General features: G+C 33.4%; 2 protein-coding genes across 2 annotated transcripts; one reads left to right on the top strand and one right to left on the bottom strand.

Moving 5' to 3' along the window:
* Nucleotides 1–8,333: 8,333 nt before the first annotated feature.
* On the top strand, nucleotides 8,334–18,006 carry LOC134855060 (gamma-aminobutyric acid receptor subunit beta-3-like). Its single transcript, XM_063871439.1, has 5 exons — nucleotides 8,334–8,480; nucleotides 8,982–9,707; nucleotides 12,447–12,860; nucleotides 17,448–17,617; nucleotides 17,858–18,006. The coding sequence occupies exons 3-5, from the start codon at nucleotides 12,721–12,723 to the stop codon at nucleotides 18,004–18,006; spliced, it is 459 nt and encodes a 152-aa protein (XP_063727509.1). The 5' UTR covers nucleotides 8,334–8,480; nucleotides 8,982–9,707; nucleotides 12,447–12,720.
* A 23,021-nt stretch (nucleotides 18,007–41,027) lies between these two features.
* LOC134855433 (uncharacterized) lies at nucleotides 41,028–65,862 on the bottom strand. The gene is made up of 3 exons (XM_063871960.1): nucleotides 65,752–65,862; nucleotides 42,092–42,384; nucleotides 41,028–41,815 (listed from the first exon to the last, which is right to left on the bottom strand). Exons 2-3 carry the CDS (start codon nucleotides 42,375–42,377, stop codon nucleotides 41,169–41,171), a joined length of 933 nt encoding a protein of 310 aa, XP_063728030.1. The 5' UTR covers nucleotides 42,378–42,384; nucleotides 65,752–65,862; the 3' UTR covers nucleotides 41,028–41,168.
* Nucleotides 65,863–72,089: the final 6,227 nt, after the last annotated feature.

Here is a 72,089-nt window from a genome sequence, read left to right as displayed (position 1 = left end):
AATTTTCGGTCCGAAAAACTTAATTCAAGTTGGATCCAATTTTCGCTAATTAATCATACTGTAAAAAACTCACGATCCAGAAAATTTGCATTCCTTGCCAACAACCAATCAAACTTCAATATTAACTAATATTCCCAGGTTGAATTCTCAGTGATAATAATCGCTGTTTCAAAAACAAATCAGTTCATGCCAACACTGACTTAGGCTCTGATCAGCTACACGTTAATCATGACCAGGACTGAAAAAATTGATCGATCAACGCTGAAACTCCCCGTTCTCTGGGCTTGTCTTATTTATCTCTTCTCCACCTACCCCTCCCAACCAGATACAAAAACTTAGTTACGGGAAAAAATAAAAAATTAACGGGGCAACCTACGGAATTTATGATTCCAAAATGGTTTACAAAACAATTGTATAAATCGGGGGCATACCAATGGTCAAGAATATTGGACCGCGTGAACAAAAGTTTGGAAAAAATCTTAGCGTGGAAAAAATTTGGTCGAATTCAAAACTGACTCTCCATTCCCTTTTGCTAGGTATTGATCGAATCACATTTTTGATATTTCCAATTTCAACAGTTTCATATCTATTTTTGAAAGAAATGCGTATTTTTTTTATTAAGGACATAAATACAAACTAATACAATATAAAAAAGTCCTACATCGTATTCCGAACCATTAAAAACATTCAAAAGAATTTAAAAATTTTATTTCGACCATTGAAAAGGGGAGGAACTTTGCATTATGACGTATTTTCGTTTGTATTCTTTTTTTCTTTTTTCCTCGCAAAATCATGTACCACAAATAATCCTGGGAATTGGTCAAGCGATATATCAAATGAAAGCAATTTCGTTCGTGATTCCAATGACTTTTTCAGAAAGTCGAGAAAAACCAACCAGTCTTATTCTGTTTTTCAACCATTTTTTTTACCGCAAACACTCATCGTATTGGGCGCAAAGATATATCAGACTTAGGCAATTTCAGCGCTGCCTCGAACGACCGTTAAAACATTTTGAAAAGTTGTTCCAGTGTTGAGAAAAACCAATTGAAAAAATTTGAGTTTTAGTCAACTTCGAGCGATTAAAGCAAGCAAACAGGCTTATTTGAAAAAAAATAAGACCTGAAAGCTTAGCTGAATTTTTAGAAAAAAACTTTCAAAATCAATATAGCTTCATCTAGAGGAATGAACAAATTCAAAATTTGAAAAGAGTTTCTGCAAAAAAAACTTAAAAACAAAAGTCCAAATAGTATTTTTGAATTTTATTTTTTTGTCTTTTTTTTCACTGTTTCCCGATTTAAATAATTTAATGAGACATTCGATTAAACCGAAATTTTTTGTATTCATTCGATGATTCTATCACGAAACTCTGAAAAACAGCGCTTATTTAATAAAAACACGGAAGAGCGTTATAAGTTTTTATTTAAGATTATGATCGGAACGTTCTGTGCTACATGCACAGTCACAGATTATCCTTGCTGATGATTGAAAAGAGCTGAGGAGTTGTTTCTTCTGATTGAAGTGCAGTGGGGTTAGATAGTCCGGAAAAAGTGTTTTTTGGGAAACAGAAACTTGTATGAAGTTCGTCTGCTTGAATCGCATTTTCAGTTTTTCAGCCAATGTCAGAACTGTAGTTTTAAAGAAGCCAAAAAAATTTGGTCCGATTTTTTCGACGCTGACCCGACTTTTCAGAAAACCTAATGTTCTGGTATCCAAATGACTCTTTAAAGCGACACAACATTTGATTAACTACGTGCTTTCTTTTAGTATTTAAAACCGCGCTTTAAAACCGCGAATTTCAAATTCCTAAAATTGATCGATCAGAAAAAATTGATCGATCAATGCTGAAAAAATTGATCGATCAATGCTGAAACTCACCGTTCTCCGGGCTCGTCTTATTTATCTCTTCTCCACCTACCCCTCCCAACCAGATACAAAAACTTAGTTACGGGAAAAAATAAAAAATTAACGAGGCAACCTACGGAATTTATGATTCCAAAATGGTTTACAAAACAATTGTATAAATCGGGGGCATACCAATGGTCAAGAATATTGGACCGCGTGAACAAAAGTTTGGAAAAAATCTTAGCGTGGAAAAAATTTGGTCGAATTCAAAACTGACTCTCCATTCCCTTTTGCTAGGTATTGATCGAATCACATTTTTGATATTTCCAATTTCAACAGTTTCATATCTATTTTTGAAAGACAGGCGTATTTTTTTTATTAAGGACATAAATGCAAACTAATACAATATAAAAAAAGTCCTACATCGTATTCCGAACCATTAAAAACATTCAAAAGAATTTAAAAATTTTATTTCGACCATTGAAAAGGGGAGGAACTTTGCATTATGACGTATTTTCGTTTGTATTCTTTTTTTCTTTTTTCCTCGCAAAATCATGTACCACAAATAATCCTGGGAATTGGTCGAGCGATATATCAAATGAAAACAATTTCGTTCGTGATTCCAATGACTTTTGGAAAAAACATTGAAATAATTCAGAAAGTCGAGAAAAACCAACCAGTCTTATTCTGTTTTTCAACCATTTTTTTTACCGCAAACACTCATCGTATTGGGCGGAAAGATATATCAGACTTATGCAATTTCAGCGCTGCCTCGAACGACCGTTAAAACATTTTGAAAAATTGTCCCAGTGTTGAGAAAAACCAATTGAAAAAATTTGAGTTTTAGTCAACTTCGAGCGAGTAAAGCAAGCAAACAGGCTTATTTGAAAAAAAATAAGACCTGAAAGCTTAGCTGAATTTTTGTAAAAAAACTTTCAAAATCAATTTAGCTTCATCTAGAGGAATGAACAAAATCAAAATTTGAAAAGAGTTTCTGCAAAAAAAAACTTAAAAACAAAAGTCTAAATATTATTTTTGAATTTTATTTTTTTGTCTTTTTTTTCACTGTTTCCCGATTTAACTATTTTAATGAGACATTCGATTAAACCGAAATTTTTTGTAATCGTTCGATGATTTTATCACGAAACTCTGAAAAACAGCGCTTATTTAATAAAAACACGGAAGAGCGTTATAAGTTTTTATTTAAGATTATGATCGGAACGTTCTGTGCTACATGCACAGTCACAGATTATCCTTGCTGATGATTGAAAAGAGCTGAGGAGTTGTTTCTTCTGATTGAAATGCAGTGGGGTTAGATGGTCCGGAAAAAGTGTTTTATGGGAAACAGAAACTTGTATGAAGTTCGTCTGCTTGAATCGCATTTTCAGTTTTTCAGCCAATGTCAGAACTGTAGTTTTAAAGAAGCCAAAAAAATTTGGTCAGATTTTTTCGACGCTGACCCGACTTTTCAGAAAACTTAATGTTCTGGTATCCAAATGACTCTTTAAAGCGACGCAACATTTGATTAACTACGTGCTTTCTTTTAGGTATTTAAAACCGCGCTTTAAAACCGCGAATTTCAAATTCCTTGTTCTTTCCCAAGATGTAGTCGGAACATTAAAAACAGTGGAAAATTTTTCTTTTCTCGAAACCTCATTACCATTTTTCAGATTCAGTCCAGATTCCCTTGTGCTGGAAGTGATTTTCTCTCTCGCGTAAAACATCTTCGAAATTCCATAGGGAAACGTGATCTATCTATCTTGTTTTTTGTTCCAATATTTCTTCATAGAATCCGCTGAACTCATAATTAACGTGGCCTTCTCGTAAAAAACAAATGTGTAGGTTGTATTGTAGTGTTTTCTAAATATATTTCGCTTAGGAGTGTTGAGCTGCGGATAAGTCAAAATTACGATAGCTATAACTAAAAACTATAAGATGGGACTAAAAGCTAACATGTACGGCCAAGACTAACAGATGGAGGAACACAAAATTTTTTGAGTTAGCACTGAACGATCGATGAGTCAGCGCTGACACGTAAAGTCCTAAAGCAAAAAAAAATGTATGTTCCCTGCGGTGATCTCATCCTCTACCTACGGATCGCTAGTCACATACGTTACCTATATTACATCGTCGGTTGCTACTTGATTATACTCTAAACGCTCAGTATATTATGCAATGCAGTGACCCTGAGCCATGGAAAAAATCAAAATTGACAAGCATTTCGAGGCCAAACTGTGCACTGGAAACGCTCACAACCAGGTGTCTGCAAATAACTGGAATCCAACGAAAAATCTTTTAACATGGTCGGAAATGTTAGTCTGTTCCAATTACAAAATTTACATGGATTCTCCGCAAAAAAAATTTAGCTTTCGGCACTTCAGTTTTATTGCTAATTCTCCAACGAGCGAATACAGCTCGTTGTTCCGGATTCCGCAAATTTAACTGAATTCCACAAACATAGGCAGCTTCCGTTTACAATTTGCGGATTCCGCTCACAATTTGCGGATTCCGCTTACAATTTGCGGAATCCGCTAACACTTTGCGGATTACGCTTACAGTTTGCGTATTTAACTTACACTTTGCGGATTTCATGACAGCTTATGTTTATTAAACACATATTTAAAAATTAATTGTTTGCTGATTCCGCAAATTTCGTTGCAGATTCCGCAAAGTTGCTGGCGCATTTTCCAAAAAAAATTTGGGGTGATTTTGAGCAATACAGTTTTTAACTATTTGTCAGGGGAATTCAAAACGGCAAAGAAGATTGAAGAAAAATAACGAAATTGCTGATTTTTCATGGCAATTCTATTTTGGCCTGTTTCGAATTCTTTTTACTTTTCAGGAAATGCGCAGTTTCTCCTCGTAATGAGAGTTTTTGCCGCTTTGATCTGATTCACTGATGAAACATCATTTAATTATCAAAAGTTTTGTTGTAGCATTTTTCAAGAGAAAAAAATCTATGAGTCAGTCCAAGAAGTTACACCATCTCAGAACTTGCCAAGTCGAGGGTGATTATTGCGGCAAAATCAACTCGGGCTAAAAACGGCCCGGTGTTGGTCTTGCCACCAGAGAATAAAAGCCAATAAAAGTCTCGTAAGAGTTTCCCTTGTTAATAAGCGACAATTTATTCATTGAGAAAATTTCTATCTACATTTTTTACTCACTTTTCAATTGAAATATACCAATTATCCAACAGCCCCGGGCTGAAAATTTGAGATTGAGGCAACTTTTATACAGATAGTACTCTGCATAGAAATTGATTTACAATGGCCCTTTTAGATAAGTTAATTAATTAAAAATGGATTAAATGATTTTTACGGTAGAAAAAAAATCGAATTTATTGCAAAAACAATTATTTTTGGCAACTTCAATAGGTTTTTGTAAGGTAGTCAAAATCGTCAAAATCTCAACAAATTGATTTAATTTAAATATTTTTTCTCTTTCGAAGCTTAAGCAAATTGATGTGGTGAAAAAAAATCCCTCAGAGCTGCAGTAGAGTTTTTTTACCACAAAATATTGCGTTTAGGTGATTTACTTTCAAATTATTGGAAACTATTGGCTCTCATAGCAATGAGAAGTAAAAAATATGCAAAGTTTGTTCATATCTGATTTTCATTATCAACGTTCTAGGCTTTACTTTTATAACTTGCAAACATCATATAGTTCGAAAAAAAAATTTGTTGCGTAAAAAATTGGATATTGCTTATCCTCATAGTTTACTTTCAGGCCAGACATCAAAAGTAAAATAAAACTGAAACACTCGTGTCAAAATATTTTCCCCTTATACCTTCATTGTTTGATAGTCCCGAAAATTTGATTATAATCTGTATAAAATCTGTCTAAAATAAGTATACAAAAACTTGTTCAGAAATGACCTAACATGGTATCCTTGTTAAACAAAACCATAGAAAAAAGAAACCAACGAAAAAAAATTGAATCTATTTAGAATCGATTTGAATTGATGTTCAAGCTACGTTTATATTTCAATTTAAATCGATTTTAGATCAAATCAACTCAACTTTTTTTTATCTGATTCATTTCGAGTGGAACCTTATTTTCTGTCAGTACAAAGCATCACGAGTAAAAAAATCGAGGGTCGAGGATAAATCGAAAAACTTTTCAACCAATCAGAAATTTTTCAATTAGGTCATTTTGATTAGACATTAATTTTAAGCCCGTTTTTTGTGCAAAAGGAATAAATTACGTCTTTTGGTTTTTGTTTATTCGCTGTCCGTGAAAAATTTTTTATCTGGCAACTGTCACCTATTTCTGTATATGGTCAATTTTAAGTCTAATTTTGATTGCTGGACTTGTAAGCTTGGTCTCTCCATCATTAATGACACCGTTTTCAAAAAACAAACCTATAACTTTTTTCTAAGTTTTATTGATTGTAAACTGCTCTATGGTTTCATAGTTTCGTCTTGATTTACAGCCACGCATATTGTGCGATTTCAGATTAACTCGACTGTATTTTTTTGGGACCAATTTTTTTTTAGAACTAATATATCATCATGTCTTCAAATATTAAGACACAACCTTGTTTGCAACAATGCGAGGATAAAAAAAGATTTTTAATCTATCTTTTAAATACTGACTTTTTTCGAAAGTCTGTATAAACTCCTAAAATTTCTAATTACAAGCCAATATTCATCTATCTAAAGTAAGTAAGTACACTGAGCCAGTGACGGATCTATGATTTTCTCGAGAGAATTCTAGCAAAATTTTAGCAACTTTTTTAGCTTAACCATCTTTCCCAATTTCCACAAGTCGATAAAAACCCTACTTTGGCCATAGTTTAAGGGCCGAAGTCGAGTTATTGAAAGAACAGTCCAAAAAAAAACAGTATTTTAGTGAAATTTTTGAAAAAGTCTGTTGAAGTTTAATATAAAATGCAGCAGCCCGAAAAAGGCGCATTTAGAAAAACTCTAAGAATGGTCGGCCGACACGGGATGTCCTAATATAGTACCAATGGGGGCCATTTGGTTGGTGGGTGGATCGATTTCCTCCCCCCTCTCTAAATCTGCCCCTGCCTTGAGTTCAAAATCGTTGTGAGGGTTTGAAAAAGCAGTTGGCCATTCAGTTTTTAGTGATAGTTTTTTCCGTTTGCATTGAACTACTTCGTATTGCTGAAAACAAAGCTATTGACCCCAAAACAGTAGCCTTTTTTCTGAAGCTGTGATATCTAAACAGCTCATTCTAAAAACTTTATCGTATTTGGCTACAAGAATTGAATTTGAAAAAGCCAGTGGTGAAAATTCCTGGCAAATTTTAGCTAAGTTATTTTGGAGAAAAAAATCATATTTTGGCAGAAGTTTTGTGTGTGAACTACGTGATAAACAAAATAGCAAAAAAAGTCATATTTTGCATGTTTTTTTTTTCGAAATTTTTGTGAGTTTTTTTTATTTTGTGAAAATATGAGAAATTGTATAATATTCTTTTTTCGTTCTTTCAATAACCGTAGAAATTTAAAATCAAACAAAACACAAATATCTGCTCAATAACTTGAACAAAATTTAGTAAGATGTAAATCAACTCATTTCATAGACGGAGTTTATTGAATTCTTTGATAATCAGAAAAATTGTAGGTACAAAATTAACATCTGCTTAACAGTTGAAGTAGTTCTTCCTTGGGGTGGCAAATTTTTTACAAGTTACTGTGCGTGGGGGTAGAATAGTAAACCAGATCCTAATTTTTCAATCAGCACTGATTTGCGAGCAAACTTGTTTTATGATGCTATTAGAAGCAAAATGACGAAACAAATTGAGTTTGTTAAAAATCTGCTACCTTTATGCCCCCAATAATTATTATCTAATCTTGGTCTGATTTTACGAGTGTCTCTTATCCTAAACCTGAATAAGGAATTAAGCAAATAAATGAGCTTCATTTGAGCAACACAATGGACAAAAAAGTTGAGATTTCGTAAACAAAAAACTAGTTAGACAAAACCAAATGTGCAAAACCTTACAGTTTTGGTTCTTCGCAGTTCATATTAATGACGGTGATTATAGCCAATTTTCATTTTTCAGTTTTTTTCAGTTTTTCTTGCGCATTACTAGAACTAAGATAGAACTAACGGTGGATAAAGCCAAAATTTTTAGTTTTTTGCACATTTTTTGGTCCAAGCAATTTTTTTCAGCACCAAGTTTTTCCTGTTTTCAAAATCTGAAACAGAGAAATAAAATCTACAAAAAAGTGACGTTCATTTCCATCTTGGAAATAAAGGTCAATTTGATTAACAACTTTACTTTTCCGATCAAATTTTGAGAATAGAATTAACTCTGTGCCAATAATCTGCCTTTATGAAATTATGAGATTGAACGTAATGGATGGACTTTTTTGTATAAAGTTTATTGTCGCACGCATAATTTTTCAAGCTTCTTTGGCCATTGAAAGTAGAATGCCTTTCTTACTGCAATCTTTCATCCAAGCACTTCTATTGTTTCACAGCTTTAATAAAATCTCCCTTATCCCTTTGGCTTCATAGGAGAATCTTCTCAATTTGGCTAAATGAAATCGAGGATCGAATTTTAAGCTTGCTATACTTTTTATTCGCAAAATGACTGGTGGCTATTCACACTGGTGAAAAAATGTCAACCGGACAAAAAATTTTAATTTAGCCACTCTGCTCTATAGCATTGTATTAGATTTTACTAACCGCTGAATTGAAATTAAAAAAAAAAACTATAATAGCGTTTTAACTTTGCAGTTTGTCGCTCAAAAAAAAACATTTTAAACGTCTTCTTTCAATTTTCTACGTGCGCTTCTACTGATATAATTACATAATTTATATAAATTTTTTCGATCTAAATGGTAAATATATTTTTCAAATATTATACTCAGAGAAACTTTATAGAACCTTATCATCACGCGGAAAAGAAGACGTTGAAGTTTCAAAAGAGCATCAGAACGAAAATTTTCGCGTGTTTCTGAGAACTGAAACTTGAAGTTGCACCTTTTATGAGAAGTGACTAATAGCCGAATGAGCTTGACATATCTCGACAATTTAACACTATCAACTAAATTTTCTCAGTCTCTTTTTTTAATTTACAGGGCGGTATTAAAAATTCTCTAGAAACTTCCAGAATTAGTTATAGCACACAAAATAGTTAAGATTTAAAACACATATTTCAAATTCTAGGTTGTTACGATTTAAGCACATAAACACCCAATCAGTTGATTGACCGGATAGCAAATCGTGGTCTCCGTGAAAACCCAATTTCCTTTTGGTTTGAAGAGTCTTACAGAGTAGTTCGGTCTTTATTTTATACCACATTAACATTTAAATTCAGTAATTCAGTCAAAATCTTACCCAAATCTAACCCAAAAGTTAAGATTTATTCTTCTTTTGACCCTTTATTCAGTCCAAATTTAACCCAGATTCAAATCACAAGTTTTTCTAGTTAACTCTGAAATCTGGAAAGTTTTACCAATCAACAAAACTTCACTGAAGGTTTTATTTTTCCCAAACGAGCAGCAATATTCAAACAAGGTGATATAAACACACGAAAATGTTACCCGAATTTCCTCTATATCATGATCTTAATTTGGGCTTGTTTTGCTTAAAAACTCGCCAATTCTGAATTTGCCCGCGTCGTTTTAGAGTAGTTTCCACAGTGCGAGCTTACAACTTTTCAATATAACCGCTCACTATACTTAGTAAGTTCTGATTGCTTATCAAAATAAAGGCGAAAGAACATATTTTTAATGACAATTTGGTTGGTAAGGAAGCTGGTAAAATTCAGAGCAAATTGTTACTTCAGATTATTTGTTACCCACAAAACATTGTTTGCTTTTGCAAATCCTTTATATTCTAGATCAAGAAAACTATACCATTGCCACTTCCGATTTACACTGCTTCTGTAAGGTGAGTCTCGTGAAAACCTTTTTGTTCCCACCATATTACTAGGGTGGAGAAGGAATCATAGCTTAGTTTCAGTTATTTTTCAGAATTTTTGATAAAAGTTTTCGTAGTTGGTCAAGTATGTTATCATGTTAACGCACTGCGCACTATCCGTTTTAACTCGGCTTTTACAAAAAAAAACAATAAAAAATTGAAAAAAAATGTATTTAAAAAAAATTTTTTTGAGTAAAAAAAATTGATCGAACAATTTAGTTTTTCATCTGATTTTTTCGAACCTGGAAATTTCTCTTCAAACCTGACACAACAATAACTTGCAAACAATTTCAAGGTATTTTTAATCTCATAAGATTTTAGTTGTTAATTTGAAGCCGTTTTGTAGGTCATCGAAAAATTGATTTCAAGAGCTCAAAATCACTAAAAAGACCGTTTTTATCAGAAATCTGCACTGCGAACAAATGCTTGAAAAAAAAAACAGTTCAAAAGTTTTTTGGGCTTTTTTGAAGTTTTTGACTAAAAAGTTGCGTTAAAGGGCGCGCGATGCCCCAAAAAACATAAAATAATGGCACCAAAATTAATTCTAAAAACTTTAGGGGTTGCCAGCAAAACACAGATATTGTAGGATAAGTAATATCGAATGGCGACCTTTCGAGTGGTCAGGGAGTTGTTGAACGAGGCGTGATAACAACCCCAAAGCCCCCTTCCCTAAATCCGCTACTGCTTCGCACTAATTATTTGTTTTTTTTTTGTAGTTTTTGGCTTGATTCTTTGCTTCATGGACAGCAACGAGGAACCCGAACCAAAATTTCATAAACATTTTTTGATTAATATTAACTTTCTTTCATAGAAACTGTTCTCTAAATAATATATTATCGTGGCAAGCTTAGGCCTAGTAAGGAATTTGAAATCGATTACAATTGATTGTTGTCAAGAAAAAAAATCAACTAAAATCTATTTTAAATGATTATAATTCACATTTGTTTTACAAACTTTCATTGATTATATTTTGTAATTTGTTTTGCCGTCAGAATTCGAATCCAAACGAAAGATAATTTGTTTGCAGGCACGTTTTCCCAGCCCAAGTTGTCCCACTACGCCTCGCCCCCCCCCCCCCCCCCAGAAAGATTTAACACATCTACTGTTTACAGCCCCGTCCCGCTGTTTGCCCCCTCATCCCCATCTCATCCTCATCTCTACCATAAACTTCACATTCACTCCTCCCCTAAATCCCAACAAACAACCACCACCCCATACCGGTCAATATGGAGAGGGAAGAAAGTAACCGTGGGGAGGTGAAGAGATAAAGAGGGAGGAGGAGGGAACTAAGGGGTAAGTGGTGTAGATTGTGGGATGGTCATAGATTCTTAAACTTGGTAATTTATTATAAACACGCGATTGAAGTTAGGAAAAATGAAATTTAGTGAACGAAAGAAATTTACAAAAAAAAGTTTCAAATTATTATGAAGAAATTGAAGAATCTATCAAAAATTGACAATACTTAAAACAGTAACTTTTGTTGTTTTTTTATAAATTTTTCAAAAACATGAAAAAAACTATTATAATTGAACAAGAATAGCTTCAATTGCTTCAGATAATATTAACAAAGTAATCCATTTCTAATCAATTTGAGTAATTTTTTTTTCAAAATTAGAGAGACAAACTACAAAAGTCCAACACAATCGATTAGTATCCATATAACGATGGAGCAGTACCGTTGTTTTTTTCACAATTTTCGTACTTTCTACATATCTTCGATGAAATTCAATTCTTTTCAGTTACAATCTAACTTCTTTGTTTATTGGGTTAAAAAAAGCAACAAAAAGCCAATGATATTTGCTGTTCTTACGCAACAGCAACAGAAAAAAAATTACACATAAGTTTCCCTGAAACGATCTTCTGCTGGAAAGTTTTCTTTTCTTTAAAAAAAATTAATTTCAAGTTCCAGAAATTGAAATATTTTTCGTTTTTGTCGTTTTTTTTTCTAAAACAAAATCTACAGCTGCAGACTATCCTGCACTGACATGGTTTTGGATCCTTTTATCTGATTGTAAATTGATCCAAATCAGCTAACAATGCACACTCTAGGATCTGAAATGGATTTTGAACCGATTTAAATCGATCTGCCTTGAAAAATTCGGATCAATTCAAGTGTCAAAACAATCAATTCGTATATGCAAATAGTTAAAAAATGCAGAGAAATCTTAAAATATCATCAAAGTTTTAAAAGCTATTTAGTCTATATACACTTTAGAAACTGAAATGGATTTTAAATTGAATTAAATCGATCTGTCTTGAAAAATTTGGATCAATTTAAGTGCCTAAAATTCTATTTAAATGTGCAAGTAAGTTCAAAACATGCAAAGAAATCAAAAAGTGGTATCATCTTTTTAAAAACTATTTAGTCTTTTTTATGCTATTATACTCTATGGATGTAAGATGAAAAACGATGAGCAATGAATAAAAGCAACACAAACTCGGAGTTGATGAAACCCGAATAAAAAAGTCGACTTGAATTGGTTTAAATCCGTTTTAATCCCCCTGAAAACAATAACTATTTAAATCTGAAAAAAAAAACGGACGTAAAAATACTTAAATTCTATCTGAACCAATATTTTTAGCTGGGGTTTAATTTTATTTTAAATCAATTTAAAATTGATCCTCATCAATCTTAACCTTTTCTTCTTAATCTTTGTACATTTTTAAACTAAAATCGATCTTAATTAGGTCTACACCTTTTTTCCATAGTAAAACCGCTCGTTATCCATTTTTGTCACTCCGGGGTTGTTGTCATTTGCGCTTTTTCATTTCCTCCTCAAATTATTGAAATAAAATTTAGTTACTGAATCTACATATGAATGTATTCTTACAACATCAGAGGACATTCACAGTCAATGAACTGTCAAAATGATTTCCTTAGAAAAAGAAATTTAGCTCCAATTTGTTATATTTATTTTGCTTGAGATTGATCGTTCAATCAACTTCGTTTACCTCGAAAAAAAATTAATAGAATTCTTTCATCATGCTTCAAATCTTAGTTTCCTTTTATTTTGTTTTATTCCTTTCGACTGTGGAATTTTCCACTGGGCGTGAAATGTCTCAGCGGCTGACTGTGAGTCGGATGCTTGACAAGATGTTCCCAAATTACGACAAAACTCTCAGGTACAATGGTCGAGTTTGTAATTCCACGTTTATAGTTAAGGCCAAATTAGGCAATTTTTTGGGTCAAAGATCTGAACGAAGTTGATTAACGTAACATTGCTTATTTCAATGTTGTAAACCAACTTCAGCATAAAAATAAACAATGTCAGAAACACTAATTAACCTACAAATGCATCCGTTTTTATCCAATCAAGTGGCTTGTGACTAGTTTTGTCAACTATTTGTTATTAATTATTTAATCCATTCTATCTGTATAGAATTGATCATCGCTCGCAAAATGGGCGGACATGAATCGATTCAATATGTTTATGTTCAGGGGAGCATTTTGAGGATGGGATAGCGGACACCTTCACTTCTTCAGGGATTCGAGCCCCTTAAAAACCAAAGGGTCCCAACTTCATTTTAAGCCGAACAAGCGCACATTTTTTTCAAAAGGTGACTTGGGCGCAAATATATACAAATTTTCAATAGGCGCGCGCCCGTAAAACGCAATTTTTTGTTAACTTCAAGTCAAAATTTTTAATTAATTGCCTGCGGCACTCACATTTTTGTCAAGATAGGGTCTTTAAAGTCTCATGGAAGCGCTCGGAAAAGGCAATTTCGGTGGCCTAAAAAAGTTAGAATTTCGACTTTTTTTTGAGAAAATTCCTCTTCGAGAAAATCTTATATCTGTCCCTGCCCTCGTTAACCTGTTTAACTTTCTAAACCCGGGTCGAGATCCCGCTCAAAAACCGCTCAAGATTTGAGCGGTTTGGGCGGCTTTTTTTGAACCGCTCAAACCGCTCAAATATTGCTTCAAAAACCGCTCAAAAACCGCTCATTTCTTGCGGTGATTTTTGAACGGTTTTTCAAGCCAGGTTTGAGCGGTTTTTGAGCGTTTTTTTTTTATATAAACCGTTCAAAAACCGCTCAAACCGCTCATTTTGAAGCAAGATTTTGAGCGTAATTGTCTCAAAAAACCGCTCAAACCGCTCAAATCTTGCTTCAAATTAGGTGAAAAATCTCGACTCGGGTAGTTATAAAATCGTTTTTGTACAATTTTGTCACTGCGCGTCCGACAAAAATTACAACAAGAATAAATTTTCATTAAAAATGTTGCTTTCTAAAGTTTGGATGAGCTGTGGTTTTCAAACTTTTCAGTCATATTTAGTAACTTCAGTTCGAACTCTTAAGCCATTTTTAAGGAAACTGATGATACTTCTCCACAAATTGACATATACGGCTAAATCATGTTTTCTCTTGTCTCTGGGCGTCAAACAAATATGCTCATTTGATTGGCTCCGTTTAATTGTGTTTGGATAGCTCGACTTTTGTTGACTATGATGGAAATTATCGACTTGGTGCCCGTACCTAGTAAACGTTCTAATTTAGATCAGAAATAAACTTTTTCAGATCTAAATTTCAAATCTGAAATGGGATGTGAAATGTTGAAATATTGCTTGAATACTTTTAGAATGGGTTATTTCAGATCTGAAATTTTGTTTATTTTGGTTATTTCAGATCTGAAAAATCATTGATTTTGACACAATTTTTGCTATTTTAGATACTTTGGTATTTGATAGATTTTGCTAGCTACTAGCGGGTACGCCAAAAAAACTCCAATGGGAGGCTGCCATTATATGTTTCCCCATGCATGAGATAAATACTGAAAACGCACATGTAGCTCATGAAAATAAAAAAAAATGATAGGTCATCTAACAGTTTTTGAAAACTTTTTACCACAGTTGAACAAAAATTTTAGTTAAAAAAAACTGTTTGTGAAACTATTGGAATTTGTTCCTACCGCTACTTGATCTAAACATAATTGTGTTTTGCAAAAACATCAAAAGATAAAAACTCAGTTATTTGCTCGGAAAGCATAAATTTTAATGCAACAAAAGGTTACCAGATATAACCTCAGATTTGCATTTAGTTTTCCAAGTTTATTTCAGACCTGAAGTTTTCTTTTTCGGATCCAAATTTCAGATCTGAAATTTTCAAACTGTTGATCAGAAATGAAACAAAAATTTTCAGATCTGAGAATTATTTAATGTAAGAAATAAAGAATTTCAGATCTTGCGCAGAAAATCTCCTGGATACGGGTGGAGTTTTGTAAGACTTGAAACTATTGGAAGCTTATTTGAAGCGTGCCACTGCATCTTACCTTGGTTTTTATTATAAATGTAAAAATTGGACAATATCAAAAAAAACTCGCTTGTCAGCGAAAAAAATGCCATTTTTTGTGCTCCGACCGATGCATGAGAAGTTAATTAAAGTTGGGTGTTTTTAAAAATTTTTCTTTTGGTTTTGTTTTTCTTACAAAATCGAGTGCCAAATGGGAATTTCGGAAGTAATAAAAAAATTGATCTGTCTCATAATACAAATCTTTGCCAAAAAATAGTTTTTAAAATAATGGAACCCCTCAATTTTGGCAGCCCCTTTTTTCAATTCTTGCTAAATTTGAACTTTTCTGACGGGTAATACGAAATTCAAGTCTAGTAGGACTGCAAGTTTTGTTATTACTTTAAATCGTAAAAAGTTTACTGATGCTTTATGATATATAAATTTTGGGCATGCATGTTTGAATTCTAAAATAATTTTGATTAGATTAAGTAGCAATAAAAATGTTCCAATATTTTGAGATTTTTGAAATTTAATTATTTAAATTTTTCAAAAAACTTTCAGCAATGAGAGACTTCGAACAAAAAACATTGGAACTAAGGCATTCTTCATGGATATCTATATATCTCCGGTCTGGGAGACATTTTTTTGGTGTGAGCTCTTACTAAGTTAATGCCAGATGTTTCCATTCACTATAAAAAGCACCGAGCAAACCAAAAACAAAAAAATAGTCATAAGCATATTCTCCCGTGATGATCTCCGTAGACTAAAAATGCTAATCATACAGTTCTATTAACTGTAGAAAAACTGCCTAATCTTTGAAAATTGCTATTCACAGTTTTTTAAATATTAATGCTAAAATGGTGCAGTATAATGTCAAAAAAAAAGTTGTTCTTGCGTAAAATTCGGTATATCGGCATTAGAAGCAAGAAAGCCATAACGAGGATTTTCATAAAAGACAGCAAAACTAAAAGTTTTGATTAAATTTTGTTTTTTTATTGATGGCACCAAAACTTTTGAAACTTAAACGTGTTTTCAAATTTGAAATTTTGATGGCGAAACTAAAACTTCATGAAATTTTGATTTGCCCCAAAATTGTATTGTTATTTTTCAAGCGCAAAAAATTTTCATGCACAAAAAAGTTTTTTTTCCAAATTTCTCAGCTTGTCTAAGTAATTTTTTTGCATCACGTAATCCTGGATACACAAAACTTGGACTATTTTCCCCCAGATAAATTTGTTCAAAAATGTCCAAAAACCCTGTTTATTTGATGTAGTACTTTTTATATTCCTTGAGCAATTACTGATTAGAGAAAACTTCTAATTCGATAATTTGGCATCATGGAAATTGTGGATCTTTCATACTTTCACTATAAAGCTTGCGTAAGGCATCTAAATTCAGATCGTTTCCAATGTTTTGTACATGAGAGACCCTTGAAACTTGTGGACTCCAGTTTTGAGTAAAAACAGTCTTTGTCACTTAGGTTCGGCTGCGAACACAGCCCAAAAATGTCTTTTTTGGTTTTAGAGAAAAATTACAGTTTGCATATACGGTAATCGGTTACTGTGCGAGAATAAGGTTAGCCGGTTTGCTGTGCGGGTAGCAGAGAACGTTCCGACCATATTCTTTATAAAACTAAGATTTTGAAATTTTTTATTCCAATCTAGTGTAGTTTTTATGCTTAGTGTGATAAAAGGTTCTGATGTAAAATTATACTTTGGACATATTAGACAGCCATAGTAAAAAAGACGAATTGGACAACATTTTTTGATGAAAAATGTCTAGAAAACTTGCTCTCGCTCGAGAAAAATCACGACAAAAAAGCAAAAATTTAAAACTGGTTTTTCTCGACAATGGGAATTTTTTCGGAAAATTTTTTAATGTAATTCGAATTACGAATGAACGAGCTTCAATATGATATATCCACTCGGCCCATTTCAATGACTATTTGTGGTATCGAATTTTGCCTGGAAAACATTAAAAAACTAAAACACACCCGAGTACAAAGTTCCTCCTCTTTTCAAATGTACGGAACAAAAATAGCTAACCTAAATGCTTAATAAGAACATTTAGTAAACCCGGGCTAGGAGATGAAAAATCTTAACAATTGCGTGCAAATGTATTGCAGATCTTGAAAGGTAAACGCAAATCTTGCAAGATGAACGCTATTCTTGCAAGAATCTTGAAATCTTTGAATTCAGTTGCCATATTTTTGTCGCTCACTTAAAGTGTTGAACAAAATTTATTTGAGATGGGATTTTGGTCGTAACTTGTGGTATCCCAATTAATATCTATGCATCATTTAACTCTCTTGGCGCCAATTTGGTGTACGAGTTTCAAATTTCAATATTTTACGGGTAGATCGCAACCTAAAAATGCTCATAATTACATGTTCGCTGAACCAATTTTGATTTATATGCGATTTATTAGCCTATTTTAATTTTTTCTCAATTCTTGATTCTTTTTCAACTTTACCTGTTTTTCCAGGCCCCAATTTGGCGGACCTGCTGTGGAAGTGGGCGTGACCAGTAATGTCGACTCTCTTGGTCCAATTGACGAAGTGAATATGAACTTCAGAATAGACCTGTCCTTCAGACAGTACTGGAGAGACGAGAGACTCAAATTCACTGCTGTGGAAGGACAACCGGTTTATAACAGTTAGTATATTGCTATGATAATTCATCAAGTTATTATAAATCAATTACGTTTTATGAAAAAAAAATGATTTTGGTTCATCAGATAAAACTTTTCACTGACTATTTGTGCGGGCCACAACGCTAAAATAATTGGGGTAATTTTTTTTGAAAAGTAAACGTTGAATTATGTACTCATAAACCATAAAAGTTCTAGAAAGTTCTAGAGCCACTGAGATTACATCAACAGTAAGAATGTTCTAGAACCTCTGACTCTGTCACACGACTTCCTGAAGCGCATCTGGGTGCCGGATACCTACTTTCCAGACTCCCTATCCGCCTCCAAACAGGAAGTGATGGTACCCAACGTCCTCATCAGACTATCGCCGGATGGATCCATTCTCTACAGGTAGAACTAACTTGTATGTCTCACCTCAAAAACAAAAATGTTCAACCCCTGGGTCGAGGTGCTCGATTTATGTTTCGACCGACTGGACCATAAAATCGTATGTTTCGACCGTCTCGACCCAAGCTGTTTTTGTTTCGAACAAGTTCGACCGAGTTCGATTGAGGAGTTTTATCGACCGAAAAACATTTTGACCGGGAAAAAAACGTTTCGACTGAGTTTGGCCGTGAAGTTTCATCGACCTAGAAAAGTTTCGACCGAGAAAAAAACAAGACAAGCTTTTTATCTTGTTTTTCACAAAATACGCTTTTTTAGACATCCTATAAGACAGAAATTTTAGTTGAAATCTTACAAGATTCATATTTTTCTTCAGAACAATACAAGATATACAATATTCCATCAAAATCTTTCGTCACATTCATCTCAAATTCTATTTTCTCCTCAAAATCTAACAAGACAAGATTTCGACTGTGCTTGACCGACAAAACACATTTTGATCAGCAAATCTGCTGTTCTAGCTAACTGTACTTCATATATATTCAAATATACTGGATTACTTTGCTAATTGCAACTTTATATATACTGGTAGGTACATATATAACAGATGAATTTGCTAATTGCAACGTGCAATTTTTTTACAGTATAGCAAGCAAAAAAGAGCGACATTGAAATTAAATTCTCGGACCGAATCGACTTTTTGTTTCGACTTTGAGTTCGACTGTACTGTAAAGTTGTGTTCGACTTTCTATATCAATCTTGTGTTCGACTTGACGTTTCGACTTTATAACTGCTTAAAAATTTCGAGTTGGTAGGAATCTTTATGTTTCGACTCTATGTTCGACTATAGGGCCTTCTCGAATATGGATTTTCAGTCGAGCTCTGACATGGGTTTGATCCGGTTCTGTTGAAACATAAATCGCAAACCTCGACCCGGCCCCCACCAGCACCAAAATTCAGAAAAAATAACTCTTATTGGCCGAGCCCACAAAATAGATTTCAAATACGGATTGTTTTCATGTGGCAAGTTCTAAACAGAAAAAATCATAGTCGATCTCAATTGTTGATTTTATGATTTTGTGTGCTATGGCAAGTTTTGTGGTACAAGTTTCTGCATAATTTGGTAATTTTTTTAAATAAATTTGTGCTAAGTTTTCACAAGATTAGCATTTTAGACATCTTATAAGATAGAAATTTTAGTTAAATTCTGACAAGATAAACATTTTTGTGTCAGAATACCACAAGATTTACAATATTCTGTGAAAATCTTACATCATATTCATCTCAAATTCTATTTTTTCCTCAAAACCCAACCAGTTAAAATGATTCATCGGCTAGAAAATTGGAGAGGATCTTTGTATTCGGTTGTGGAAAATCAGGTACCACAAATAATCATCAAAATGGGTCGAGTGATACCCGCATCCAGTTTCAAGCGTTAATAATCGATTAAATTACAATTTTAAAATCAGTCTTACTAAAATTGAGAAACAATCAGTTTTAGTCAAATCATAATCGATTATAATCTCTCTTTTTAAGATCAAATTATTATAATCCATTATAACCTATTGTAATTGAATATTTATTTGTCCATTGTTCGATACAATTAAAATTGATTTTAGTTGATTTAATTTCATGATTGATTCGGAAGATTTATTTTTCATCTACCGCGGGAACTTTTCCATTATCATGAAAGAATCTCTGCGAAATTTTTGTTTCGAGGTATAACTTTGTGTTCAGATGAACCAAAGTGTCCATGAGATCATTCTTTCAGAAATTTTCTTAATGACACAAAAATAATAACCCAAAAGAATTAATTCGATTATAGTTTCGATTTGATAAAATTTTGGCAAAATAAGAGATTAAAATTGATTATTTTTGATTCTAATTGTTTTTTGTAAGAACTATAATCAATAATAATCGATTATAAGTGCTTATAATGTCTTGGAAACTATCACGATTATAATCAATTATAAATCCTTTAAACACGCAATTTTGGTAATTATAATCAATTGTATTTGTCAAAAAATCATCTTAATAATCCATTATAAAACATTATTTACGCCTAAATTGGATGCGTGTATACCAAAATGGGTCACAGGACAATAAAAAAATTTCCGCAATTTCAACTAGTATGGAGAAAAAGTGATATATCACCCCTCAAAAATAGTGTATACAGGAAGGCGTCTAGTTTGCTCTTTGAAAATTCTTAGGTTGGCAACTCTGCAAGTGGTGAGATATTTGAATCCCTCGTGGCTCCCTTGTTCAGTTTAATGTTTAGCCTAAGGCTCATCGTCAGTTTAGTTTAACGGCATTTTCAACTTTATTAGAATTGTCTTATATATTATTCCTGTTATGGTAAGCTTTGATCTCACCCACAGCTGAGCTTCATGAATAGAAATTGATCAAAAAAGAAACAATTATGGCTAAAAACTTGTCATTAAAATCCATTTTTGTTGCAAATTGGGACCAAAAAAAGTTGACACTGTCATTGACTTTTTCTGATACAATCAAATCCATTCAAATCCTTTATAACCAAAGGAAATCCAAAAGTTTAAGAGGGGATTAAAATGTCCATCTTTTTTTAAAATTTTTTGCGGAAATTGCAACAGTTTCTGCAAAATTGCGCTCCTACTCGGACTCTAAACGTATCAATTGATATTTTTAAACACTTATTTAAACACTTTCTCCCCCTCACACACACACACACACACACACACCAGTCACTCTGTTTGTTCAATCTTTTCTCTTCTGCATTTACACGTGCGTACCTGATGTGAAGTTATTTCCAAAAAACTCTTCCTCCCCACACATACATTGCACCTGCACAACCCCCCCCCCCACCCTAACCTCAAACCTTGACCAACCCACCCCTACCACAAAACACACATACACACACCTTTGCCTACCCTCCCAAGTTGAGGGTGCGTATTTGCGGGATAGAGCTAGAGTAAATGTGGGCGGGCTGGGGTTGTGGTATATGTGGGCTTCCAACCAAGTTCAAAATTTTCTTTAAGTTTTTTTGAAGGTAAACATGCGGAAGGGAATGGGCGATGCTGAGGTGGGATAAAATAAGGAGGACGGGCGTTCAAAAAAATGTTTTGAAAAGTTCGAAAAAATTGAAAAAGAGTATGGGCGAATTCAAGAAAAAAAAATCAATTGAAAAACGCGTTTAGTTCTCACAAAATCATGGCGAGACAACAAAGTAAATGATTAGGACTTTTGCTACAAAATAAAAAAATGCAACCTTTTTCTGATCGGAGTCTTATGGATTTGACCCCCTGCCGACCCAAAGGAACCTCCTTTGTGCTATTTTGAGATATCCATTTTCGGCAGCCTCTCCTTAAAAATTTTTTAAAGGCGCCTTTGGCACCAATATGTACAAAACTTGAGGGGACGCGGGCGCGAAAAAAACGCGTTTTTTGATCCAAGTGTCCAAAAAGAGCATAAAACGCAGTTTTGAAAAATTTGCCTGCGGCCCAGAAAAATTGATCGAAAAGTTGACAGTTTTTTTTTCGAAATTTTGAGTAAGTTGAACTTGAACCTGCAAGAGGATAAACGGTTTTCAGACAGTGTTGCGTGAGAGTTTAAATTTTTATCTCTTGCTTCCAATAGTGTTGATTTAGGGGTTGGCAGGAACTCAAATCTTATATTACAGTTAAACTCCTCGCCATCCTCGTCACCCAAAAAACTCCCCCTTTGTTAACTTTTTGACGAAATCTTTTCTCAGCAAACCATCCGATAAAAAACCGATAGTAGATTAAATTGTATGAGCGTTTGGTTATTTAATGAAGATTATTTTAGATTTTTCATCACGGTTAAATCAGAGGGTCTTCTTTTTATGAAATCAATTGTTCGATTTTGGTTATGATGGAAATCAGGGTCGGATTTTGGTGATAGAGGGCAGACGCTCCTTTTTCTACGGCTTTGAACCACCACGATCCAATGTACTATTTTATGACATCTAATTTCGATTGACCAATTCTGCAACGATTTCGGGGAGGGAGCGCGGTAAAAAAAAGTAGAAATAACAAAAAGCGCCCACCATTTTTTAAAAAATTATGTTTTTGAAATTTTGGACTGATTTTTTTCAAATTTTTGCTCCGTTGTGGAACCTGATCTAAACTACATTTTATGATTGGATAAATTAAATGTTTTACCAATGTAAAGTATTTAATATTAACCAATCATGATCCATCTAACTAACAACCCACTTATTTGTAAGTGCTGAAGTTACTTGTAATTTCAGCACCAGAGAGATTTGAATTTAACTTAGAAATTAGTTGGACTCTCCCGAGCACTTCAGCAGCCGCAATAAACCAGTATACCCTAGATCTATTGAGCCTAGCAGAGACTAGTTAAACAACCTGAGACTAGATAGTATAAGAGTAAGATTAGGATCGGTATTAGACTAAGAAGTTGCACGAATCTATCCGGCCGAAAATAAGATAGCGTGACGAGCAGACGGTGTACCCTATCCGAAATTACTCTATGAGTTACACTTCGGTCCTAACTCATCTGGTGCGACCATAAGTCTCGAACAAGACCTTAATAGATTAGAATTAACCAAAATAGATTAGAAATTAGACAAAAACATTTACAAAAATGTTATACGACAATAATTTAATTGAAATGTCTCTCCGACTCAATAGATCAGAGCCAATATTCCGAACCATAACAGAACTACCCGGAATTGGAAGAAGACCTCGAACCAAAGACGACATACGACAAAGTAGAAACTTGCCGTATAGTTATATGATAGTTCGGCAAAAGCCAGAACAAACTTTTATATTTCGAATACTACTTGCAATGAATTTAGATTTCCATTTGCAAACATAAAACCTTGAAGTTACGCTTCAAAATCATTTCAGGCGCTAAACAAATTTATTAATATACAATAACGATTGATAAAAAGATCTAAGATCGTTTTCCTAAAACTCTGCAGTATTATACAAAACATGTTTGAAAAATATTTATTGGAAAATAAAAATAAAAATTAGTAGCATGACAATAAATGGTTAGTAATCATAAATCATCCTGTTGTTCCAGCTTCATCATCTAAAACATAACAGCAATCATAAACCCACTAATATCATCAAAACACTAAATCTTTCCTTTACACACATTTAAAATTTTAATAAAACTTAAATTCACTTAATTTTAAAAAATCAGATCATCAAGGCTTATCCTTGGATCTTAAATCATTTTCTACTTAATTAAATTTCAAACTTGATCATCAAGGCTTATCCTTGGATCAAACAGAACAACTTTGTTCTCCCCCACCCACTTAATTAGTGTCTAACGACCTCAAACGTCGATTCACTATCCAACCCTCTCTAAAAACCCAGGACTAATAGAAATTTTTAAACAAAACTAATCATTCAAATTAGGATAAACAGTGAAGAACTTCGGTTATTCATCCTTCACTTGACCCCCCCTCTTACCAGACCCAGGATAAATCTTAGACTTAGTAAGTTTAAAATAGTATCTAACGAACTACTCGCGTTCTAATTATACCTGAACCTTGTGGATCGATTTACTATTCTCCAACCCTTGAACACAATCACTACCCCTAAGTAAGATTAAGTAAGTTAACACCTTAACTTATACTAGTCACGAGAAAGTAAAAAATCATTCTTCGGAATCGATATACTTTTCTCTCCAACCCTGAACAAATAGACCCAGGTTAAGCTAACCAAAAAATCGTAAGGACTAACAGTTTAAGTAATTAGAATTCATTTAACAACCCTTTGCATCCGTCATTCTAAACCTTATGTCATTTAAAAACCTAGGAAATAAACAAACAATCGTTTTACACAATTGTGAAATAGATAACAAAAAATACGACCTTGTAATCACACCTCATACACAAACAGTTGGATACATTCGAACAAAACGACAAACACTAAAAAGAAAAATAATAACGAAACAAAGACAAATAACACGAAAAAGATTTTCAAAAAATCGAAACGCATTTTCAGAATCAGAAACCAACAGTTTAGACGAACTTTACAAACTAAAAGAATCAATAGATAAAAATTGCCCAATTCACGATCAATTATATTTCTCTGACTCAGAAACAACTTCAAATTCATCACAAAGAGGAAAAAGAAGAATAAAAAAGCAGTACAAACACAAACCAGTACATTTATACAATTGGAATCAACCAATTCGACACATTAATAATTATATATTAACAGTCATCGAACGAAAAAATGAGCTCAACGCACACTCCAGGTGAAGAAAGTCCAGATGATGATGAAATCTTTCCTTTTATAGTAGATGCAGATACTGATAGAGGACAACACATATTTTGTCAAAATTTACTCGTAAATTTATTTGAACCCGGAATTAGTCCATGTAAAACAGAGTTCCCAGATGTAAAAATCAAAAGACAAATCATAGACCACTACTTAAAAGATATATGCAACATAACACAACAGTATGGAATCTACTCCATAGAATTCACCTCACCAAACCATAATAATAGAAAATATACAATTCAAACAGACGATCTTGATTTAGAATTTTCAAAAGTTTTTTCAGAATATATAAAAAGCATCCAATACCATAACTCACAAAGAGCAAACTCCATTTTCACCAATGAAGTTTTCGCAATAATATATAGTTATATTTCGATATTAGAAAACGAAATCCCATTAACAAATGTCTCACCGACAGAAACATCTAAACATTTAAGAGTACGACATGAAATCACACTACTCTCTAGTTATTTAAACATCATTAAAGAAAATTTCACGAAAGACGACGTTTCACAACATACCAAACACGATTTACAAAAAATTTTGGCATGGTTCATAATAGATTATTTCACACACAATATTGATTTAATTGCACAAGCAAGAAAAAATTTTAGACCCCAAAATTCGAACGATGATACCGCTATCACAGAACAATCAGATTATGTTTGGGACCCCGAATGGTCTCATCCCGCATTTATAAGCTTTCCACAATCAATCTCAAGTCAAGCAATAGGTACAATATCTTACATAAGAGATTATGTAAGAGTAATACCATTAACAATTGATGCAACACCATTAAACTATAATACATTTTTACCCGATACACAAAATCATAGTTTAAACTCTACAGTCATACACAACGAAAACCTCAATGGAACTAGGAATCTTACTCAACAAGATATCCAGACACCATCACACTTCATAAATGAAGAAATTGTACACACAACAACTACACAACAAAGTATTTCACCAATACGCCCAAATTTAACAACACCAAGAAATACAAATCCTTCACAAACACAGGTAACATTACAATCAACCGTTAAACCTTCGGTTGCCCCTAAATATTCACATATGGATTACCAAACATACAGACCCATGACAATACCATCAAAAACACGCAAAACATTCACTAGAAACAACTTTACAGACCATAATTATAATTATACACATCCATCAAAAACATGTAATCAACCACAAAGGAATTTTAACCAATATACAAGATCTCGAAATTGGGATAACCCAATGACCCAACCTAATTCAACAAATTTCCAAACAAATCCTCCACGGGATCACAGTGAAAATTACCCATTTTTTCAACAGAATAAAAATAAAAAACAAACATCTTATCAAATGGATTATTTATCCTCAGATGATGATTTCTTACAACCAGATATATTTGCACCAAATACTCAAGAATATCGTAGACAAGGAATACAGAGAACACGTACAAATCATAGAAATTTTTCTCCACAACCAATAGATGCACAAAATCAACAACCAATTCAACAACAAAATCCAATTAATACACAATCTTTTCAACCAATTCAACAACAAAATCCAATGACTGCACACTCGTATCAACCATCACAAATGCAAAATGAAATACCACTCCCATATTATCTCCAACAACATGAGATAACAAGAAACCAACTTTCAAATTTTTCTCAAATGCCAAATGCAGCAGAATCATTACAAATGACAATGAATCCATACCTTATGGGTGGATCATCAATAACATCAAACAAACCTTTAATGGTTTTCACAGGAACAGACCCTGAATACTCTGTAGAAGATTATTTAAATGCAGTAACGGCAAACCTGATTTTAAATATTGGACCTGAACCCATTAATACGCCACTACATCAAAACTGGATACATCGACGCACAGCGTTAATACAAACAACCTTAGATGGCGCAGCCCAAAAATGGTTTTCAGTACTACCTCTAGAAATAAAATCAAACTGGAAAAGATTTACACAAAAATTTTCAAAAATGTTTGACTCCGAAAGAAACAAACAACAACAAAGAGTTTTATGTAATGAAATTCGCAGATTACCAAACGAAACCATCAAGCAAATAGCAGTACGAATCGAAACACTAGTTCGAAAAGCATATTCATTAAATACACATGACTATAAAAACACAAAGATGACAGAAATCTTAATGATGACCTTAACACCACAATTAAGGAAAATAGCAATAAAAAAGAGAGCATCCCATCCTTCTTCAATTCGAGAACCCGATTTAGATTTTCGAAAACTAGTAGACAAATTAGAACAAGCAGAAATCACGATGAAACTAGAAGAAACGGAAAATCTGAAATTACAATACGTTAACAAAATTGAAACGACTCCCACTAATATTAATAATATACAGGAATCAGAGACAGACCTCGTTGAAAAAATCACTGAAATACTCAATATTTATGAAAAGAACCCAAACTTTAAAGGCAAACCATCTTTCAAAAAATGGTGTAATTATTGCCGACGATACGGACATAGTATTTCCGAATGTAGACAAAAACAGCAAGATAATCAAAATAAACCTCAAAAATATAAAGAACCAAATAAATCATTCTATCAATACATGAAAAAAGATCAAAATCTACCGAACAAAACAGTCCACAGCAACAACAGTTCAGGAAAACCACTCCCGAACAATACAAATTATACAAGAAATCAATCACCATATAACTCAAGTTATAGAGGAAGATCACCAGAACGAAGAAACACGTATAATTCATCACAAAATCACTACAATAGACCAAATAGTCGAAATAACTACTCCAGATCAAATTCAAACACACAACGATTTGTTTCTAGATCTAATTCCCAATCAAGAAATAACTACTATCCAAACAACCAATCACGAAATTCATCATACAATAGGAATAGAAACTACTCCTATAATCGAAATAGAAGTTATTCAAACAACCGAAACCAGAATTACCCGAACAATCGATCAAGGAATAACTCATATAATAGATCGAACTATAACAGACCAAACAATAATTACCAAAACAGATCGCGAAATAATTCACAAAATCGACACCCAAGTTATAATAATCGTTATAGAAATTATTCCCAATCACCACACCGGAATAATAATAACTATAATAATTCTAATAATCGCCACAGAAGTAGTACACCTAAACATCAAAGACATATTAATCAAGTACAATCTAATCCAGAAACAACATCAGACCCTCCAGGTATTGATGACACAGTAACTGATACGTTACAACTCAATCAAATAAACTGTACATCATCAGATTCAGAAAGTGATACTGAAAACACTCTTTCTATCAATATGATAAAAGTCGAAAATGACTATGAATCTGTCATATATGAACAACCCTTTTCATCACACATATATGAAAATCAATCAGAATTTCTTCAAAATTATTACACTACACCCATAAATTCCACACCAACGACGCAAGAAACAAACGAGATTAACACTACAGATCAAACCAATAAAAATACCAAAACAAAATGCTTGAATACAAACCACATTTATCAAAATATACAAAAAGAACAACCCAAAGAAAAAATTTGGACAATACCATTTCTCTTAGAAAGCCCAAGAAATAAAGAATTTCAACCACCAGACCTTGAAATAGATTTTTTAATTGATTCAGGAGCAGAATCAAACATAATAAACATCCCCACATGGAATGAAATAAAAACCTTACACCCAAAGTTAATACCTCTTGAAACCTCCAGTAAGTTAGCAACAGCACAAGGATCAACATTGATAAACTACGGAAAAATCCAATTATTTCTCCTCCCCACCAGAACAATGGAACAAAGCAAAATTTTAAATAAGCCATTTAAACAAATATTCCATATCACCGACATTAAATATAATATCATTGGAATACCATTTATTTCGAAGTATATACCAACAATTAACATACCAAATAGTAAAATATTAATCAAAGATAAATATACAAAAACAAAAGAAACATCCTTAACATTTTTTCAAAGATTAAATAAACAACCACCATTCTTTTCAAAATTCTACCCGATATTTAACAAACAAAGAAAACACCTAAAACCACTATCAGGAAATATCTATAATTTTTCAATCAAACAAGTTCACCAATATGATAAAGAACAAAACAAACAAAAATTTTATATGTCAGAATTTGAATTCAAACCTATTCATAAATTTTTCAAAATCACAATCTCATCCATAAAATATTTGAAAAATTCGAATTCCGATATCATTTCTTTACATGTCTATAACAACACACCTTACCAAGTAACATTACCTTTTGGACTTTTAGGATACTGCGAAACCAACGCTACAATATCACCAATACACGAAAAAGCCTATCGCGTAAATAATATACTCCAATTACTAGATATTTGCCAATCTACAATTCTTAATGAAGAATTATCTATAAATAATATAATAAGTAACGAAAACAGAAATACGGATTATTTCACAAAAACTCCATATTTCAAACCTACATTCAACATAAGTAACTACACAGAGGACCAACAGAAATTTTTAACAATGTTTAATTTCCAACATTCACAAATAACACAAGACGAATTCGAGAAATTAGCCAATCAGCTAATTAAATATTCATCAGTCTATGCAACATCAAAATTCGATGTTGGGAAAATCAGTTCATCACTACATCTCCCGTTAAAACCAGACGCAGTTTTCAAAAAACAGAGAGCAAGTAAAGTACCAATTCACTTACACGATAAAGTGAACAGATTACTCGATATTTTAGAACAATACAACATTATATCACCAGTAAACAAAGAAGAACAACCAAAAGGCAACACATTCATTAACCCTGTTATCATTCTAGCTAAAGGAGAATCATTAAAAATCGTTCTCGACGCTAGATACCTCAATTCACTCATAGATGAATCAAAATGTAATTGGCCCATTGAACCAATACAAGTTATTTTAACAAAAATAAACGGCAAATACTTTACAACCGCCGATATGAATAGTGCATACAATCAAATGCCACTAGATGAACAATCACGACGTTTAACACAATTTGTTATAGGAAACCAACAATATGAATTCAACCGCTTATTCTATGGAATATCCATAGGACCAGCAGCATTTTCAGCTTTTATGAGCAAAATTTTTAGACCACTAATACTCAAGAAAAATGCAATCACCTATTTAGACGATGTTTTTATGCAATCACAAACAAAAGACGAAATGTTCAATGTTTTAGAAAAATATCACCAAATACTTCAGAACGAAAATCTGAAGGCCGCCCCCGATAAATCACACTTCTTTTTGACAAGAGTTAAATTCTTAGGACATAATATAGAAAGAAAAACAATCACTCCATTGAAATCACGCATTGACGCTATTCAAAAACTTCAACCACCAACAAATAAAAAGAAAATCCAAGAATTTCTTGGAATGTTAAACTTTTTAAGTAAATATGTTTATAAAATGCAATTATATCTACGACCATTTTATAACATCCTTAGACAACAAAATAATTTTGAATGGAACACAGAACATCAAACACGCTTTGAAGAAATAAAGAAACTTTTAACTGAACAAATTTCAAACACAATTCCAGACTCAAATCAACCATTTTATGCAATGTGCGATGCTTCGAACTTTGGCATCGGTGCAGCACTATTACAATCACATAATGGTACAAATAAAATGAACCTCATATCAGCAAATTCTCGATTATTCACTCAAGCAGAGCTACGACTCTCAACTCTAATGAGAGAATGTACAGCCATAATATATACACTGACAGAATATGAATTTCTGATACTTGGATCAAAACATCCAACAGTTCTATTCACAGACCATAAACCAATCATCTTTCTCTTTACACAAAAATCTAACCCAAACCACCGAGTTTACAGATTTCAACTAATTCTAATGAAATTTCCAAACTTACATATAGTTTGGACTGCAGGAAAAAATCTTGCATTACCAGACACCTTAAGTCGAAATACACCACCTGAATTACTTACACGAAAAACAACAGTTGAAATACCCAAAAACATAAAATTCTACCTTGCAGAAAACGAAACATCACCCCGATTGGAATGCAAATATGCAGTAAAAACTGATATTGAACAATCACAAATAAATAATTTACAACATTTCCCACTTTATTTAGATTGTCAAAATAATCATTATGAAGTTGATCTACTTGGAACATCAACTTTCAAACCAATCCCATATTCTCAATGGATCAAAAATAACACCCAACAAAAACGAACAAAACAACACCCGCCTAAAAAAAGACCATTTTCCACTAATTGAAAAAGAAGATTTAACTGATAAAATAAATTTATCAGGACCACAAACAAATGATTCAAAATACACAATAAATCAAGTTTTTGACCTTCACGACCCACTTGATACAATACCCTTATCTAAATTCGAAATTGAAAACATTTTTCTCCCTCCAACAGAAACGATTACAATTTCAACACTGAAACAATATCAAAATCTTGACCCGATAATTAGACAACTAAAATCATGGCACAAATATAAAACTAAACCTATCAAAGCAGATTCAACCATTCTAGGAAACAAAACACTCCTCCGATACTTTCGCAAATTTAACAACACAACAATTAACGAAAATACAGACCTTTTAGAGTATAACCTAAATGAATCTACAGTTCCATGTCTCCCTTTAAGTATGATTCTTATAGCTTTTAATATTTCACATACACAAAATATTAAAGGACACTCTGGATCAGAAAAAACATATTCAAATTTTATACAAAACTTTTATTTCCCAAATGCACCAATTTGGATAAAAGTACTATGCAATGATTGTATAGTATGTCAACTAAATAAACCTTACCCAAATCAAAAACAAATAGCACAAAAACAAGATTTTAAAGGACAAAGTTTGTACTTTAATCACCGTATCTCATTTGATACTAAAGGCCCAATTTCACCCTCATCAGAAGGAAACTCCTACATTATGGTAATTGTTGACGCATTCACACACTATGTAGCACTTAACCCAGTACCACATTGTAACGCTTATTACGCTTACACAACACTCTATGAACACTGGATAGCAAAATTCGGACTACCAGAAATTTTAGTTACAGACAACGGTACAGAATTCATAAATAATGAAATTATCACACTATGTCATTTATACAACATTAAACACAAACCACGTACATCTCATGCACCTTGGACAAACGGCTTAGTCGAAGGTATGAACCGTTCACTACAAGAATATCTTAGATGTATTATCAACGGAAATGATACAAAATATACCGAATGGTCAGCAGATGTAAAATTATTTCCCTTAGCATATAATTCACAAATAACGACAACTTTAGGAATGTCACCATACGAAATGGTTTTTAACCAAAAGCCACGCAAACCAATAATGTTTACAGCAAATTCTCATAAAAACGCACAAGGTTATTGTCAACCAAATAAAGACTCAATTTGTTATAACCTACCATTACATACGCACGATGAAGATCATTTTCATCACCCACAAATTCTTAAATTAGCCTCCGGTACACACACCGAATGGATTTTAAATAGAGATAAGAAACACAATGAAATTTACCAAAAAATAACGAAAAAGTTATTACAAAGACAAAACGTAAATGAACAAATCAATTCACGTTTTACACCAGCTTCCGATTTAAAAATTGGAACATTTGTTTTAATACCTAATTTTAATACTCAAAAAGGAATTTCTAAAAAATTACAACCCCTCCGAAAAGGACCCTACCAAATAATAGCAAAACCCACTGATGTCACATATAAAATTACCGACTCAAACAAAAAAGAAATCGTTCAACATCGAAACAACCTATTACCTTATTACCCAAAAGAATACGCACTCCGCGAATTAACTCAATTATATTCTTTCACAGGATTAAAAATCATTCAAAATGAACCACATCTGAAAAACACAGAACAGAATGATAACCCCACCGAAAATCAAAACACAAAACCAACCGCCACCAAAAACAATACACAAAACCATAAAGAATCTCCAAAACAAAGAAAAAATAGAAAAATGACCGAACAAATAATACCCCAAGAAGAAATAGACAAATCAGAACATAGAAAAACAACAAGACTCCGAAATCAACCACGTAAAAACTACAAAATGTTCATCCCCCAATCTAAAATATTAAAGAAAGTAGAATTTAAAAAGTAATTTTAAGATTTCATACTTCACAATCTTGAAACCTCCGTAACATTTTTCATTTCAATTTTTCAAAATAACATGCTCACAAGTACGCAATAATTCTAGTTCAAAATAGACCAATAGGATTCATCCAATCCGCCACTTTCTCTAACTCAAACTAAGATCAATTAGACGAATAATCTAGAACTCCAGGCACATCTCTAACTATAACTCTACAACCTCCAGGTCAAAAATAAGCAAACCACTCCAACTTGACAGCTAAAATAAATATCACCATAATACCGTACCCCTCCCTTATCTAATAACCCAAAGATCAACAATATTTCCCCAACTCAGACCACGAATACCCCCAAAACAAATTTGATAACTTAGCCTAAAGTAACAAAATGAAGATTTTAATTAGCCTAAAGTATAACAATCTCACCATACCCCGGATCATTTGACAAACAAAAATAAAGAAAAAGACGACCTCCCAGTCACCATGAAAATTGCCCCCAACAATTTTTTACAAAACTCAACCCACTTGTCAAAAAACTAATAAATAATTCGACCACACTAGAAAATCGCCTCAAACAGCAAAAAATATTCGACCAAGAGATCATTTCTTAAATGCTCTTCTCTCAAACAGTTGCTCAAATACTTATAAATTTTAAACATTTTTTTTCAATACTTGAAGCCTTTATAATATTTCTTTTTGATATACTTGAATCTTTTCTAATAATCCTAATCATTTTTTGTAACATTTTTTTAATTTTCTACACTATTCTCGAACTATTCCTCCAACTTTCCAAAACCCTTGATTATATCCACAGGTACGATTTATACAATTTGTCTAAATGATACAAACAATTTTCAGTAGAACCGATATTTTTTTATTGTTTGTAATTTTCATAGCATTCTTATCATCCCTCATTTTGACCATCTGTAAATGTATAAAGAAAGCAATCCTCACATTTGCCCTAGCAACAGTCCTTCTAATTCTTTTTTTGGAAGAATATTATAATAAACACAAAATTTCTCACTAAAGTAATAATTCAAAAAACCATCAAAAATTGCTACCCAACAGTCACAGAATCAGTCTTCACCGACATCATCCCAAGATAACAAAACACCACCTTCAACTACTCAAAATTCTCAAACATCTACACGAATTTCTTTTCAAGACAATCCATACACTTTTGAAGAACGACATGCTCGTTTATCAGAACCACTAGAACCAGTTCAACGACAAGCACCTTTAAGCGAACCAACATATAACCTATATCCAACACTACCACAAGAACTAAGTAGAATAAAAAATTCTAGTCAAAACCAAAATACAGTCGAAATAAATAGACAAATTATACATCCTCGACGAAACAGAAATTTTCAAACTCCCCGAGTTCATTTTGATATACCTCAATCCCCATCACAAAACACTCCAGAAAACCCCATTGGTATATTACCAGAAACCCCTACGCTTCTTTCACAATGTAGCACCTCAAGCCTACCATCAGATTACTTAGGTTCAACACCAACATCTGAACAAATACGTGAAAATCCCTTTAACCCCCCAAACCAAGCATCACGACTACCATATTGGACTACACATTCATTTACACAAGGTGAACCAAATTTAGTCAATGACCCCATAGATATTTCTACGGATACAACAACATCCTCATCACTACCAGAAACATTATCACTACCATCAACACCATCAATAAGCCAGTTTTCACCACCACCCTTTAACTTAAACTTTCCAAATAATCTCGACGCCAGATATCGAGAACAATCATCAATAAATATTCCTTTAAGACTAGATTGGAATACATTTACAGCACCTCCACCACTATTTGGACAACATCAAGAAAGTAACCGCCTTCGTAACTGGGCACTTAATAGATTACAATATCGCCAAGATATTCACAACGATATCCGTGATCACAATATTCAAATACTCCAACAAAACAGTTTACAATTAAAGTTTGAAATCACAGTTAAATTAAACAATATTACACAACATCCCTACCCATTAAATCCACCTAACATAACAGCTCAATCACTACCACCACCGTTTATAACTACTGAAGTAATATATAAATACGACAGATACACCAAAAACACAATTGGTTACATTACATTTTATAACCCATACTCAGGATTATCATACACATGTATATTCTAAAATTATTAATTTTTCTCCAACTCCTTTTTCTAGTAACCTCAAATCAAAACATAAACCCTTCCCCTCGTACAGGACCACAAGATTTATTAGTAACACATTACGATTGTGAAGAAAATGAACAAAAAACACTACATAAATATGCAATAAATCAAGTATCACAATGTGAAACAGAACCACAAGCTATAGAAACCACAGATATAATAGCAACACTCTATTCAAAAGCCCGAGCAACAACAGTTACAGGTTATAAATTCACAGCAACATTTTCCGAAAAGAAAGTACATTGTTCACAAGTCTCGAACGGAAACAAAAACCGACTTGACCATGAATCGTTCTATCAAAGTAATATAGAACGTCTTTTACATCTCAATCCCGACGATTGTAAAAATGAATTACTTAGACTAAACATCACACAAAATAAAAACTCCCAAAGAAAGTTAGTTAACTTTCAAGTTTTTTCAGACTCTGTACACCAATCACAACTTGAAAGACACCAAGGACATATAAAACTAGACGAAAAATACCCGTATAACGGCGCACACGGACGATTAACCTATGACCTACATGATAAACATTGGATACCACACATTGGTATAAATAACCCATCAAACTGCAAAGCAGACACGAAAAATAAAGGATACCAAGAAATAATGTTTTTCGATTGGAAAATACAACTCGAAAAAATACAATTAACACGAGATTTATCTGATAATACAATGATCTATCAAGGAATCCGACTACCTTGTAAAAATGATCAAGGATATTGCGACCCTACAACAAGAACACAAGCAACAATTGTTTGGTTCCCCGAAGATACATGTACAACATTTCAAGTAGCAAAAATACACGCTCGTATGATAAAATTTCACGAAAAATATTTTATACAATCAATTCCATATGAACAAGTCCATCCATCACGAAAACTAAGTTCTAATTTTAGAAACATAGACAATATAGAAAATAAATTAACACGTTTTCAAATATATCAAGAAACAGAACTTGCATGTAAATACAGGAATCCACTTCACAGAACACAATACTCTGAAATATTAGTTGAATACGAAAAAGGATTCGACATGACCACTGGAAAAATAAAAATCGACCCATATGCCACAGGTCATCCTCTAAACGAAGGAACATCCTATATACCAGTTAATTTTGAAAAAAGCAACGGACAACCTGGTGGACATCTAAAACCTTATGACACCAGAAGCACACGCTTACAAGAATTATCACTAATGAATACTACATATTTCGGTAATATCCACTATGATATTCATTTAGATATGAAACTAGATTATACAATTAGCCGAATTTTTCAAGAAATGTCACTCTCCGAATTAGAAACACTACACCAACTATGCGAATTAGAACGAACACAAATATTACAATCACTTGCACTAGCAGTATTAAAAATACCCTATGCAGGATACTTATTATCTGGAAATAGATCAAATTTTTTAGACTATGAAGGAAACATCTTATGGTTTTATACTTGTACTAAAAAAGTATCACCACTATACGTTTTTGAAGATAAACGATGTTATAAAAGAATCCCTATCTTTTATAAGAATAAAGTACATTTCGTGGATACACTTTCACGAAGAACCTATTTCTGGGATACCGCAGTCCCATGTGGATCAGAAAATAGCCACAATGTAGTACAACTAAACCCTGATGAAAATAAATATTATCTTCTCACTCCATATCCCACATTAATGCAATCACTCAAAAAATTTTCACCAGAAAGCATTCGCGCTATTGCTCGAAACCCAAATATAGACTTACAATCAATAGGAATCTATTCAAAATCAGATATTCAACATCACATTAGAACACAACAATTCCAAGAATTATTAACACAAATGGACACTATACAAAGACAATCAATAGACCAAAATTTACGCAAACTTGCAGAAACCGCAGGATTTGCCGATATCTACACGCAAGACTATAGCGGATATTTTAAGGACATTAAAGATTACATATATCTAAACGGTGAAAAATACCGTCCCCAAGATATATCACCAATTAACATTTTTAGCTTTGTTACACTCAAAAATGAGATCCTCGATTTTCTAGGATGGCCCTACTACATCTTAGAAAAATTGACTATTTTATACGCAATGTTTAACTTTATTGGATTTCTTTTCTCACTTTTAAAAGGAATCTACAACACATGTGCTATACACACACAAGTAAACAGACAAGCAAGTGTAGCACGCATACTATTTGCAGGATTTTTTGGAATCTTTTCTACATCTATAAACAAAATTCTTTTAGACGCGCAAATAAAAGAATATAACACAAAAATAACAACACGACAAAATACATACGACGAAGAACATAACAATGTAGACATAACGCCAACGGCACCACAATTACCAGCCCTACCAAATAACCATCCACTATCCCTAGTCCCACGAAATTTTCGAAACTTAGCCATCACACATAATCCAAATTTTCGACTCACCACATCACAAAGTCCCATTCAACATTTAATGACACACCAGTCACAAGATGATAATACTTATGAACAAATTATTGAACAACCCCATACCACCGCTTTTCAGTCTCAAAATAATCATTTTTTTAGCCCACGATGAGCCGCCAACTTGGATCACTACACCGATCAAATTCCCACCCAACCAATCTTACCTCTCCAATCCCAATAATACCACTTTTTGCTTTTCCGCCACCCGATTTTCCATCTAGCAATGTAACATCAGGCATGAATTCCGACACTAACTCACACATCTCAGTTTTATACTCCATCTCACAGCTAAATAACCCGAATATTGAAACCCCCGATGAATTCGCCGACTCAGAACCATCCCCATCCAATAATTTTCATAACTCTTCTAATTTTTCTCAACCCCCTTTTCAACCCATATTATCCAATAACCCTGACCCAATTACTCCCACACCCTCTTATGCTTCCCAAGTTACCCCAACCTATTCCTCATACCATTCTGACCAATCATCTCATTCTCCAGACACCCCCCGAATCTCCCCAGAGCTAGATAATTTTATTACCCTTCAACAACAACCCTACCACCTTAATACCCCAACCATAAACCAAATCTCCTCCACAATAAATTCATCCAACCCCCCTACCCCTACACCCTCTTCAACTTATACTGAATCACTAGCACCATCATCCACATCAACTGAATCTTCACTCAACACTAATAGAGCTTACCGCACTTTTAAAAGAAAGTTCCCCAACCATCCTTTCCCAGCAAAACCAGGAACAGCCCGTGAATACATCAACCACCCCAAGCATACTAACACAAAAGAATTTTTAGCCATCACCTTACCCTCATTCCCACAATACACCTTAAACACCCCCCACGACACTAACGAAACACGCAACTTCGTAGATGAATACGTTTTAATGCCTACTCTCTCTTGGACCTCATATTATCATTTCACTAACCCTCTTTGCTTACCTTTATCTAACACTCACATCGATATAGAGCGAAATACGGACATGCTATATCGACTCACTACACCACTAACCGCTAGACAATTTACTTACGTTGGATATAAAAAATCACTAAAAACACACACTGCACCTAGAGCTAACGAATATACACTCGAATACTATGATCACAACATCATCAGAGCTAACCAAGATCAATTCTTAGACGACGATCGCTTCGCTAATCCACAAATTACCGAGAAGTTTTTCATCAAGACACCATATACATTCACACTAAACATCTTCGATCGAAAGTTTGATCACATTATTTCAGAAGCACTAACAGACACACAAGCATACGAAAGTTTTAAAGAACGCTTCCAAATATTTTCACTAACCTTTCATTTCCTTGCACCACACGAAAGAGATTTACACTGCTCACATGATATTATGTTGCGCACTAAACAAACCCACACATATAGTTATTATCGTTTCATCCAAAATCACTTTGACCTACACACACCCTCTAGACAACCACACCATCGTTTTCAATTCATTAATTCCAAATACACTTCACCATTTTTCCTAAATTTCACATATTGTATTAAAGACACTAACCTCCATGGTATTCTTCGTAATTATGACCCCATAACCCAAATGTACATCTTCTGTCCCATTACCAAGACCTTCAACGCCGAAGAATCCCGACCCTTCCTTATCCCGCACGAGTTTGTACAACCCATAGAAATCCCAATTTTAGAATTCATCCACAACACTAAATTCAATCACAAATTATATAACTTAATCCAAAACACACCTTATGAGTTTGCAGTTGGCACTGAAGAACTAACCACTATTAAGGCACTTCAATTGCTTTGGCCACTGCTTCAGACTAAAAATATCATCCGCATCTTAGCTAAACTACTAACAACTTCAGAACTAATTCACGACATCTTCCCCCACGGTTTTTTCCCCGACGACTAACAGGTAAGTATGAATTAAATGAATATAACTAACTAATTAAAATATTAAAAAACTCACCATACTTTATTCATGTTTTCTTTAGATTTTTAGCCTTCATCCGACGATCACCTACAAAAACCACAAAAGACAAATAAAAATCGCAAATTTCATCAAACAGATTTCAAAAATTCTATTAATCTCTTACACTTATAAATTTATAAATTTAATACCAATGCAGTAAATTCATTTCTAAAAATTTTCCCCATAAGCAGTAAATCTAATTATGATGAAAATTTGTGTCTTAATATTCCCCCATGACTAGCAGTAAATTTCTAAATTATATGTAGTAAATTAAATAAATGCAAATGCAGTACTAACCTTTTGATATTTTCATTCATTCGCACAGAAATTCTATCCACACTCGCACAGCTCGCCCACGAAGAATTGTTTAAAATAATGAATTTCAGTTTCAAGTTTTCACACTCAACAACTCTAACATATAATAACATGTTTCAAACTTTCCTTTAACCCGGTTGGAAAGGAATCATATACTAAACAAAACTAACCAACGCAGCTTACTAAATACCACAAATCATAGAATAACAGCATGACTAAGAAAAGGAAACCAACGGTACCCAAACCGGATTAACCCAGTTTAAAACTGGATAATTTATTCTTTTGAAGACTATTATAAAGTCTAAGAAAGAAATAATAAAACACAAAAAAGTCAAAAGACAAACCCATACCACAAACAATTTGCTTTTTGGAAAAAGTACATAACCAACAAGACATAAGTAAGACCACAACAAACCCAACATAAAACGTTGTCACATAACAGGACCCCTCACAAAAACCGCATGAAATCATACTCCCACTCCTGGCCTAACCCACCAGGAAGGACGTCCTGAGCATGCTCTATAGCCGGCCTAACCCACCGCGCTACATCCACGCTTTGTGACCACACCACTATTTTTAATAAGAGCTACTCAAGTGTGAGTAACTCTTCAAAATAACCGAACTAAAACAAAAAGCTTTTGTGAAAACAACTAACTAAAATCATTATTAAAAAATATTAAACTAATAAAAGTTTTATAAAATGTAAAATCACATGATGCAATATATAGATCAGAATACAACACCAAGGACGAACATCAAAAGACAAGACGACCCCACTACACTCGAGAGAGAATGACCAACTACAATCGATATGCCGCTCACAATCACAACTCAAAGGATTTAGAGTACGACTTGACCTCGCAGAAAAGGACTTCATTGAACTAGACCAATGACCACCTCGATGTTCAAGTATACGTACAGATCCGAGTAACCAGGCATCCCCTCCACGCACAATCTCCACGCCATTCCCAAACTAGATCATACACAAAAGAAGTTCTCCACGCAGAACAGAAAAACCTGACATAGCAAACCATTCTGAAATCAGATTTGAGTTTGTTGCAAAGACGTAGTCGTTGTCACTAGAAGACACAACGTCTTATGTCTCTAACTCCAGCTTCCTGGAACTTCCCTAACAAAAGAGGAAACGGAAGAAAATTATGATGTTCGCCAAAAACAAACGTCCATCATCCATCCTTCGAATTGCAGAAGAACAATTCTAAAAAACTCTGTAAAACCCGGATGGGTGGAACCTGATCTAAACTACATTTTATGATTGGATAAATTAAATGTTTTACCAATGTAAAGTATTTAATATTAACCAATCATGATCCATCTAACTAACAACCCACTTATTTGTAAGTGCTGAAGTTACTTGTAATTTCAGCACCAGAGAGATTTGAATTTAACTTAGAAATTAGTTGGACTCTCCCGAGCACTTCAGCAGCCGCAATAAACCAGTATACCCTAGATCTATTGAGCCTAGCAGAGACTAGTTAAACAACCTGAGACTAGATAGTATAAGAGTAAGATTAGGATCGGTATTAGACTAAGAAGTTGCACGAATCTATCCGGCCGAAAATAAGATAGCGTGACGAGCAGACGGTGTACCCTATCCGAAATTACTCTATGAGTTACACTTCGGTCCTAACTCAGTTGCGCAGAAATTTTCAGCAAAAATTTTTAAAGTAATTTTGGAAAACCTCGAAAATCAGATTTGGTCAACCTAAAACTGCTTTAAGAAAGAAAAGATCCTAAAACCCCATCCTAAAAGATTCTTCTGTGGATGACAGCCCAACTAAACTTTTTTGAAAAGCAGTCCATATGGACGTATGTTATTCTCTTGTGCCGTGACAAAGTAGTCTTTTTTCTTGACGTGAGTCGTATCTTCCATGTTAACTCGACTCTGGATGAGAACTTTGTAGGTTGACCCCTTATAATCAAACACCTTTGCGTACTTCTCGGCAATCGCGGGGTCGGGAGTGCTGAAAATTCCGCGTCCATGCAGAAACCGTTTACCTTTTTCGAGGTCAAAATCGTTTTCTGATATCTCTTTGGTAGCATCTTTCCCAGTTCCGTGATAAGAAACCGGCCATTCACCTGGTTTAGATGTCGCTCTTATCCCTCCATCGGTACCTCCGAGCCAAATGTTGTCCGAATATTTATCCTTAATTTTGAAAGCTATTCTGTTCCACCCATATGGTCTTTTGTAAGTCCATTCACCTCTTTTGAAAACAGCTCCGTCGTCAGTTTTGTTGGTGAAGTCATAGTTGTATTTTGCATCGAGAACAGAAGAGTCGAGAAATGATTCATTAGGGTGAAAACGCATGCGCAACACAAGGTGCAAATTTGACTCCTTTTGGATATTATAGCCTCCCAATGTCCCACCTTGTTCCAACTGCTTGCCAGCGAAAATTAGCCGTTGCTGATCAACCGGAATTCCCTCTGAAAAAAAATCCAGGTATGTCTAATGATTTTCTCAAATGAGTTTAAAAATGTTTAAAACTTTTTCAGCGCTCCAAGTCGAATTTTTCAGCGCTGCGGGTAACATTCGCAACGCCTTCCTTTAAAAGACATATAGGCGCCCAAAAAACTGTTTGTTAAATTGCGCAACAATATTAGTTTTTGGCTTGTTGGAATTGTAATCTTATGATTGGGTGGTTGTCTTACCGTCTTTTCCGTTACCGGTGAACTTTGTTGAAAATATTGATCCAAACAAACCTTTTTTTTCAATTTTCTGATGGATGGCACTGACAGTATCCTTGGACGAGTTGTTTCCGATGGAGATAAGTTTTCCAGTCAAGGTTTGCGCATACACTGTAAAGCCACCATACTTTTTCGCCGTTGAATATGACCTGTTTTCTGCTAATGTTTTTTCATCGGGGATGTTTACCCATGACAAAACATGTTTATGAACAGCATCAATGTTTTCATATTTCAATTCACCAGCACCGCTCAAATGCGAAATTGCTGCACCCAAAAAGTTCGTGTCTTCTGCGAGATCCATTCAAACTCTAATTTTAAGCATAACACAACATTAACAAAGTTATCCATTGGCTGTGCAACTCGTGCTGAATATTCTGACTACAGTACACATTTATTGAATTATGCAAAAAAAAATATGATCCCATCCTTTTTTTGTTAAATAATATGTTTTTTGGGGGGAGGGGTAGTTTTTGATGTTCCATTTTGTTTTTGTCATTACCGAGATCATTTAAACCCCTCAATCACGCTTCCTGGGAAATATAGTCAGGAAAAAAAAATTACCTACGATTATGAGAAATTAATTTGCTTCAGTTTGAACTTTTAACGAATTCCACAAATGCTAATGTTTAAAATCCCTATGTGTGAGCAAAGGGAAAGACTCAAGACGAAAATAAGAGCCGGTGGCCCTACAGAGCTGCAAGGCGTTCTAAGCGATCACTTGCTACCTTCAAACTAAAGTAAAGTTGGTAATAAAAAGACGGCTCAAAACTCCTCGACCAATTGAAGTTTTTGGAACTTATGTGACTGATTTTTTTCTTTTCGGACTTATGAGTGACCACTGAAATCGTCTCTGCAGTTTTATAAACCAACCAAAATTTATCAACCAACTAATTTTGCAAATAACAATCCGCAAAGTGTCACTCGAACTATTTTATAAAAATGGACGATGACTTCAAACTGATATTGTGATTTGTTTTTGTTTGATATCGTGAGTGTATCGACAAAATGTACTTTATTTTTGTAGAAAATTGAGATTCTTTTGTAGCATGGTTTGTCTTCAAAAACATATGAAGGTGATACTTTTTTGGTACAAGTGTAATACCATAAAATATTTCCTTAATAGCCAAGGTAATTTGATCTGTTTCCGGGTTATAAATGTCCTGCACAGGATAAATTTAGAACTGCTAAAACGATTGATTTTAGAATTTGTGTTCTTTCAAGTTCGCATAATTGATGTAGTGTTTCTAATTCTGATAGGTTTATTTCTTGAAAATATCTGCTTATTGTGTAACCTAATTTCATATCTAAGTGTATGTCATAAAGAATTGCACCCAAATAGGTGTTGTTCATTAGTGATAGCTCTTGTAAGCGTGTACTTTCTTTATTTTGTGGTTTTATTTTTCCACCAATGTTTCCTGTGTTTTTAAGGAGGTTTTTTGGTATATATGAAATTTCGTCATTTGTTGTATGATGTGATGCATGTGGGTTTTTTTATGACTTTTCCTATATTCATGTCGAAACCTTATTCATATTCAACACGAATTTCTGAATAACTGTGTTTAATAGAAAGGTTTATTATATTTGCATGTGAGTTCTGTTTCTGGATAAATTCGGACGATGACTTCAAACTGATATTGTGATTTTTTTTTATGTCGAAAAAATTTGCACCAGGCGGTGTCATTGACTTTGAAAAAAATACACCTTACCAGTATTAGCGCGAGACCAATTGCCTGGTCTCAGACAAAATAAGGGTACGAAAAATAGATGTAACGTAACTTATTCAAAGATATCCAATCCCTCGCTAGAATCCAAATCATGGCAAAAAACTGCTTTATTATGATAGAACCCTGAGTTAGGGCTGATGTTCATAACTCCTAGAGTAATTTCAGATAGGGAACACCGTCTGCTCGTCACGCTATCTTATTTTCGGCCGGATATATTCGTGCAATTTCTTAGTCTATTACCAATCTTAATCTTACTCTTATATCTCCTAGTCTCAATAGATCTAGTGTACACCGGTTTGCGCGAGTTAGTTTCAGAATGAAATGACTGTATTCTAAGATTAATTCAAGCTGTTCTGGTGTTGAAACTACACTTAAAAAGTTTGATTGAGTATGATTGGTTAGTCTTCAATATTTTATAGAGATAAAATGTATGAATAATAACCAATAATAAAATCTAGTTTGAATCTGGTTCCATCCATCCGGGGTTTACAGAGTTTTTGTTCTTTGACATTTTTCTGGAATGGAGGATGGATGACGATCGTTGGTATGTCGCGAGCATCATTTCTTTTCCGTTCTGGAAGAAGGGTGTTTTATCCATCTGTTCCAGGTAGCTGGAATCGTTGATATCAGCTTGTCCTTCGACGACGACTGCGACCACCAATTGTTGCTGTTGTTTCCGGAGATCGGATTGTGATTTCTGATTGGTTTGTTATGATCATCCGTTCTTGCTTTGTAGAGAACGGTGTTCCAATCTCGTTTGGGAATGGCGTGAAGTTTGAGCTTGAGGGGGGTGCGTTGTAACTCGGTTCTGTACGTATACTTGAACATCGAGATAGCCATTGGTCTGGATCAATGGAGGTTCTTTGCTGCGATGCCAAGTCGTACTTCAAATCGTTTGAATTGTGACTGTAGGCAGCATATCTGTTGTCTTTAGCCATTCTGTAGTTTGAGTGTGATCGAGTCCTTAAGTTCCTTGATGCTCGTTTTTGGGCTTCCTTTAAATCTATTATACTGCATTGTATCATTTACATATATAAGTTTTTGTTAATTTTGTTTTTAGTTTTTATTTTATATTAATTTTTTTTTGCAAAAGCCTTTTTGTTTAGTTCTGTTAATTTTAAAAATCTACTCACCCTTGAGTAGCTCTCATCAAAAATTGGGAGTGGGTCATAAAGCTTCGATGTAGCACGGTGGGTTAGGCTGGCTATAGAGCATGCTCAGGACGCTCCTCTTTGTGGGTTAGGCCAGGAGTAGCGTATGATTTCATGCTAGTTTTTTTGTCCTTTTTTGAGTTAACCTTTTATGTCTTTTTTATTACTGGTTTTTTCTTTTGTTTTTTTGGTTGTGTCCTTTTCTCAAAAATCGAATTGTTTGGTTTGCGTTTGACTTTCGACTTTTTGGTGTTTAAATCGTTCTTTTTTGGACTTATGAATAGTCTTCAAAAGAATATATTATCCAGTTCTTAAGCTGGTTTGATCCGGTTTGGGTACCGTGGGTTTTTTTTCTTAGTCATAGTGTTAGGTTGTGATTTGTGGTGTTTAGTAAGCTGCGTGGGTTAGTTGGGATTATTATATAATTCCTTTCCAATCGAGTTAAAGGAAAACTTGAAAATTGTTAAAACTGGATAGAGTTGTTCTCAGTGAAATTTTAAGCTCAAATTCGCTATTTTAAACAATTCGTTGTGGGCGAGCATTGCGATTATAGATAGAGTTGTAGGCAAGTGAATATTATTTAAAAGCATCTTCAAAAAGGTTAGTACTGCTTTCATTTGTATATTTTTATTACTAAAAATTGCAATTTTACTAATTTGTGGGGCTTGAAATTATCAATTCAATTAGATTTACTGCATAGGTGAAAAGAGTTTATACATCAATTTAATGCTGTTTGAAGGTACCGTTACTGCTTTATTCATTGCGATTTGTTAATGGAAATTTATAAATAATGAAAAAAGTTTCTGTTTTTTATTTGTTTTTTCTTTTTGTAGATGATTGTGCTCTAAAGGCTAAAGAAAAAAATAACATTTGACGAAGAATTTCTTTGTTAGTTTTATTTTGAATTTGTTAGTTCAACTTATTCAATTCATAATACCTTATTGATCGGGAAAAAATTCATGGGGGAAAACATCGTGAATGATTTCTGATGTGGTTAGTTTTTTTGCTAATATGCGAATGATGTTTTAGTATGAAGCAGTGACCAAAGCAATTGAAGTGCTCTGATGGTTTTTAATTCTAGTTCTTCAGTGCCAGGTGCAAGTTCATACGGTGTATTTTGCATAAGGTTAAAAACTTCATGATTATATTTTGTTTCTTTTTTGTATTAATTCTAGTAATAGGACCTCGATGGGCTGTAGGAATTCATGTGAGTCAATTAGTGGGCGGGATTTTTCTACATTAAGGGTCTTGGTTAAGGGACAGAATATATACATCTGGTTGATGGGATCATAATTTCGGAGGATGCCTTGGAAGTTAGTATTTTTAAAACAATATGTGAACTTAAAAAAAATGGTGAAGAGTATTTGGAGTTAATAAATTGATATCTATGGTAAGGTTGTCAAGATGGTGTATGCAAAGTGTAATGTTTCTGTATAAATCTGTAGTAAATGTATGTATGTGTTTGATTAGTACGTAACATGATGTCGTGTGAACAGTTCAATTCATGTTCTTTGGGTGTGAGAAAATGAAAGGCTAGAGAGAAACTGTTAAACTTATTATAATAAGATTCATAAGCTTGGATATCACAAAGTGCGTCTGAGATGATGTGATCATATTTTTTATCTAAAGAACTGAGAGTAAAGACATAAGGTGTTCGGATGAAAATCTTTTCTGTTAGTTGCGGGTTAGCAAACTTATCTTCATTAAGAAAGTGATCTTGGTCAGGTCGGATGATCTCATGATCATAATATTCGATAGAATAATCATTAGTTTTAGGTGCGGTGAACAATTTTGATAACTTTTGGTATCCTAAGTGTGTGAATTTTCTAGGGGTTATTGCTGTAGTGAGTCGGAAGAGGTAATTTTTACTCTTTTCAATTTCTTGTGGTGTGTTAATTATTGATAAACAAAGTGGGTTTGAGAAGTTATAAAATGATTTCCAATGGAGGGTAAGAATTAATACATGCTCATCGAGGTAGTTTGGTTGTTCGTGATTTGGGTCGGAATAGGCAATTGTATATTGGGGAAAGGAGTGAAAACATATTTGAAGGTTTTCTTTAGTATTTGTGAGGTTAGGATGATTAATGTATGCTCGTGCTGTTCCGGGTTGAGACGGAAATGGGTGATTTGGGAATTTCCCTTTGAATGCTCTCTAAGCGAGGTTCGTACTGGATGAAGATTGGTTGGATTTGGAAGATTGGGCTAGAGAAGGGGTGTAATTTGAAGAGGGTGTGGGAGTTCGTGGGTATGATGATGTTATGGATGATGATAGTTGATGAATGGTTAGGGTTTGAGAGTGTTGCAATTGTTGTTGAAGTGTTATTAGATTGCTTAATTCATATGATGTTTGTGTGTCATCTGGGGAACTATTGTTGGAGCGTTCACTGATGAAAGATGAGTACGTGGGTGTCACCTTTGAAATATGAGAGGGAGTCGAGGGAGAGTCATCTCTGGTTTGGGAGTGGATGGGTTGAAAAGGGGTTTGAGAAAATGTAGACGGGCTGAGTTCAGAGTTTTCGAATTCATCTGGGGTTTCTAGGTCTATGAATTGGGAAGTTGTGTGGTAAACTGTGGTGTTCGAATTAGTATCAGAGTCCATGCCGGATGAAGTGTTAATATGGGGTGATTCAGGTGGGGGAAAAGCAAAAGTGGGATGAAGGGGATACTGTTTTGGAGATTCGCTGGGTGGGAAATTGAGCGGTGAAGGGATCCAACTTGGCGGCTCATCTTGGCCTAAAGATATGGTTGTTTTGTGATCGGAAATTCGTGGTATGGGAATGTTTGATTATTTGTTCATATTTATCGTCATTTTGTGATTGTTGTGTCACTTTATGGTTAATTGGGTTTTGTCGATAATTAGGTCTTGAAGATATGATATCTGTGAGTGTTATTTTTCAAAAATTTGGTGGTACTAATGATAATGGATGGTTATGATGTAGGTTCGGTAATTGTGGTGCTGTGGACGTTGTATTTGTGTTGTTTTGCAAATCGTCATATGTATTTGGTGTAGTTGATGATTTTGTATTATATTTTTTTTGTTTGTGCATCTAAAAGTACTTTGTTTATTGATTTAAAGAAAATTCTATAAAAAACCTGCAAAAAGTATGCTTGCTTCGCTTGCTTGTTTGTTTACTTGTGTATGTATAGTACATGTGTTATTGATTTTTTTTATCAGTGAGAAAATAAGTCCAATAAAATTAAACAATGCGTATACTATAATCAATCTTTCTAAGATGTAATATGGCCATCCTAGAAGAGCAAGAAGTTCGTTTTTCAAGTTTACAAAGCTAAAAATTTTGATGGCTGAAATATCTTGTGATCTATATTTTTCGCCATTTAAAAAAATTTTATCTTCAATGTCTTTAAAAAATCCGCTGTAATCGTGTGCATAAATGTCCGAAAACCCTGCTGTTTCTGCAAGTTTGCGTAAATTCTGATCTATTGATTGTCGTTGTATTGTGTCCATTTTTGTAAGTAAGTCTTGAAATTGTTGTGAACGATTGTGATGTTGTATGTCAGATTTAGAGTAAATGCCGATCAATTGTAATTTTAATGGGAAAACGTTTTTAATGGTTGCATTAGTGTAGGATATGGTGTGAGTAGATAATATTTATCTTCGTCGGGATTTAGTTGTACTACATTGTGGCTTTTTTCTGATCCACATGGGACTGCTGTATCCCAAAATAAATTCTTCGTGAGAGTGTATCGACAAAATGTACTTTATTTTTGTAGAAAATTGAGATTCTTTTGTAGCATGGTTTGTCTTCAAAAACATATGAAGGTAATACTTTTTTGGTACAAGTGTAATACCATAAATTATTTCCTTAATAGTCAAGGTAATTTGATCTGTTTCCGGGTTATAAATGTCCTGCACAGGATATATTTAGAACTGCTAATACGATTGATTTTGGAATTTGTGTTCTTTCAAGTTCGCATAATTGATGTAGTGTTTCTAATTCTGATAGGTTTATTTCTTGAAAAAATCTGCTTATTGTGTAACCTAATTTCATATCTAAGTGTATGTCATAAAGAATTGCACCCAAATAGGTGTTGTTCATTAGTGATAGCTCTTGTAAGCGTGTACTTTCTTTATTTTGTGGTTTTATTTTTCCACCAATGTTTCCTGTATTTTTAAGGAGGTTTTTTGGTATATATGAACTTTCGTCATTTGTTGTATGATGTGATGCATGTGGGTTTTTTTATGACTTTTCCTATATTCATGTCGAAATCTTATTCATATTCAACACGAATTTCTGAATACTGTGTTTAATAGAAAGGTTAATTATATTTGCATGTGAGTTCTGTTTCTGGATAAATTTGGACGATGACTTCAAACTGATATTGTGAATTTTTTATGTCGAAAAAATTTGCACCAGGCGGTGTCATTGACTTTGAAAAAAATACACCTTACCAGTATTAGCGCGAGACCAATTGCCTGGTCTCAGACAAAATATAGACGAAAAATAGATGTAACGTAACTTATTCAAAGATATCCAATCCCTAGCTAGAATCCAAATCATGGCAAAAACTGCTTTATTATGATAGAACCCTGAGTTAGGGCTGATGTTCATAACTCCTAGAGTAATTTCAGATAGGAAACATCGTCTGCTCGTCACGCTATCTTATTTTCGGCCGGATATATTCGTGCAATTTCTTAGTCTATTACCAATCTTAATCTTACTCTTATATCTCCTAGTCTCAATAGATCTAATGTACACCGGTTTGCGCGAGTTAGTTTCAGAATGAGAACAACTGTATTCTAAGTTTAATTCAAGCTGTTCTGGTGTTGAAACTACACTTAAAAAGTTTGATTGAGTATGATTGGTTAGTCTTGAATTTTTTATAGAGATAAAAGGTATGAATAATAACCAATAATAAAATCTAGTTTGAATCTGGTTCCACCCATCCGGGGTTTACAGAGTTTTTGTTCTTCGACATTTTTCTGGAATGGAGGATGGATGACGATCGTTGGTATGTCGCGAGCATCATTTCTTTTCCGTTCTGGAAGAAGGGTGTTTTATCCATCTGTTCCAGGTAGCTGGAATCGTTGATATCTGCTTGTCCTTCGACGACGACTGCGACCACCAATTGTTGCTGTTGTTTCCGGAGATCGGATTGTGATTTCTGATTGGTTTGTTATGATCATCCGTTCTTGCTTTGTAGAGAACGGTGTTCCAATCTGGTTTGGGGATGGCGTGAAGTTTGAGCTTGAGGGGGGTGCGTTGTAACTCGGAACTGTACGTATACTTGAAAATCGAGATAGCCATTGGTCTGGTTCAAGGGAGTTCCTTTGCTGCGATGCCAAGTCGTACTTCAAATCCTTTGAATTGTGACTGTAGGCAGCATATCTGTTGTCTTTAGCCATTCTGTAGAATTGTTATCTGGTTAGAGTTGTTATCAGTGAAATTTTAAGCCTAAGTTCACTATTTTAAACAATTCGTTGTGGGCGAGCATTGCGATTATAGATAGAGTTGTGGGCAAGTGAAAATTATTTAGAAGCATCTTCAAAAAGGTTAGTACTGCTTTCATTTGTATATTTTTATTACTAAAAATTGCAATTTTACTAATTTGTGGGGCTTGAAATTATCAATTCAATTAGATTTACTGCATAGGTGAAAAGAGTTTATACATCAATTTAATGCTGTTTGAAGGTACCGTTACTGCTTTATTCATTGCGATTTGTTAATGGAAATTTATAAATAATGAAAAAAGTTTCTGTTTTTTATTTGTTTTTTCTTTTTGTAGATGATTGTGCTCTAAAGGCTAAAGAAAAAAATAACATTTGACGAAGAATTTCTTTGTTAGTTTTATTTTGAATTTGTTAGTTCAACTTATTCAGTTCATAATACCATATTGATTGGGAAAAAACCCATGGGGGAAAATATCGTGAATGATTTCTGATGTGGTTAGTATTTTTGCTAATATGCGAATGATGTTTTAGTATGAAGTAGTGGCCAAAGCAATTGAAGTGCTCTGATGGTTTTTAATTCTAGTTCTTCAGTGCCAGGTGCAAGTTCATACGGTGTATTTTGAATAAAGTTAAAAAATTTATGATTATATTTTGTTTTATGTATTAATTCTAGTTATAGGACTTCGATGGGCTGTAGAAATTCATGTGGGTCAATTAGTGGGCGGGATTTTTCTACATTAAAGGTCTTGGTTAAGGGACAGAATATATTTAGTTGATCTAGATACAGAATCTAGTTGATGGGATCGTAATTTCGGAGGATGCCTTGGAAGTTAGTATTTTTAAAACAAAATGTGAACTTAAGAAAAAATGGTGAAGTGTAATTGGAGTTAATAAATTGATATCTATGGTAAGGTTGTCGTGATGTTGTATGCAAAGTGTAATGATTCTGTATAAATCTGTAGTAAATGTATGTATGTGTTTGTTCAGTACGTAACATGATGTCGTGTGAACAGTTCAAATCATGTTCTTTGGGTGTGAGAAAATGAAAGGCTAGTGAGAAACTGTTAAGCTTATTATAATAAGATTCATAAGCTTGGATATCACAAAGTGCTTCTGAGATGATGTGATCATGATTTTTATCTAAAGAACTGAGAGTAAAGACACAAGGAGGATACATCTTAGATATTCTTGTAATGAACGGTTCATTCCTTCGACTAGTCCACTAGTCCAAGGTGCATGAGATGTACGTGGTTTATGTTTAAAATTATATAGGTGGCATAGTGTGATAATTTTGTTATTAATATATTCAATGCCATTGTCTGTTACTAGAATTTTGGGTAATCCGAATATGGCTATCCAGTGTTCGTAGAGTGCTGTATATGCATAATAAGCATTACAGTGGGGTACTGGTTTAAGTGCTACGTACTGTGTAAATGCGTCAAAAATGACCATTATATATGAGTTTCCTTCTGAGGATGGTGATATTGGTCCTTTGGTGTCGAATGAAATTCTGTGATTGAAATATAAACTTTGTTTTTTAAAACATTGGATTAGCATGACTGCAAGGCATGCGTTTCATCGGGGGAAAACTTGCCACACTCTGCGGAACACAATTATAACCCCTCGAAAAGGCTAATTTTTTGAAGACCGGGGAGTATTTTTTGGGAGGATCAAAAATTGTTTCTTCTACTGCTCTAAACCTGTAAATTAAAAGGGTTAAACTTGCTATCAAACAGAAACGAAAACAACATTGGAGCCTCCCAGGATTGGTTAGGTGGAAAATGCTGGGTATATTAGTCTCGAAACAGTTGTTAACTTGCCTAAAAACAAGTCACTCGCCAGAAATGTTCAACGGCAACGAGCAACCTCATTACGCCCCCACTCCTTATAAGACAATGATGTAACTTTCGCGTTAAGCAGGACCCTGACGAGTTATAATTTACGCCTTTTCGATTTCAGACCGGATGAAAAATGCCGAATGTTAATATTTGTCATCGACGAGATCTTAGAAGTTTTGGAAACCAACACTGTGCCGCACATAGGTTGGACATTTAAAGCATGTCCCGCGTTAGTTTATCAAACTCTTACAAATCTTGCAGTGATTAATGATAAAATTGTTCCATTAGTATTTTTTCTTCAAAAAAAAATTGAAGAGCAATATATCCGAGCCTTCACAAAAATGAAAAAAAAAACAATACAGGGCTTGAGCTCACACAGATTGTATTAGATTTTGAGAAAGCTTTAGTTAACACCTTTCAAATTTCAAATGGTATTCAGTGGAGTAGCTAAAAAAATTGCTTCAGTCATTTTCCTCAGACCATTTGGTGCGAATTTCAAGAGATCGAATTAGCACCAGTTTATCGGGAAGATAAGAAATTGCGCATGCTTTTAAAGTCAATTGTTGCTCTGGCACTAACACCCGCGGTTGACTTTGAAATCGGCATGGCTGCTCTATGCTCTGAAAATACCGCCAAAAGTGATGAGTACCGTCACTGAATTAGTTTGAATCAACTTGGGTTTGAATAATTCTCCGAGGACGCGCGGCGGACGTTCTATGTATGTGACTAGGTTTTCAAGAAATCCGAATTTACCTATCCAGTGTTCGTAGAGTGTTGTATATGCATAATAAGCATTACAATGAGGTACTGGGTTGAGTGCTGTATAGTGTGTAAATGCATCAACAATGACCATTATATAGGAGTTTCCTTCTGAAGACGGTGAAATTGGTCCTTATGTGTCAAATTTTTTTCTGTGATTGAACACAAACTTTGTCCTTTAAAATCTTGTTTTTCTGCAATTTGTTTTTGATTTTGGTAGGGTTTAATTAATTAGTATGTTATGCAATCGTTACATAATACTTTGATCCAAAATGGGGCATTTGTGAAATAAAATTTTGATTAAAATTGGAGCTTGTTTTTTTTCGGATCTTGCGTTTCGTTTAGTATGTAGGGTATGTGATGTATGATAAGCTATTATTTTTATACTTAAACGTAGACAAGGTACTTTGAGATAAGGTGTTTGATATTCTAAAATATCTGTATTCTCGTTTATAGAGGTATTTTTAAACTCACTGAAATATCTAAGAAGTGTTTTATTTCCTAGAATTGTGATGTCAGCTTTATTTGGTTTAGTTTTAAATTTGAGCCAAGATTTCAGTTGTCTAATTACTGGATCGATATTTTAAGGTTTTTGTAGTAACTCTAGTGTGATTTTTTCTGTGGTTGGTAGAAAAATGTTTTCAATTTCTATCTTGATAGGGGTACTGTGTCAAGTGGGTCATGGAGGTTAAACCTTGATTATCATTTATTTTGAATAGTTATTCAATGGGCCTGATAAATTTATATTATCAGTTAGATTTTCTCTTACTACTAAAGGAAATAGAACTTTTCTTGTGTTTTTTGTCTGATTTGTTTTTTGTTGAGTACTGTTTTTGATCCAATTTGAGTAGAGGATTGGTTAAAATGTAGATTTTTCTAGTAAATCTACTTCACAATAGTTGTTTTGACAATCTAAATATGATGGAAATTGTTGTAGATAGTTTATTTGTGCTTGATCGATGTCAGTTTTTACTGCATAATTTTATTCTAATCGTAAACAAGTTTCATCTTTTACAAGAAAAAACTTAATGTTTTGTGGTATTTCAACAGTTTTCTTTCTTGTTAGTAATTTGGGTGTTGTATTTCTAATAAGAGTATCTGGTAGGTCAAGACTTTTTTCTGCTGTCCATACTATGTGTAAGTTGGGAAATTTCAATGAAAATAATTGAAATCTGTAAACTCTATGGTTTGGGTTCCTTTACTGTGTGAATAGAAATATAATGGGTTTGTGATCTGTAAATAAGACTGTTGGATGTTTTGATCCAAGTATTAAAAATTCATATTCTGTAAGAGTATATATTATGGCTGTGCATTCTCTCATAAGAGTAGAGATTCTTGGTTCAGCTTGTGTAAATAGGCGAGAATTTGCTGAAATGAATTTCCTTTTATTTGTTCCATTGTGAGGTTGTAATAGTGTTGCACCGATGCCAAAATTTGGAATCTGGACCTGTGTTTGAAATTTGTTTTGTGGGAAGTTTTTTAATTTCTTCAAATCGCGTTTGGTGATCTGTTGTCCATTCAAAATTGTTTTGTTGTCTTAGAATGTTGTAGAATGGTCGAAAGTATTGTTGCATTTTATATAGGTGTTTACATAAGGAAGTTAAACATTCCAAAAAAACCTTGGATTTTCTTTTTTTTAGATGGTGGTTGAAGTTTTTGGATTGCATCTGTGCGAGATTTCAATGGGGTTATGGTGTTTCTTCCTATAATGTGTCCAAGAAATTTTACACGTGTTAGGAAAAATGTGATTTATCTGGGACTGCTTTCATGTTTTCGTTTCGTAATATTTGATGATACTTTTCTAAAACTGTGAACATTTCTTCTTTGGTTTGTGATTGCACAAAAACATCCTCTAAATATTTAATTAAGTTTTTCTTGAGTATGAGTGGTCTGAAAATTTTACTCTTGAATGCTGAGAAAGCTGCTGGTCCTATGGAGATACCATAGAATAATCTATTGAATTCATATTGTTGATTTCCGATAACATATTGTGTTAATCGTCGTGATTGTTCGTCTAACGGCATTTGAATATATGCATTATTCAAGTCTGCTGTTGTGAATGATTTACCGTTTATTTTTGTTAGAATTACTTGAATTGGTTCAATGGACCAATTACGTTTAGATTCATCAAAAAATGAAATGAGATATCTAGCATCTAGAATTATTTTTAATGATTCTCTTTTGGCTAGAATGATAACAGGATTGATGAATGTGTTTCCTTTTGGCTGTTCTTCCTGGTTTACTGGAGAAATGATTTCATATTGTTCTATTATGTCTAATGAACTATTAATTTTGTCGTGTAAATGAATAGGTACTTTACTTGATCTTTGTTCTTTGAAAACTGCATCAAGTTTTAAAGGCAGGTGTAGTGGTGATTTTACTTTCAAAACGTCAAATTTACATGTTGCATAAGCTGTTGGGTAATTTAATAGTAAATCGGCTAATTGTTCAAATTCATTTTGTGTTATCTGAAAGTGTTGAAAATTGAACGTTGTCAAAAATTTTTGTTGTTCTTCCGTATATTTTGATTTTTTAAATGTTGGTTTAAAATAAGGTGTTTTTGCGAAATAGTCTGTTTTTCGTTTTTCATTACTAAATATATAATTTATCGATAATTATTCGTCAAGAATTGTTGACTGACATATATCTAATAGTTGTAATATAATATTTACTCTATACGCTACTTCTTTTGTGGGAGAAGTTGTCGCATTTGTTTCCAAATAACCTAAAAGTCCTAGAAGTAGAGTTATTTATGTGTGGTGACGTATTATAGACATGTTAGGAAATGATATATGAATTTGAGTTTTTCATGTACTTAATAGATGAAATTGTTACTCGAAAACTTTTTTGAGTTGGTCTGAATTCAAGGGCAGACATATAGAGATAATGTCTGTTTTGAATTTTGTCATATTGATGGTTTTGTTTGATTGGGAATTCATAAATATAATCTGAGAGTGGTTTTAGGTGTTTCCGTTCTTGATTGTAAATAGGATGAAAAAATTTGAGGAAAATTTTGGTTGTTTGTTTATTCTTTGAAAGAATGTTAAAGCTGTGTTATGCTTTCTTGTATATTTATTTTTTATATTGATTTTGCTGTTTAAATATTAATAGTTGGTATATATTGAGTGATAAATATAATTCCAATGATGTTGTGTTTTATATCTGTGATATGGAAGGTTTGCTTGAATGGTTTATTCAAGAGTTTGTTTTATTCCATTGTTTTAGTGGGAACAAGGACAAGTTGGTTTTTTCCTTAAACATTAAAGTTGAGCCTTGTGATGTGGCTAATCTGCTTGCTGTCTTTGAAAGCATTAGTTTCGGAAGTGAAATTTTGATTTTATTCCAAGTGGGAATTTAATTATGTTCGATTCTTCTCCGGAATCTCTTAAAAAACCAATTTCCAGATCTGGTGGTTGAAATTCTTTGCTTTTTGGAATTTCTAAGAGGAATGGAATTGTCCAAAATTTTTCCCTTGGAGGTTTCTTTGGTACGTTTTGGTGAGCGTAGTTTGTACTAGAACATAGTACAGGTTTTTCTAAAGGTTCGCTTAATTTCGTTACTTTTAATTTTACCTGCTCTATAGTTTTGTTTTTTCTTTTAGGTCTTGTAAATAGTTTAAAAGAAGTTCCGAGGATTTTCATAGATATGGGGTTAAAATGGTTGTTTATACATAGGAGGTTCTTAGTCGTTTTCAACATTTGTCATGGTAATTGAGATTGCATTTTCTGTATCGCTTTCACTGTCTGTGGATTCGCAATTGATGTGAAGCAATTGTAATTCTGTACTTTCTGTGTTATCGATACCAAGGGGTCTGAATTGACTTCTTCAATTCTTTGTACTTGATTTATTTTGTTTGACGTTTTGGCGTGTTGCTACTATATTTGTTTTGAGAATCTGGATTACTTGTGTAATTCCTATGTTGTGATTTAGAGTAATTTCTTTGTCTATTATTATAGTTCGAATTTCTATTTTGTGAGTTGTCGCCTGATCTATTTTAATAATTGTTGTATTTGGTTCTTTGATAATAAGATCTGTTGCCAGAATAATCTCGTGATCTATTGTTTTGATATCTTTGATTTCGATTATTTGAGTAGCTTCTATTCCTATTGTTGGACTATTTCCCATATCTATAGTACGAAGAATTTCTTGATCTATCATTAGAAAAGTGTCTATTTCTAAAGTGTGAATGAGAACTGGTTCCAAACGAAAATTCTGGTCTGTTTGAATTCGATCGTGAATAGTTGTTTCGATATTGTTTATTTCGACTATGTGATTGACTATATCTGTTTTGTGAGAAATCTCGTGAATTTCTTTGTTTTGGTGAAGGTCCGCTATAGTTTGAATTATATGGTGACTGATTTCTAGAATAGTTTGAATTATTTGGAAGTGATTTTCCAGAATTTTGATCTTTCTTCATGTACCGATGAAATGATTTGTTTGGTTCTCTTTTTTTTCTTGTGGTTTGTTCTGATTGTCTTGTTGTGTCCGTATCTTCGGCTACAGTTACAGCATACTGTAGCTTGAGGTTTTCTGTTTCTTCTAGCTTCATAGAGATTTCTGTTTGTTCTATTTGTCAACTAGTTTTCTAATGTCTAAATCTAGTTCTTGAATTGAGGAAGTATGTGATGCACTCTTTTTGATTGCTATTTTTTGTAATTGTGGTGTTAGAGTCATCATTAAAATTTATGTCATCTTTGTATTTTTACAATCATGAGTGGTGAAAGAATATGCGTTTCGAACGAGTGTTTCAATTCTTACTGCTATTTGTTTAATCGTTTCGTTTGGTAGTCTACGAATTTCATTGCATAAAATTCTAGTGTGAATCATTTCCAATCTGATTTTATATCAATAGGTAGTATCGAAAACAAATTTTGGGCTGCGCAATCAAGTGTGGTTTGGATTAAGGCTGTGCTTCAATGTATCCAGTTTTGATGAAGTGGCGTTTTTACTGGTTCAGGTCCTATATTTGAAATTAAATTTGCTGTAACTGCATTCAGATATTCTTCTACAGATTATTCAGGGTCTGTGCCTGTGAATACCATTAGCGGTTTATTTGATGATATTGATGATCCACCCATTAGGTATGGATTCTGCGGCATTTGGCATTTGTGAAAATTTCGTACGTTGATTTTTAGTTAATTCATGTTGTTGTAAATAATATCGTAGTGTAATTTCATTATGCATTTGAGCTGGTTGATAAGATTGTGTATTAACTGGGTTTTGTGATTGAAAATTATTATTCTGGGATGTTTGAATTGTTCTAGATTGTCTTATTTGTTCTTCTTGTGCATATGGTTCAAAAATATCTGGTTGATCTATGTTGTAAGAACGAGGTGTCTGATTTTGATAAAATCGTTGATGATTTTGATTTTAAAATTCCGTAGTATAGTTCGATCGTGTGAATTTTGTGGGTACTCATTAAAATTAACTGAGTTTGTTGATGGATGGTGTAAATTTTGACTTTGTGAGAATAAATGGTTTTGAGTGTTTGTACTAGAGGATTTAGTTGTTTGTGGTCCATCTACGTAGTTGTAATTATGTTCTGCAAAATTATTTCTATAGGATGTTCTTTGTTTTTGTGTTGGTTTCACCATTGGTCCAAATGTTTGATAATCCATTTGCGTACATTTTGGAATTAAAGAGGGTTTGACCGTAGATTGTAATGTTACCTGTGGTAATGTTGGATTACTTGGTCTTGGAAGTGTAAGATTTGGTTGTATAGGTGAGATACTTTGTTCTGATGTGTTGTGGTTGTTATTGTCTCAACTATTTCTTCATTTACAAAATGTGATGGGGTTTGTATATCTTGCTGTCTAAGATTTATAGTTCCGTTTAGATTTTCTTGTTGTATAAAGGTTGAAGTTTATCTATTGTTTCATGTCCTATCCGGGAGAAATGAATTATAATTTAAAGGTGTTGCGTCAACTGTGAGTGGGTATACTTTAACATAGTCATTGTGAATAGAAATGGTGCTAATTGCTTGACTTGATATATCTGTTGGTATATTCAAAAATAATACATGAGACCATTGGGGGTCCCAAACATAATCTGATTGTTCTGTTAAGACAGTTTCATCATTTGTATTTTGTGGTCTAAAATTTTTTTCTTGCTAGTGAAATAAGGTCAATATTATGTGTGAAATAATCAATCATAAACTATGCCAAGAGTCCGTGTTTAACATCTTGCGTGATATCATTACTTGTTAGAATTTCACGGATTGCGTTTAAAAATTCGCAGAATTTTGCATTTTCATATCTTACAGTTGTATGTCGAGATGCTTGAACTGGTGAATCTGCTTGGGATTCTGTTCTTTCTAATGTAGATAAATAGCTTTTAATAACCGAAAATACGTCATTAGTGAATTTTGATTTTGCTCTTTGTGAGTTTTGATGTTGTATGTTTTTTATGTATTCTGTGAATACTTTTATAATTTCTATATCTACATCATCTGTTTAAATTCCGTACTGTTGTGTAATAATACAAATTCCTTTTACGTAGTGGTCAAGCAGTTGTCTTTTGATTTTTACTTCTGGAAATTTTCTTTTACATGGACTATCTCCTTTTTCAAATAAGTTTGCGATTAAATTTTCACAAAATTGTATTTGTCATCGATCTTCAGATAGTGGGTTTTTAAAAATTGAGAGAACGGAGTTTTCTTCTTGGTTTTCTTCACTTTGAATCATTTTTGTGTTTCATGACTGTTAGTGTGTAATTTTCAATGTGTTTTACTGGTTGATTTCAAGTGTATAGACGTACTGGTTTGTTTTTGTGTGACTTTTTTAATCTTCGTTTTCCTTTTATCGATGACTGTGATGTACTTTCTGAGTCAGAGAATTATAATTAATTGTCAACTAGGGGTTTTTAGTTATCGAGTTTTTTAACTTGTGAAGTTCTAGTATTTTAGTGGTTTCTGATTCGGAGACTGCGCTTCTTGGCTTTGAAAATCGTTTTCGAATGATTTGTTTTTGTTTGCTTATAATTTTCTTTCTAAGTGTTTGTCGTTTTGTTCTTATGTATCCTATTGTTTGTCTGTGTGGTGTGATTACAAGATCGTATCTTTCGTCGTTAATTATACAGTTAGGTAGTATAATTGTTTGTTTAATTCCTAAATTGTCTCTTGACTTAAGGTTTAGGATGACGGATGCAAGATTGGGATTAGTGATTTCTAACGTCTTAAACTGTTAGTTCTTACAATTTTGTGTGGTTAGCTTAACTTGGGTCATGTATTGTAGGGTTAGAGAGAAGAGTATATATCGATTTGTGATAATGATTTTTACTTTCTCGTGGCTAGTAACAGTAAATCGATTCACAAGGTTCAGATATAATTTGAACGCAAGTAGTTCGTTAGGTGCTATTTTAAACTTACTAAGTTTAAGTATTATCCTGAGTCAGCTTAGAGGGGGGATTCAAGTAAAGGATGAATAACCGAAGTTCTTCACTGTTTATCTTAATTAGAATGGTTAATATTTTTGAAAAATTTCTGTTAGTCCTGAGTCGTGAGTAAGGGTTGGATAGTGAATGGACGTTTGAGGTCGTTTGACATTTTGTAATTTGTGAGGGGAGAACAAAATTGTTCTACTTGATCCAAGGATAAGCCTTGATGATTAGGATAAAAAATTGATTTAATTTAAATTTAATTTAAGTGAACTTTAAATTAAAATCCAAGGGAAGCCTTGATGATCTGTTGCTTTAAATAAATTTAATTAAAGTGAAAACAAGGATAAGCCTTGATAATTTAATTGAAATTTTAATTGAGAAAAAAATTTAGTTTCAGTTTTTGGTAATGTTATTAGTTTTATGATTTGCTGTTATGTTTTGGTTGATGAAGCTGGGATGAAGAAGTGTTTTGCATATTTTAACAATTTGTTTTTTTTACTTGGTAATTTTTGCATTTTTATATTCAATAAGTATTTTTTCCAAGCTGTTTGAGTAAAATTCTAAATAAAAAGGTTTGAGTTGGTTTTGCCTTACGATCATGAAACTTATTAGTAGGTTTCGTTGTAGTCGTATGCCGTCTCCTGTCCGAGGTTTTCGGCCAATACCGGGTAGCTCAAGTTTTGTTCGGAATATTGGCTCTGATTTTTTTGAAAAGTTGTTGTCTAATTTTAATCTAATGTTTTGGTAAGTTCTAATCTAAGTTGTTTAAGGTCTTGCTCGAGACTTTTTGTCGCACCAGATGAGTTAAGGCTAATGTTCATAATTTATAGAGTAATTTAAGATAGGGTACACCGTCTGCTCGTCACGCTTATTTTCGTCACTCGTCACTCTTATTTTCGGCCGGATAGATTCGGGCAACTTCTTAGTCTATTACCGATCTTCATCTTACTCTTATATCTCCTAGTCTCAATAGATCTCGAGTATACTGTTTTGTTACGAGTCGGTCTCTTGGAGAAAGCAACTATGTTCTAAGTTAATTTCAAATCTCTCTGGTGCTGAAATTACAAGTGAAATTAAATTTTAGCACTTACAAATAAGTGGGTTTTTAGTTTGATGGAGTTTGATTGGTTAGTCTTCAATATTTTATAGGGATAAAATATATGAATCATAACCAATAATAAAAATTAGTTTGAATCTGGTTCCAACCCTTCAGATGTTTTTCTGGCTAAATCATATTGCGTAAAAGCCTTCTAAGTTCAATAATTCCTCCCAATCATTAGGGGTGGTCAGAATAGCAACAATCGTTTTTGGTGCCACCTAAAAAAATTGTTCCTGAATTGATAAATAATATAAGCGAGACTGCTGTGTTCAAACAAGCTTCTTTTAGCCAATGCTTGATCCATTTTTTTCGTAATCTATGCTTTTTGCAAGTTTTTGTTAATCTTACAACAAGGAGACATCCAAACGGCAATTTCAGGACTTAATTTTGTGTAAATTAGACAACCCGGGTTGACCTCCTTAGAAAAAAATGCTTATCATACAATTTCATTCAAAAAAACTGCTTATCATACAATTCCATGCATGGGTTTTATGGAAAAATTGTTTATCATAGAATTTCCATTATGTAAATTGTTTGATAAGCTTTTTTTTTTCATTTAATTTTTTTTTTCAGGAAAACCTTTAAAAAGAATTTTTTGTAAGTTTAAGTGAGCTTGCTACGTTTTCTGATTGTGTTAGATCAAGTTGGTCCATTTTTTTCTTCATTTCTTTTTGACAATAAATGTTTATCATACGATTTCCATTCTATGAAAAGGATATAATAATCGTTTTTTCGAAAAACAAAATCAGTAATTTTGAAAATTTGCCCGAAAAAAAAATATTTTTCAACCGCAAATCGAATTTTCTACCGCAAAAAATTTCGCCACATTTTAAAAATTTGTAATATTTATTAAATCATCTGTCAAAGACAGCTCGAAGACAATTCAGATCGTTTTCTTTGTATTTTACAATGCATGAGACCGTTAAAACTTTGGTGCTTTGAGTAACCAAGGTCTTTGACGCTTGGGTTCGGTTGCAAACAGAACCCAAATTGTTTCAGAAAATAAAATTAGAAACAAAAAATAACTCTTTGGTTTGAGGCAAAAACACCTATCATACAATTCCGTTTAATGGAAAAATTGCTACCCTACAATTCCATTGTAGTGAAAAAACGGTTATCATCTAATTTTCATACGATTTTTTTATTCTATGGAATTTAATGGAATCGACTCATAAGCTATTTTTCCACAGTATGGAATTGTTTGATAAGCATTTTTTTCATTTAATTTTTTTTCAGGAAAACCTTTAAAAAGAATTTTTTGTAAGTTTAAGTGAGCTTGCTACCTTTTCTGATTGTGTTAGATCAAGTTGGTCCATTTTTTTCTTTATTTGTTTTTGACAAAAAAATGTTTATCACACGATTTCCATTCTATGAAAATGGTATAATAATCGTTTTTTCGATAAACAAAATCAGTAGTTTTGAAAATTTGCCCGAAAAAAATTATTTTTCACCGCAAATCGAATTTTCTACAGCTAAAAATTTCGCCACATTTTAAAAAATTGTTATATTTATTAAACCATTTGTGAAAGACAGCTCGAAGACAATTCAGATCGTTTTCTTTGTATTTTACAATGCATGAGATCGTTACAACTTTGGTGCTTTGAGCAACCAAGGTCTTTGACGCTTAGGTTCGGTTGCAAACAGAACCCAAATTGTTTCAGAAAACAAAATAAGAAACAAAAACCTCTTTTTGGTTTAAGGCAAAAACACCTATCATACAGCTCCGTTTAAGGGAAAACATTGCTACCATACAATTCCATTGTAGTGAAAAAACGGTTGTCATCTGATTTTCATACGATTTTTTTTCTATGGAATTGAATGGAATCGACTCATAAGCTATTTTTCGACAGTATGGAATTGTATGATAAGCATTTTTTGTCAACCCAGGAATTTAAGAAAAAAGGAAAATTTAAATGGAGGCTGCCTGCGTTTTGCCCCGTGCTGTCTTTAACTTAAAATAACATTGACGGCAAGGACCATAAAATCTGATGATCATTGATATATTTGGAACGAAACGAAACGAAACCTAAAATCAGCGCAGAAATTAAAGAGAAAGAAAGAGACATTTTAAAAAATCTAACGAAAGAGAACTACTTAGGTTCGTGAGATTTTGAGATTTTTGTGTGATTCCTCTCTCTTTGGGTGTAATTATCAGAACAAAGTCATTTTTTACAACGATATTTGTAAAATTTGCTTTAACTTGAAAATCCTTAGACTCTCAATTAGATGCTGATTTCAAATATCCGGAAAAACGAAACTTAAAACTTTGTTTCAAAAACTGGGTTAGTTTCAGACAAAAATGATGATCACAAATATTGTATAAATTTTTAGCCGAACTAAAACTATGCATTTTATTTTGTGATTTTTTGGTTATTTAGTCAATCAAAAATTACACATCAATTTTTAGTTCATTTGCTAACAAAAAACTATCAAAGTTAACTCCTTATGAAGCCTAACAATTGTAAGAAAGGTAGTCTCTGAATCTGACGCATAACCTTTAGAAAATGGTTTTGAACTTAACGTAAAATCATTCTGAGGGCTAGCGATAGCTATGAATTTTTTGTTAGAAACATTGAGATAACTGCTTTGCAAAAAAACTATTGTAGCAATTTAATTATGATAAAACTTTAAGTAAGACATTATTTTTCAATTTTGTCTTAAAACACCCGAACTTTGGGAACACTCGTTTTGAAATTGAAGAGTTTTTTGTTCTGTCCGGATGATATTAATCTGCATTGCATGTCCTAACGTTCACACGTCCCATTATAATTAAACTCGATTTTCGGACTAATAAACTTAAGCGGCCTAAATTCAAACAAAACTGCTCGTATCAGGGCAAAACCTTGAAAATTTCGACTGCCTTTTAACGTTTATGGAGCAGTAATAACATAAACAAGATAAAAAAATAAATGAAATAAAATAAAATGAAAAAAAAAATTTCTAAAATTTGAAACTTTTTCTATGAAAATCATCCCCCCTGGCCATATACAGTACAAAACAATAGATTTCGCTCGTTGTAATAAATCACTTATGGTAAATAAGCTTCTTACAAACAATTTGGAACGATTTCTAAGACGGATTAAGTCTCCGCCTACGCGTTAATAGCGCGAATTATATCGCGCGTTAGTTGTCCCAAATTGGTCAAATTGGTAAACCCTCATAACTCTACGAAAAATGATGACACGTAAAATATCTTTTCAAATTCAAGCTCAGGCCAACAATAGCTTTCGAATGATATAAAAAATTTCCATCAAAAATGACTAGTTAAAAAGTCGAAAAAAGAAAAAACAATCCACCCCGAGCACAAATATTCCGTTACTTTCGTACCGAAAGTCGGAACAACGACAAATTAGTGAACAGCAATTGCGCTAACAGAGGCACTCTTAGAGGATTGTCAAAGTTGCAATAAAAAGTCGAGTTGGTAGTCTTTGTCCATTTGAACAGTTTTTGGAGCATTTTGACTGCTTTTTGATCAAACTTTGAAGAAAGAGATGCTTTATTTTTGATCGGTACTGTTTTATCCTCCAGACTAAAATCGATTTCACAACTCAAGAACTTCGCGGAGTTTTTAATATCATCTGGAAGATATTAATGTCAAAATATATCGAAATATAAGAAATCAGCTGCGCATACTGCTCTTAATGATTGATTGATATCTAGACTACAAGAATGATTGATCAATATAGTTCAATTTGGGATAGAAACGCACAGTATATTTCGTCCTAATAAAGCGATAGCGGCTAGTTGAATAAACGGTGTCAGGACAAAAGATAACATAATAAAAGCTCCTATGACAAAAGATACCGTACCAAAAGAATCCTTGTACAAAAATTGCCCATAACGTAAGATCCCACGCCAATTTAAAAATTCCCATGAGTTATGAACAAACATCATGATCAAAATGTAAGCAGAAAAAAATCGGGAGTAATGAAATCTCAATTAGGTTCTCGCTATTAAAAAACAACGCAAATTTGAGATAACTAAATTTAAACTGTACTGATTTTTGGGAACTTCTCGTTTGGGATATTAAGGTAAGGGATCTTTTGTAAGACAAGCATATTGCTATTCTTAATGAACTATGAGAACAAAATTGATTACTATGTATTTAACACGGCTTTTGTTAGATGGTAAAACTAAGAACCAAAAAAAAGAGAAAAACAAAAAATGCATGATTTTCCACAACTTGACAATCAGAAATTTTATTTGGTCAATTTTCCAACGTCAAAAGTCAGTGGGAACATTCGTGGCTTTGCTCTAACACGAACCGTCTTGCTTATTTTGGGAATTAATGGGATCATGAAACTTTTGAACACTCACCGAAATTCCACTGAAATGAGTATATCAATCAATAAGCACACGCACTGAAATTAAATTTATGAAAGAAAGCAAACGGAGAAATCAAATTGGTTTGTTTGCTTTTGGTCGAGGGTTATCAGCTCATACGAAAAGTATTTGAAATTTGTTTTTGCGTCCTCTGTCGCCATAACTTGCACCAAGTAGAAACATTGGTTTAGCAAACGACGCAATTGTTAAATGTTATAGAGTCAGCTACATTTCAGGCCTCATTTTCCAATTTCTATCACGTAACAGGGTGGAACAAGACGTCTTACCCGCACCGGAGTTCCATGGATAATAATCGATTAGATTGAATTTTCGTGGTCTGTCTCAATTGATAATAATCGATTGTAATCGATTGAAAAGGGATTATAGTGAAACTATTTTTCTATTCAATAAAATCCGAATACAATCGATTATAATCGATTATAATCGATTATTTTTGAAAGAAAATGAAACTTGTTTTCGAGGCGAAATAATCCATTTTTAATCGATTATAATCGATTATAATGGATTTTTCGAAGGGTTATTCTTGAAATTTACAATTTTGCTCAAAATTATCTCATTCCCTGTTTAGTGCAGTTGCTACGAATTACGTTTCACAAAATGTTACATTTCAGAATAAAATTTATATTTTTTTGTCTCCACTTTTTTAAATTCATCGCAGTTTAACTAACACTTCATTTCACTGTTTTTTTAACCAAAAACCTAATGAAACTAAATTTTCAGGGGTTTGAATTAGATTTTCATAGCTTCCCCCGCCGGAGTTCCATGGATAATAATTATAGGTTTTTTTAACCCAGTTTTTTTACCCCCCCCCCCCAGTTAAGCCCCTAGTTTACTACCCCCCACCCCACCGCTTACTCCCCCTCCCACCATTTACCCTCCCCCAGTTTACCAGTCCTCGGAAGTTGGCGACCCCCCCTACAGCAACCCCCCCCCCACAGCTTCTCCCCCTCCAGCTGAGGGGGAGGGAGGAAGTTTGAGGGGGCGAGGGGATGACGTTGAGACATGCCATGTAATAAAAGACATGGCATAAATTCTGCAATTTTCGGCTCTTTTTCATTTCCCCCCCCCCCCCCCCCCCCCCACCTCGCACAAACATGAATTTCATAGTCTAACGAGTAGTTTTACAAGGTTAATTGTGAGGACCAAATAATTTTGTTATGGCCTAATCAGTCTGCATGTCAATTTTCATGACAATCGGACAAAGTGAACAATAATTTCAAATTGATAAATTTGCGGGTGGGGGTGGAAGGAAAAAGAGCCCAATTTTCTCGCAAAATTTGCAATATTTTGAAAAAATAGTCGAATTTAGTTCTAAAAATGCAATAGATTATAATGGATTATTTTGGCAAAAATAATCTATTTCAGTGACAAAAAGAATGGATTATAATCGATTATAATTGATTATAATGGATTTTTATTTTTCAAAAAAATCGATTTTAATGAACACGTAATCGATTACGTGGTCTAAATTTGTCACAATAATGGATTATAATGGATTATAATGGATTATAATGACAACATTTTAGACAACATTTTTCCATTATAATCGATTATTATCCATGGAACTCCGGTGCGGGTGGCAAATTGGAAAAGGTGGGCAGTCAATAGGCAGACTGGTCTAAGAGCAGAAAGGGTCCAAGAGCAGAAAAACAAGAAAAACGTCAAATTTTTTATGCTAATCGGTAAATCAAGTATAAGAATTGTCAATATTACCAAATAAGCAGTAGTTTATGCATAATTTGAATAATTTAATCAAGATTTTTTTAAAATTGAATTTATAAAAAGTTGATAAAATTATTCAAAACATGCATATTTCATTCATTTTCTTGGTGTTATTGACGATTATACTAATTGCTCAAACAGTTAGCCCGTATTAAACAATAACAGTTAATATTTTACCGTTGTTCTGCTCTTGGACCCATTATGCTCTTAGACCATTCTGCTTTTTGCTCCGCCTCCATTGGAAAAATTTGACGAATACTTTCTATTTTGTCCACATTTAAATGAGCAATTTCTGTGCTTGCTCACTTCTGAACTACACAGCCAGTTTTCTTAGAAAATGGAACATAATGGAACAGTAAAACTTTAAGACTTATACGTTAAATTTTGTCCACAAAAGGAGAGACCCGCACCGAGCGCCCATGGATCATAATCGATTATGTTGTCATAATATGGCCAGCATCTATAAAATGACAAAATAATGGATAAGATCCATTAAAAATTGATTATAATCCCAAAATTTTTTTATGTCAATATAATCCATTATAATCGATTATGAATCTATTAAAATGATTTATAATCATAATTTTTTATGCCAATAAAATCCATTATAATCGATTATATTGGATTTTTTTGAGGGGTTATTCATGAAAATACCGTTTTCATTGAAGTTATCACATTTTCTCTTTAGTGCAGCTGCTTCACGTTTCATAAAATTATCTTGGCAAAAAAAATCGATTTCAATGACAAAAATAATGGATTAAAATGGCAATATAATCGATTTCGTGGTCTGAATTTTACATCTGTAATGGATTATAATGGATTATTTTTGTCTCGGAAATCCATTACAATCGATTAGAGTCTATGGGCGCTCGGTTCGGGTAGCAAAGAGTGCGCTTGTTCACCTCTGAATTCAATAGACGCAAGTTAGAGGCATTAACAAAACTGCTAGTATCAGGGCGAAATTCTGAAGGTTCCGGATGCCTTTTAAGTTTTAAGGAGCAGTAATAAGAAGAAAAAATTAAATGTAATCAAGGAAAACTAAAATTACCCTCACAAGCCACATCACGAAAAAAAGATAGATTACGCATAGTTTGGTGCCGCATGGATAATTGAAAATGGTAAAACAAAGATGTATGGCTAGCAATTTTATTTTTACAACTATAGAGTTGTATGACTAGCATTCGTCTACTAATTATAATCAAGACTGCTCGTATCAGGGAAAATCTTGAATGTTCCGACTGCATTTTAAGGTTTAAAGAGCAAAAAAATTAACATAAAAAAAAATTTAATAAAATGAAATGAAAAAAAAAACATAAAAATTGTTTTTTTTTGAAAAAATCCCCCCACACGCCATATCAAATACATAAGGATAGATTTCGCTCCTAGAAACAAATCAATTATGGCGAAAAAGCTTCCTTGAACAATTTGGAACAATTTCTGAAACGTATTAAATCTCCGCCTATTCGTAAATGTTGCGACAAAATTCGCGCTTTAATTGTCCCAAATGGGTCAAAATTGCAATCTTTAAACCCCCAAAACTTAATGAAAAATGATCACAAGTAAAATATTTTTTCAAATTTAAGCTCAATACAACAATAGCCTTTGAAAGATTCAATTAATTCCGTCAAAAAAGGCTTTTTAAAGAGTCGAAATTGGTCTGAGAGAAAAAGCCAGTCCAAGCACAAATATTCCGTTACTAAAGGCTATGGTGAGTTCCATTAAATTTGGCAGATTTAGCACTTTGTAATAGGTCTCTGCAAAAGTGTTTCAAAAATAAGCAAACCTGTGCTGAATTTTAAATACCAGCGATTTTCACTGGAAATTGTTTATCATTTGAAAGCCCGCATCTGTCCATAGAATTCAAAAAAAAAATTGGCTCAGCGTTTGACTCTAAAGTTTAGATTGTCATTCAATTTCGCAAACTTTTGCGCACCAGCCAAAACCCATCTAATGCTTAACTGGGTGCTTTTCAAGAATAATTAGAGAAATTTCGCCATTTAGCATCCAACTATTCCAATATTTTTTGGAGTACTTAAGACCTAAGATTTAGAATGAGTCTCGAAGACACGCGAAAGCAGCCAAGATTGATGGCTATAAAAGTGTAAACGGAATCAGGAAAAGAAAAGCCCGGTGAAATTACCTTATCCACTATTCTAACACGTTGAATGGCATAAAGGCTGATATAGGAATGCCGTTTTAATACTTTTGAATATGAAGTTTGATAACTTCACAAAAACTAAAACATTTCCGTCATCAGCATACCTGTTGTAGGGCAAACTTTTTTCTGACGTAACTTTATAAATTTATCGCAAGATTAATGTAAAATTTTTAGAGATATTGCAAAAGCACTGTAAGATCTCGCAACACAAACCAGCAGAATCAATCAAATAGGATAGGGTAGTTTACGTACAATAGCATCAATTTAGGTCATGAAGCAGCCCAAGTAGCAAGCCATTTACGAAAGAAGATTTTTTTAGCGTTTCCTATTTTTATTCAGTTCTTGAACCGAGAGTTCCATTTTTTTCCATTTAATTGTACAGAATGCTTCAAAAATGGGCGCAATTACATTTATTTCAGCACAAAAAAATAGGAAAGCGCGACACTGTTTGAAAATGAGATGTAAAATTGTCAAATCGTCTAGAAAAGACAAGTCAGCTTCGCTGTGGGATTGTTAATTTTTTATTTGGGCAAGATTCCGCCCGATTTTGTAGAATATTGCAACCAAGATAAATTTTGATTCAAGCAAGCTTGCAAAAAAATGGGCATCACCTGTGGTAAAGAATACATGCCGATAGTGCAAATTAAAAAAAACAGATTCGATAACTCCTTAAGTTGATTTTTTGGACAATTTGACAAAGAAAAACTTAGATATAAAAAATAAGTTGTAGGGTAAAAAATATTTTCAAAAATTCAGCGTTTATTTTAATTGCTATGTTCAATTTTGATATGAATTACAGCAAGATCGGAGTTGCGGGATCTTGTTTTGAAGAATTTAAAATATTATTGACCATTTTTGAGTATAACTGAGGCGTTTTGCGCGGCAATTTAAAACAAAAGTAAGGTTAAAAAAGTGCTCTAAATTTGCAAAATAAACAGTCCAGTTGCTGCCTGAACTGTCCTGTTCTTTCAAAAACTTGGGCTGTTTTTTCAAAAAAATTGTGTTGCGATAGCTAGGAAAATCAATTTGAGAGGCCAATGTTTTTTTAAGATTTCCCTTATTCATCGTGACAAGTTCTAGATTGCCTCTGGATGATAACCCGATTAAATTTTTCACCAGTTTTCACATACGTTTCGATCTTGTAACTTCATTTGTACCTACAAGCCAATTGTAGTCCTATTACTTTTGCTTTACTTTGAAAGCTACTTAATTCTATACATATAGTCTTTTCTGAGAAAGTCAAATTTTCTGCTGGTAAAGAGGTAAAAATTTTTTAACACTCTGAACGGAAGCGTTAGGAAATAAAATATTGGCGTCAAAACCGCCAAGCATGCGTTGCACCAGATGTACAAGTGACTCAACTTTGATACATGTAATCTCCCATTATCTGACAATATTCCAATTGCTAGCCACCATTTGACGCCAATTACTCTCCGTTGCTATTCAACCAAAAATCTGTTTGAAAAACAGTTTCATTATCAAAACCATGGGTGAATCAAGAACTTTCTAGAAGGTGCAATAGTTCTGAAAAAAATTCAAAAAATTTTATAAAACTTTTAATTTCGAGTATACTAATTTTCCGGGCTCGGTCAGATTATTGTAAAGAAGATAGTTCAGAGCTTCAGACAAAACTTGAACAAGTAAACAGACCATGCATGACGTTTGTAGTCAGTTTTTGGATAGTTTTATCCCAAAAAATTGCAATTTTTTGTTGGGCTCACCTCCAAATTTGTATGGGTAGGCGCCCACGGTGCTTTTAGACAATTTTCAAAAACGGTCTACTACAAATCAGAATTCCTTCAAAAAGAACTCCTAACACATGTGAAAGATGTCTCTATGGAAAAGCACAGACAATGAGCATACTTTTCTGCACTGTTTTCAAACAACGTTTGGTGCCGCATGGATAATTGAAAAAGGTAAAACAAAGATGTATGGCTAGCACTTTTATTTTTACAACTATAGAATTGTATGACCAGCATTTGTCTACTAATTATAAACAAGACTGCTCGTATCGGGGAAGTTCTTGAATGTTCCGACTGCCTTTTAAGTTTTATGGAGCAAAAAAAAATAACATAAAAAAAATAAATTTATTAAAATGAAATGAAAAAAAAATTGTTATTCTTTTTTGAAATTACCCCCCACACGCCATATCAAGTACATAAGGATAAATTTCGCTCCTACAAACAAATCAATTATGGCAAATAGGGTTCTTTCAACCGATTTGGAACAATTTCTGAGACGAAATAAATCTCCGCTTACTCGTTAATAGTGCAAAATATATCGCGCGTTAATTGTCCCAAATTTGTCAAAATGGCAATCTTTAAGCCCCATAATTTTACAAAAAAAGACAACAGGTGAAATATCTTTTCAATTTTAGGCTCAGGACAACAAAATCTATTGAATGATAGAAAAAAATTCTGTCAAAAGGTCC

This window comes from Symsagittifera roscoffensis, chromosome 10, assembly GCF_963678635.1.
Source record: "Symsagittifera roscoffensis chromosome 10, txSymRosc1.1, whole genome shotgun sequence".
In the NCBI taxonomy this organism is placed as follows: domain Eukaryota; kingdom Metazoa; phylum Xenacoelomorpha; order Acoela; family Convolutidae; genus Symsagittifera; species Symsagittifera roscoffensis.
This window is presented reverse-complemented; position numbering and strand designations above follow the sequence as displayed.

Excerpts from the sequence above, each read along its gene's own strand:
- LOC134855060 (XM_063871439.1), top strand. The coding sequence starts at position 12,721 with ATGCTTCAAATCTTAGTTTCCTTTTATTTTGTTTTATTCCTTTCGACT. Across the intron at positions 12,861-17,447 it reads AATTACGACAAAACTCTCAG|GCCCCAATTTGGCGGACCTG; the intron begins GTACAATGGTCG and ends CTGTTTTTCCAG. Across the intron at positions 17,618-17,857 it reads AGGACAACCGGTTTATAACA|AACCTCTGACTCTGTCACAC; the intron begins GTTAGTATATTG and ends AGAATGTTCTAG.
- LOC134855433 (XM_063871960.1), bottom strand. The coding sequence starts at position 42,377 with ATGGATCTCGCAGAAGACACGAACTTTTTGGGTGCAGCAATTTCGCAT. Across the intron at positions 41,816-42,091 it reads TCAGAAAATTGAAAAAAAAG|AGGGAATTCCGGTTGATCAG; the intron begins GTTTGTTTGGAT and ends ATTTTTTTTCAG.